This window comes from Triticum urartu, chromosome 1, assembly GCF_003073215.2.
Source record: "Triticum urartu cultivar G1812 chromosome 1, Tu2.1, whole genome shotgun sequence".
Classification (NCBI taxonomy): Eukaryota; Viridiplantae; Streptophyta; class Magnoliopsida; order Poales; family Poaceae; genus Triticum; species Triticum urartu.
This window is the reverse complement of record NC_053022.1, coordinates 494,411,335-494,483,423: the sequence shown is the minus strand read 5'-3', so window position 1 is coordinate 494,483,423 and position 72,089 is coordinate 494,411,335. Positions and strand designations below refer to the sequence as shown.

The 72,089-nt window shown below is 42.4% G+C and overlaps 1 long non-coding RNA gene across 11 annotated transcripts; it reads left to right on the top strand.

The window, feature by feature from the left end:
- The first annotated feature begins 17,043 nt into the window (after positions 1-17,043).
- On the top strand, positions 17,044-47,144 carry LOC125521942. Of its 11 annotated transcripts, none has more exons than XR_007289526.1 (9): positions 17,044-17,609; positions 19,624-19,724; positions 20,636-20,743; positions 43,378-43,433; positions 43,525-44,031; positions 44,123-44,193; positions 44,988-45,602; positions 45,696-45,923; positions 46,584-47,144. It is a non-coding gene; the product is annotated as an uncharacterized LOC125521942 (long non-coding RNA). The 11 variants fall into 11 exon arrangements; XR_007289533.1 differs by having other exon boundaries at positions 44,123-44,197; positions 45,150-45,602; XR_007289540.1 differs by having other exon boundaries at positions 44,123-44,197; positions 45,138-45,602.
- The last annotated feature ends 24,945 nt before the right edge of the window (positions 47,145-72,089 follow it).

Here is a 72,089-nt window from a genome sequence, read left to right as displayed (position 1 = left end):
GATATGGTGATATCTTCCATGCTACACACATTATAGGCGGTTCCCAAACAGAATGGTAAAGTTTATACTCCCCCTCCACCAACAAGCATCAATCCATGGCTTGCTCGAAACAACGAGTGCCTCCAACTAACAAGAGTCCCAGGGGGAGTTTTGTTTGCAATTATTTTGATTTAATTTGCATAAAGCATGGGACTGGGCATCCCGGTGACCAGCCACTTTCTCGTGAGTGAGGAGCGGAGTCCACTCCTCTTGAGAATAACCCGCCTAACATGGAAGATACAGACAGCCCTAGTTGATACATGAGCTATTCGAGCATACAAAACAGGATATTTATTTGAAGGTTTAGAGTTTGGCACATACAAATTTACTTGGAACGGCAGTAGATACCGTATATAGGTAGGTATGGTGGACTCATATGGAATAACTTTGGAGTTTATGGAGTTGGATGCACAAGCAGTATTCCTGCTTACTACAGGTGAAGGCTAGCAAAAGACTGGGAAGCGACCAGCTAGAGAGCGACAACAGTCATGAACATGCATTAAAATTAATCAACACCGAATGCAAGCATGAGTAGGATATAATCCACCATGAACATAAATATCGTGAAGGCTATGTTGATTTTGTTTCAACTACATGCATGAACATGCGCCAAGTCAAGTCACTTAAATCATTCAGAGGAGGATACCACCCTATCATACCACATCACGACCACAGAGAAATACTATTTTTATTTTATTCAATATAAATAACAGAAAGTAAAAGGAGGGTACAGAAGGTTGTGCCTTCTAGTTTCATCCATCTCATGCTTATCAAAAGGAATCCACTAACAAGGTTGATCAAGTCTTGTTAACGAACTCATTCCGAATAACATGGAACCGGAGAAATTTCGAATAACAGTATGTTACCTCAACGGGGATATGCACATCCCCAATAATAAGAATATCATATTTCTTCTTGACAGTAGGAAGAGGAAATTCAAAACCTCTAAATATAATCGATGGAATTTTTCCAATAGAGTTGATACTATGAACTTGAGGTTGTTTCCTGAGAAAGTGTACCGTATGCTCATTACCATTAACATGAAAAGTGACATTGCCTTTAGTGCAATCAATAACAGCCCCTACAGTATTCAAAAAAGGGTCTTCCAAGAATAATAGACATACTATCGTCCTCGGGAATATCAAGAATAATAAAGTCCGTTAAAATAGTAACGTTTGCAACTACAACAGGCACATCCTCACAAATATCGACAGGTATAGCAGTTGATTTATTAGCCATTTGCAAGGATATTTCAGTAGGTGCCAACTTGTTCAAATCAAGTCTACGATATAAAGAGAGAGGTATAACACTAACACCGGCTCCAAGATCACATAAAGCAGTTTTTACATAATTTCTTTTAATGGAGCATGGTATAGTGGGCACTCCTGGATCTCCAAGTTTCTTTGGTATTCCACCCTTAAAAGTATAATTAGCAAGCATGGTGGAAATTTCAGCTTCCGGTATCTTTCTCTTATTTGTAACAATTTCTTTCATATACTTAGCATAAGGATTCATTTTAAGCATATCAGTTAATCGCATACGCAAAAAGATAGGTCTAATCATTTCAGCAAAGCGCTCAAAATCCTCATCATCCTTTTTCTTGGATGGTTTGGGGGGAAAAGGCATGGGTTTCTGAACCATGGTTCTCTTTCTTTACCATGTTTCCTAGCAACAAAGTCTTTCTTATCATAACGTTGATTCTTTGATTGTGGGTTATGAAGATTAACAGCAGGTTCAATTTCTATATCATTATCATTGCTAGGTTGAGCATCATCATGAACCTTATCATTAACATTAGTTTCAGGTTCATTACCAGATTGTGTTTCAGCATCAGAAATAGAAATATCATTTGGATTCTCAGGTGTATCAATAACAGGTTCACTAGAAGCATGCAAAGTATATCATTTTTCTTTTTCTTCCTTTTAGAAGGACTAGGTGCATCTATATTATTCCTTTGAGAATCTTGCTCAATTCTCTTAGGGTGGCCTTTAGGATACATAGGTTCCTGAGTCATTTTACCACCTCTAGTCATAACTCTAACAACATTATCATTATTCTTACTATTCAATTCATTGAGCAACTCATTTTGAGCCTTAAGTACTTGTTCTACTTGAGTGGTAACCATAGAAGCATGTTTACTAATAAGTTTAAGTTCACCTTTGACATTAGCCATATAATCACCCAAGTGTTCAAGCATATTTGAATTGTATTTCAATTGTCTACCAAAATAAGCATTGAAGTCATCTTGCTTAACCATAAAGTTATCAAACTCATCTAAGCATGGGCTAGAAAACTTAGTAAATGGGATTTCAGCTTTATCATATCTATAGAGAGAATTTACCTTTACTACCTGTGTCGGGTTATCAAGACCATGAGTTTCTTCAATAGGTGAAGGATTAAGATCATATGTTTCTTCAACAGGCGGTAAATTAAGACCGTGTATTTCTTCAATAGGAGGTAAATTCTTAACATCTTCAGCTTTAATACCCTTTTCTTTCATAGATTTCTTTGCCTCTTGCATATCTTCAGGAGTGAGAAATAGAACACCTCTCTTCTTCGGAGTTGGTTTAGGAATAGGCTCAGGAAGTGCCTAATTATTTTCATTTGTCAACATATTATTCAATAGAATTTCAGCTTCATCCGGTGTTCTTTCCCTGAAAACAGAACCAGCACAACTATCCAGGTAATCTCTAGAAGCATCAGTTAGTCCATTATAAAAGATATCAAGTATTTCATTTTTCTTAAGAGGATGATCAGGCAAAGCATTAAGTAACTTGAGAAGCCTCCCCCAAGCTTGTGGGAGACTCTCTTCTTCAATTTGCACAAAATTATATATATCCCTTAAGGCAGCTTGTTTCTTATGAGCAGGGAAATATTTAGCGCAGAAGTAATAAATCATATCCTGGGGACTATGCACACAACCAGGATCGAGAGAATTAAACCATATCTTAGCATCACCCTTTAATGAGAACGGAAATATTTTAAGGATATAAAAGTAACGAGTTCTCTCATCATTAGTGAACATGGTGGCTATATCATTTAATTTAGTAAGATGTGCCACAACAGTTTCAGATTCATAGCCATGAAAAGGATCAGATTCAACCAAAGTAATTATATCAGGATCAACAGAGAATTCATAATCCTTATCAGTAACACAGATAGGTGAAGTAGCAAAAGCAGGGTCAGGTTTCATTCTAGCATTAAGAGATTGCTGCTTCCATTTAGCTAATAACCTTTTGAGTTCGTATCTATCTTTGCAATCTAAAATAGCTAAAGCAGCTTCTTTTTCAAAAAACATAACCCTCAGGAATAACAGGTGATTCATATTCATTAGAGGGAGAGTCTTCATCATCACTTTCATCAATATTATCAGATTCAATATTTTCATTCTCGCTAACCCTAGCAAGTTGCTCATCAAGAAATTCACCAAGTGGCACAGTAGTATCAAGCATAGAAGCAGTTTCATCATAAGTATCATGCATAGCAGAAGTGGCATCATCAATAACATGCGACATATCAGAACGAATAGCAGAAGCAGGTTTAGGTGTCGCAAGCTTACTCAAAACAGAAGGTGAATCAAGTGCAGACCTAGATGGCAGTTCCTTACCTCCCCTCGTAGTTGAGGGATAAATCTTGGTTTTTGGATCTCTCAAGTTCTTCATAATAGTAAGCAGATATAAATCCCAAGTGACTCAAAGAATAGAGCTATGCTCCCCGGCAACGGCGCTAGAAAATAGTCTTGATAACCCACAAGTATAGAGGATCGCAACCATTTTCGAGGGTAGAGTATTCAACCCAAATTTATTGATTCGACACAAGGGGAGCCAAAGAATATTCTCAAGTATCACTACTAAGAAAACGGTTTTTAACGACAACATATGTGGTCGTTAAACGTCGGATCGTGGTCGTTAAAGGTCATTAACGACCACAGTCTACTGGTCGTAGTAGGCTTCATCGTTAAAAGTATAACAACCACATACCTTTTGTGGTCGTTATTCTTGTAACGACGGGATGGTGTGTCATCGTCAATGTCGAGCCAATAACGACCACTTTTGTCATCGCTAATAATGTAAACATGGCGACGGAAGTGGCATTACAGGTCAGTCTCTTCACCACTTTGATATCCTTCAGAACCACTTACACTAATTCGTATAAGTTTCCGTTGAGCGACCACTTTATGAAAAATCCAAAATTTGAATATTAACATCCACATTAATATAGAAACAATGTAATATGAATTGAAAGGATCATAGCCTCTTTTATTAGTAAATTCCAAAATTTCGACATATAATTATTATATTAAAATATCATCTAAGAAATTTGAGTCAAAAGCACTCCTTATATGACGAATGTACTTGCTCATATCTATTTGGAAAATTACAAAACTAGAAAAAATAATATTTATTAATCTTCAAGCAAGGGACACCATCTTTCTTTGAATGGACATCATTCTTGGTCAGTGAATACAATGCCTCCTGATGCCTCTCGGTGGACCATCAACCCTACAAAATGTTAAGTAGTTTATGAAAATTAGCCCTTGTAAATAAATTGGCACAAAGTATAACAATATATAAAATCAGTGTATGAGGATAACTTACTTGATGATGCTGGCTTCCATGAGATCTATCACTCAGAGATGTACCAGACATAAGACGCTTAATTTATCATACTTCTTGTACCACAGAATTGAACTTTTTTCTTCCAGTACTTGTTTCACTTGCTTGGAAGCTTGGCGTTTATAAACCAATTCAGCCTTACTTAATGCCGGTCCTTGCAAATCTCTTGCTCTAATTCCATAACCAAAGCCTACACAATCACGCCACTTAGTTTAGTCAGATTTCTGCATGACTTCATCATTTGAAAGACCTGGATTCAACTAAACCATAGTCTAAATTTGTGCCTGAAGTGCCAACAGTAAGTTATTTGCATCAACTTATATCTGTAAGTAGGTATTATACACTTGAAATTCATCATAGAAGTTAATGCATTTAAATTAATTCTTACATATTTGGCGGAGGCTCTAGAATCAGCGAAGGTTGTACCCTTATTGTGAGTCTCAGAAAATTGTTTGTCTATTGATAGTGGCTTGTTTTCCTTTGCTCCCTGTTCCAACATAGGCAAGTAGCTATTATTAGTTGAGATAAAATGACAAGACAAGGCACAATGGGTTTATATTATTGGAAATGAAAAATAGCAAGTCTTAAATACATGTTCATAAAAACAGAATGTCATAAGTAAACAGTAAAAAAAATTCAGATTATAATGTTGGATCCTATAACCAAACTTACCTTAATTGAGTAAAAAAATATGTTTGAGAGATGCGCTAGTAATATTGGATTACAGAGGATTCTACCCAATTGACTTAGTAAACTTTTGGAAAGAACGTGGAGATTTAGTGCAAGCATGATGCCATTTCCCAGTGCTCCTCTCGACAAAGTTGGCATTTCAGTTACAGCTTATTCAGTTCAAGAAACAGGAAAAATGTTGCATGAACGATATAAAACATACACCTGACGCGTGTAATTCATGGGAAGTGCTTAACTATGTAATACAAAAAAATCTTATCAATTCTATTGAATAAAAACTGCACTTTATAGTGTTTTTGCATTGTTGATCCATCTGACTAAACTTAACTAGCTAGAATCCAGCACGTCAAGTTCTACTAGAATATATACGTAAAATACTCGTGAGATGGTTAGATATATTATGTAGTTAGCATCCTATTTTTTAGATGAACAAAACGTATTGCACAGAAATAAAACAAAAAGAAAAAAATGACGATCAAGCATATAGCCTTGTCAAATTTATTTGCATAATTCTGAACAATGGAAAAGTTGGAGCAGAACAAAGTAATCTACAAGAATATATTGACACGTGTAACGACCATACTCTGCATTTACTCTGGACTTCAAAATTTTCTCATAATGTGGGTGCCAGACTGCCAGTGTAGGAGACCAAGGCGAAGATGGTGGCTGCTCCCCAGGATGACTTCTTAGGTTCAATCCGTATTTGAGGACTCAAGCACCTGGCAGGCATGGCAAGGCCTGTGGTGTAGCAATGTTGGGGCGAGCGGCACCTAAAAATGGTCGGTGGCTGGAAGCGATGTATGATAAGGAGCCCCGTCGGAGTCGACTGCGTCAACGCCGCAATCCACTAGCGAGCTGCCGCGCCAAGCAGGGGAAGGCCGCCGCCATGACAGGGTATGGCCGCCGCCGCCAACACCAAGATGAGCAGCGCGCGGCCCACCCCACATGACCCGTCGCAGAGGATGCCACTGGGAACTGTAACCATGCCGAGCTCAGCCGGAATCCGCTGTTCCGCTCGACGTCGGGACGGAGATGGGAGATCAGAAGTGGGGGAGGCGGCGGCTGGAGGGCCGGGCGGCCGCTAAAGGGAGAGATGCGTTGGGGAGATATTTGTGGGCATACGTGGACTTTTCCCCTTTTCAATATGGAATACTTATCTTCCTTTTTATTCGTCGTTTAAGTAGATAAGGATGTGGAATTGCCCTCTAAACATAACAAAAAAACGACCACCATACCTAGCAAGGGTTCAAGGGGCTAATTTGGAGATGGGACTCAATCATTGTACCAATAACAACCAAGAGTTTTCAATAGTTGGTCGTTATTGACCTAATTTCTAGTAGTGTATTAGCAACTGAGTTGTCAATTCAACCACACCTGGAAACTTAATATCTGCAGCAAAGTATATAGTAGCAAAGTAATATGACAGTAGTGGTAACGGTAGCAAAAGGTAATGGTAGCAAAAGTAATGTTTTTGGTATTTTGTAGTGACCATAGCAATAGCAACGGAAAAGTAAATAAGCGAAGAACAATATATGGAAAGCTCGTAGGCTATGGATCGATGATGGAGAATTATGTCGGATGCGGTTCATCATGTAATAGTCATAACCTAGGGTGACACAGAACTAGCTTCAATTCATCAATGTAATGTAGGTATGTGTTCCGAATATAGTCATACGTACTTTATGGAAAAGAACTTGTATGACATCTTTTGTCCTACCCTCCCGTGGCAGCGGGGTCCTAATGGAAACTAAGGGATATTAAGGCCTCCTTTTAATAGGGTACCGGACCAAAGCATTAACACATAGTGAATACATGAACTCCTCAAACTACGGTCATCACCGGTACGTATCCCGATTATTGTCAATTCGGGGTTAACGAATCATAACACATAATAGGTGACTATAGACTTGCAAGATAGGATCAAGAACTCTCATATATTGATGAAAACATAATAGGTTCAGATCTGAAATCATGGCACTCGGGCCCTAGTGACAAGCATTAAGCATAGCAAAGTCATAGCAACATCAATCTCAGAACATAGTGGATACTAGGGATCAAACCCTAACAAAACTAACTCGATTACATGATAAATCTCATCCAACCCATCACCGTCCAGCAAGCCGACGATGGAATTACTCACACACGGCAGTGAGCATCATGAAATTGGTGATGGAGGATGGTTGATGATGATGATGGCGATGGATTCCCCTCTCCGGAGCGCCGAACGGACTCCAGATCAGTCCTCCCGAGAGGTTTTAGGGCTTGGCGGCGGCTCCGTATCGTAAAATGCGATGAATCCTTCTCTCTGATTTTTTTTTCTCCCCGAAAGCAAATATATAGAGTTGGAGTTGAGGTCGGAGGAGCTCCAGGGGCCCATGAGGTAGGGGCGCGCCCTAGGGGGGCAGGCGCGCCGCCCACCCTCGTGGCTAGGGTGTGGCGCCCCTGGTCTTCATCTTTTGCAAGGATTTTTTATTATTTCTGAAAAGATATTCTGTGAAGTTTCAGGTCATTCTGAGAACTTTTGTTTCTGCACATAAATAACACCATGGCAATTCTGCTGAAAACAGCGTCAGTCCGGTTAGTTCCATTCAAATCATGCAAGTTAGAGTCCAAAACAAGGGCAAAAGTGTTTGGAAAAGTAGATATGACGGAGACGTATCAAAAATCTACCGAGAGAAACACCCTAGAGCCAAAAATTAGATAGTAGTTTATCATCACTCGGATCTAAGTCCAGTATGCTTCACCTATTACTCTCGAGAGCTATGAACTGTCTAGATGGTTAGGTGTCAGTTTCTTCATAGATCAAGAGTGATTGTGGTTCTCGAAGAAGAAGTCTGTAAAGGTTCGGAGTCACCTCAAGTATCCACCACGAGTGATCAGCATTTATTGACGAATTAATTGCCGAGGAGAATAGGGCGAAGAAAGTTCATATTCTGAGTTAAATCACAACCCCTCCAACCAGACGTAGTTTGCAGAAGGGCAATCTGGTCTACCAAATACCTTGTCGCCATCGAGCATCACTGGTCAACTCTACCCCACTTATTTACATTCACTCAGTGATGTATGATATGTTTCAATCATGATTCTTTTCGATGAATGTTTTAGTTTTTGTTCGTTAGTTTGTATTCGTTTGTTGTACTCTAATTTCATTCGCTCCACTACTGGGTTCCAAGAGTTTTGAAGTTTCTGAAAGAAAATTTTAAAACTCCCATTCACCCCTCTGGTAGACATACTTCGTTCCTACAAGCTCCCCTACCCAGCTTATTCTAGAACCCGACCAATTTTATTTTAGAAGCCTACTAGTCAAGTCTTAATTAGTTGGATTTAAAATAAATAAATTTGGCTGTAAGCATAAGTCCTCATACCCATGTCCATACGTAATTTGCACAATCCCTCACATCCATATGTAGCAAGCACATCTTGATGGATGACTTCCAACAAATCAATATCCTAATGATCCTGGCACAAATATATGGTTGTAAGCATAAGTCCTCATACCCATGCCTATTTTTATTTTAAGTGTGTTCAGTGTCAACTTGATTTACGATCTGGTCAAAAGCTAGAATTTAATTCTCTTGCAAAAAGCTTGTTATAAACCCTTGCTTAAAGGGCACCGTCCTCTCCTGGGTTCGATAACTCGGGGTCACCTCTGGGAAAAAAGCGAGATCCTTTCTGCTCCGTTATCTGATCACAAAAGGGACCAATCAAATGGAAAGTCCTCTGCAAGCAATAAGAGCGCGACACCATCGACGACTTATTAGTTAGAGTCACTCTCTTGCTCAGCTCCTGATGACCCACAAGTATAGGGGATCAATCGTAGTCCTTTTGATAAGTAAGAGTGTCAAACCCAACGAGTAGCATAAGGAAATGACAAGCGATTTTCAACAAGGTATTCTCTGCAAGTACTGAAATTATCGGTAATACATAGTTTGATAGCAAGGTAATTCGTAACAAGTATCAAATAGCAATAGTAACAAGGGTGCAACAAGGTAGCCCAATCCTTTTTATAGCAAAGGACAAGCCAGAACGTTCTCTTATAGTAAGCAAAGCATTTTTTAGGTCACATGAAAATTCATCTAGTCACTTTCATCATGTTTATTCGATTCACGTTTATTACTTTGATAATTTGATATGTGGGTGGACCGGTGCTTGGGTGTTGTTCTTACTTGAACAAACCTCCCACATATGGTTATCCCCTCCCGCAAGCATCTGCAACTACGAAAGAAGAATTAAGATAAATCTAACCATAGCATGAAACATATGAATCCAAATCAGCCCCTTACGGAATAACGCATGAACTAGGGTTCAAGCTTCTGCCACTCTAGCAACCCATCATCTAATTATTACTCCACAATGCCTTCCCTTAGGCCCAAGTATGGTGAAGTGTCATGTAGTCGATGTTCACATGATACCACTAAAGGAAGCAACAACATACGTATCATCAAAATATCGAATGAATACCAAATCCACATGATTACTTACGACGAGACTTCTCCCATGTTCTCAAGAACAAAAATAACTACTCACAAATCATATTCGTGTTCAAGATCAGAGGGGTATTGAGTATTGCTACTTCTTGAGCTTGAGTTGGTTTTTCCCTTGAAGAGGAAAGGGTGATGCAACAACGTAGAGATAATTATTTACCCTCAATTAAGAACCAAGGTATCAATCCAGTAGGAGAAACACGCTAGTCCCCAATATATGCACCTACACAAATAATCAAACACTTGCACCCAACGCAAAAAGGGGTTGTCAATACCTTCACGGTCACTTGCAAAGGTGAGATCTGATAGACATAGATATAAAAGATTACTAAAATGTAAAAGTAAATAAATTGCAGCAAGGTATTTTTGGTATATAGATATGAAAATAGACCCGGGGGCCATAGGTTTCACTAGAGGCTTCTCTCTTGAAGGCAAATAATACAATGGGTGAACAAATTACTCTCGAGCAATTGATAGAAAAGCGCAAAGTTATGACGATACCCAAGGCAAGGATTATGCATATAGGCATCACGTCCGTGTCAAGTAGACCGACTCCTGCCCGGATCTACTACTATTACTCCACACATTGACCGCTATCCAACATGCATCTAGAGTATTAAGTTCATAAAGAACGGAGTAACACCCTAAGTAAGATGACGTGATGTAGAGGGATAAACTCAAGCAATATGATGAAAACCCCATCTTTTCACCCTTGATGGCAACAATACAATACGTGTCCCACTACCACTACTTTGTCACTGGGTGAAATCATGCAAGATTGAACCCACAACTAAGCACCTCTCCCATTGCGATAAAAAACAATCTAGTTGGCCAAACCAAACCGATAATTCGAAGAGAAATACAAAGATATCAAATGATGCATATAAGAATTCAGAGAAGATTCAAATAATATTCATAGATAAGCTGATCATAAATCCACAATTCATCGGATCTCGACAAACACACCGCAAAAGAAGATTACATCGGATAGATCTCCAAGAACATCGAGGAGAACATGGTATTGAGAATCAAAGAGAGAGAAGAAGCCATCTAGCTACTAGCTATGGACCCCTAGGTCTATGGTAAACTACTCACGCTTCATCGGAAGGGCAATAGGGTTGATGTAGATGCCCTCCGTGATCGAATCCCCTTCCGTCAGGGTGTCGGAAAGGGTCCCAAGATGGGATCTCATGGGTACACAAGGTTACGGTGGTGGAAAAGTATTTTGGTGGACACTTCTGTTGATAATGGAATATTTTAGGATTTATAGAACTCATAGGGAGGTCGGTGGACTCCCGAGGGGCCCACAAGCCAGGGGGTGCCCCCCTAAGGCGTGCCCTGGTGGCTTGTGGAGTCCTCGAGACTCTTCTGACTTGGCCTCCAAGCTCCGTGGATGTCTTCTGGTCCAAGAAAAATCATTGTAAAGTTTTATTCTGTTTGGACTCCGTTTGATATTTCTTTTCTGTAAAACTCAAAAACAAGGAAAAACATAAACTAGCACGAGACTGTAGGTTAATAAGTTAGTCCCAAAAATAATATAAAATAGCATATTAATGCATATAGAACATCCAAAACAGATAATATAATAGCATGGAAGAATAAAAAATTATAGATACGTTGGAGACGTATCAAATATCATTAAGGATCTGAACATATAATCTTCCACCAAATAAACCAACTAGCATCAACTAGAAGATGTAATCAACACTACTAACAACTCACAGGTACCAATCTAAGGTTTTGAGACAAAGATTGAATACAAGAGATGAACTAGGGTTTGAGATGTGATGTTGCTGGTGAATATGTTGATGAAGATTGATCCTCCCACAATGAGAGGATCGTTGGTGATGTCGATGGCTTCGATTTCCCCCTCCCGGAGGGAAGTTTCCCCGACGGAATCGCTCTGTTGGAGAGCAAAAGTGCTCCTGCCCAGGTTCTGCCTCGAGATGATGGCGCTTCATCCCGAAACCCTTCTTCTGATTTTTTCTAGGGCAAATGGCTTCATATAGCAGAAGATGGGCTTCAGAGACCCGCCAGGGGCCCCAAAAGCTCGGGGGCGCGTGCCTAGAGGGGTAGGGCGCGTCCCCAGGCTTGTGGCTGCCTAGTGGGCCTCCCTCTGGTGTTTCTTCCATCAATATTTTTTATATATTCCAAAATAATTCTCCGTAAATTGTCAGATCATTTGGAGTTGTGCAGAATAGCTATATCCGATGAAGCCCTTTCCCGTCCAGAATTCCAGCTACCGGCAATCTCCTTCTTCATGTGAAACGTGCAAAAAAGAGAGAAAAGGCATAAGAACTGTATCATACTAGATCAATGATGGCGTGCATTGCCGCGTCTGTCTGTTTTGACAATAAATTTATAGTAATTTATGTGCATATATGGCGATACAAAATACAAAAGTTAAATTTACATAAACCAACCAATACCATATTCTTCTATCTCGATGAGCTGGCCCAGAAAATATTCAAACCAATTTGTGCAAGAGCATCATACGTCCAGTGATAGTACATGAAGGTTTAATGTGGGAACGATATACCTCATGTAGGGCAGGTAGCACCTTGATATTTCTAATATGTGCATTTTTTTATTCCAGGTATAAACATTTGTTCGTGCCATGAAAGCTATCTCCAGCACAAATATGGAACCTTACAACATCCATTTAATATAATCTGAACAATTCAAATTACAGTGGAGATCCATTTCCGAACCAGAAACACACCAATTGTAGTTCGGAGTGGAGATCTGGTACATGTAGTGAACCTGAAGACGAGCTCTAAAATATCCAAAAAATGAGTATCATTAACCTACATATTCGGAAAAGGAAATGGGTTTCAAAAATTCATATTAGGTCCATTAATTGTAAGTTAGTTTGGCTAACTATATTTTTATCTGGCATTATAGAGATGCTATGTTTGGGATCAACTCATTGGTAACTGTGTACTACATGCACCATGGATGTCATCGGCATTATAGAGATGCTATGTTTGGGATCAACTCATTGGTAACTATGTACTACAGGCACCATGGATGTCATCAATTTAGAGATATTAACCAGTTGTACAAGTAATAATGTCTGTCTATTTGCTTTCATTAAAATACATACATGGCTAAGTAGTAGAGGAATGCCTATATGTGACCTATGACACATCAGATTGACACTCATCCCATAAAAAATAAATGGCCTGTAAAGTCACACTATGTAAGCACCTCCCATGGAGAACTTAAATTTATAGCATTGAAAATTAATAACCTCTTAATTTTCATGGCAACCAAAGTACCTTACTTTGAAACATGGCTTATATCTGATACATTGCAAGTATTCATGGAGATAATCAAATGGGAAAGGAACATGCTTAGCCAGCCCATGGTGGGTTCTCATTGAATTTTAAAGGAAAAACTGGCGTGTGTGTATTGATATATTAGTTTGAATATCCAATATATCTGATACGGTGATTCCTTTGCAATAATATGTACAACACAAAATCAGGAATAAATAAACACATGGTGCTTCCATGGAAATATGTACCAAGAGATGTGAAAACATGATTACGTATGAGCTATAAATCAATAAATATCGAGAGAGAAAATATATGTACATATTTTTCGTGACTCTGAACTTGTGTCTCACCAAGGACCAATTTCCCTTGCAAAACTCCTCTCTCCATTTGTTTTGCCCCCCTGAATCAAGATCAGTATGTTTGAACAAGATGACATGGTGGATGATCATACTAACTTCACCAATAAAAACTGCTGCGCAGGACACAAATGAATTTGAAGCATAAGACTTTGTGTCTGCAAGATAGCAAGTTGATTAATCATTATAATTTCAGTTACAAATGAGTACTGATTCAACAGCTTATTCCATGAAAGTAGTTACAGGGTCTTTGGCTTTGTTTCAATCAACTTAACTACATAATACAAGTATTTACATTCATTACTTCCACCAATATTGTAGCATCTAACCATTAAAAAACATTGCTGTTTTTCCTTTGCAGGGTCTACTAAAAATCAGGACAGCCACTCCATTAGAAAGCAATAGAAGCAATCTCCAGCAAGAAAAATATGTTATCATGCTAAAAAAATGATGACGCACTTTCCAAAACATATATACATGAAAAACACTTTTCTTTGACTTACGTCACATTATGGAGCAATGTTATTATAAAAAACACATAATCTCTGTACATTGTTGTTTTCCCAAGGGAGCCACATAGTGTTGAGAAATTATAAAAGACACATAATCTTCCAGCAGTTCTGTTCTTATAATCTCCAATTAAAATTCAGCATTACAAACTACATAAAATTAGTATTAGGTTGACTGGAACATGAAATAATAGGAGACTGTTTACTCAACTATAGTCCTATGCATGGTAGTCAAGTCAAATAAAAAAGTTCAACAAATTTCATATGTTAGATTCCAGAAACATTGCATGTTCTGCACCATGGCATGCGGGCGGAAAGGAGCCTGGGAACATCAATTATGAAGACCTCTATTGGCCGAAGCTGCACACATGGAACTTTAATTTGTGAGAGTGCTAAAAAATGTGTCCTGATGGAAAAGGTACTCTACATGGCAAAGTTTTCAGTAGCAATTGCTAGATATTAGTAAATGATAAGGTTAGAGATCATGTCCACATACTCCTCATCGTCAACGCCACAACCTCGAACTGAGATGAAATAATCAATCTAAGAAATTGGGGTGTACCGAGCGGTTGTGAGCGAGGTGTTGAGTAGCAGGAGTAGAGACGGCAATGAAGAGAAGGTAGCGGACACAACCGTGGCACCTTGTTGTTGCCTGACTGTGACTGATGGTTTCCGCGGTGCTTTGCTTCGGGCACAGGGCGAGGATGGTGATCCAGTTGTCACCCCTTGTACTCCCCTAATCATCGCCGCGGCGTAGATCCGGATGCACCGGATGCCAACCGGATCGAGCAGGCGGAGGAGAGAGATAGTCGGCAGGGTCAGGAGGAGGCAAGCAGGAGGGAGACGTCTGCATTAGCGTCTGCTGACGAAGGAAGATGGGTTCCGGGAGATCCGAGAGAGCCAGGTGACGAAGCGTATATACGGTCGGGCGCCTCTATGCAGATTGGAAAAACATAAACACGCACATTAATTGCCGCCGGCGAGTGGCGCACTTCAGCCGGGATGAATGCTTCCAGGAATGGATGATTGATTGCTTCCTTCAATCCCGCGACACAATTTCATCCCCATGTATGCTTCACCGAACAGTCGAATGGCCTCTTCGCCTTTTTTGGATCGGCGTGCGGTTCGGGAGGGGAGGCCTGACCCGCACGGTCTAGCTAAGGTTGTGTGACCACATCGCCCTCGTCGCCTCGCCATAATCTAGCGAAGGATCGATCGGCGACTCGCCCTAGTTCTTTTTTTAGCACAATAGACCCAGGAGCTATCGAGTCTTTTTTTAGACAAAGGAGCTATCGAGCTGCACAGAGAAAGGTGGCAGTTACAAGTGATTAGGCCCAATTTAATACCAAAGGGCTAAAAATGTCGCCGGAGCAGCGGCCCACCAAGGTGAGCGCTCATTGGTAGCGATTAAAGTGAGGGAACGTGTGATTTAGGGCCAATCGGACGGCCAGCAAACGCCCTGAGCATTGATCGGATGGCTACAAAGGCTAATGGCTTGGGAGGGCGGGAAAACTGCGCAGTTAAAATGTATTTAAAAAGTGAAATAATGACCCAAAACATAATAAATAATAGTACAAAACATGATGCAAAATTGACGTATCAGCGCCTGACGCCACAACCTTCGTCGAATCCGGGTTAGTGTACCTTCTATTTTAACTTGTGTGTGTGGGCTTATTATTGAGCTGGTGCCCCCATCAGGCTTGATGTTGGTGTATTTGTACCTGTATTTGTGTCTGAACTTGGTTGTTTGACATCGACTTTATCTATAAAGCAGGGTGAAAGCCTATTTCCAAAAAGATCTAGTTCCCGTGTCATGACTACATGTTTCTCCTTTTTCGACAATTCAAATGATAAAGCCTAATCACCCGACGCCATGAGAGTAGCTACCGCGATCCAATCTTACCCAAAATCGAATAAACCCACTGACTTCCCTCCTCATAATCGAAACCATAGCTCACAAAGGCGGGGAAGTTGTACGAGAGTACGAGACCACCCCTTGGTCAGCCCGAACAAGACCGCAAATGAGAGGAGAAGAGATAAAAAAAACATGGGCAGAGCGATGAGAGGAGAAGAGATAAACTTGGTTGTTTGACATTGACTTTATCTATAAAGCAGAGGGAAAAGGCGACACCAACTACTGCTAATTTCATCATCGTTCAGCTGAGCTTGCGTAACAATCGGGGAGCTCCTATTTGACGCCTCAACTGGTCCGACCCATTGGTGCACGCCCATTTGCCCTGATGGTACTGTAGCGCAACCCCTTGGTCAGCCCAAACAAGGCAGCATATGGGAGGAGAAAAGATAAACTAAAATGTCAGTGGAGCAACGAGCGAAGAGACAAACCCCGGATAGAGGGAAAAAGGCGACACCAAAGACTACTTTTTTCGTTGTTGTTTGACTGAGCTTGCATTACAACTGGGGAGCTCCTATTTGACGCCTTGACTAGGCCAACCATTGGCGTGCAAGCCCGTTCATCCCGCTGGTACTGTAGCGCAACGAAAATTCACAAAAAGCAGTGCACGCACAAGGAATCAAACTACAAACCTCTTACTGGTTAAGGACTGTCGCTAGCCAAAGTTTGAAATTTCAAAATTTGTTCTTGTTGTTCAAAAAATGTTCAATTTTCCAAACTTTATTTGTCTTTTGAAAATGTGTTCATGATTTCCAAGAAATGTTCGTACAAATTTTGAACCACTCGAATACATTTTAAAAATGCATGAACAATATTTTTAAAATGTGATCATTATTTTAGTTGTGATTCTTTTAAAAATCTGAATTTTTTGTAATTGTGAAAAATTTTACAATTCTAAACTAAATTCAAAAGTATTGATTTTTTTAAAAAGTGATTTTTTTTGAAATTACTCTTTTTGAAAAAGTGATCAAATTTTAAAAATACGAACGAGCGTCATATAGTAATCAAAAAATTTCGTCCGCTGCGGTTGTCGCTTGGTTGGGCCTGCGATCCACCTTTTTTTACAGATGGGCCTGCAATCCATTTGGGCCTTCTCCCGTGTTTATCTGCTGTACATCGGCCCAGGTTTCCGCTAGGTCGATTTTCTGGAATAGAAACCGTCGAAGGCCCCAACGCAGGCACGCAGCCTTGATCCCCTCCTTCCTCCCCGCCACCGCCACCGCCACCGCCACGAACTCCTACTCCGACACGAACTCTGCTCAAGCCCGCTCCCATGGTTCCCGACATCGACAGCGACTCTTTACCCGTCCCGCAAGCCGAAGGCACCACCTACAGAAAGGACTCGAGTCCCTCGATCGAAACCCTAGATCAGACCGGATCCCGGCGGCGCCACGACAGGTTGCCGGCCTGCAGTCCTCCTCACGGGACAAGCTGCGTTCGCGGTGCGCTCTCGCTGCCCGCCGGCTTCGACGATGTGGGCCGGGGCGCCGCCCTTCCGCAGATCCGCCGCCTCCCCTCGACGTCCACGGCTCTGCGCTCTTCCGTGTTCTCTCCTACCGCAAGTTGTGGGCCGCTACGCCGCTATCTGCCGGTTCCTCGTACAAGAGCGATGGACAAACTGAGCCCTGTGGGAAGCAATCGCATCAGCTCAACGACGTCCAGCGTTTCTCCTCTCTATGTTTCTTTGCACGCCTATCTCCAAGCACGAAGCCGCGACGAGATGTAAGTTTCAGCACCATTGATCTGTTTTCTTGGTCATGACTTGGTTCCTTCTTTTGATCAAAATATCCTGATTACTGCATGCCATTGCTCTAAATTTCTTGATTACTGCATGCCGCTGGAGTTGCTGTGTATAGGCGGGAACCATAATACATGTGTGTTATGCCTTACACATGTTTGACGTAATGCCCAACCGAATTGCTCACACAAAATTTGATGGGAACAGAAAGCAGCATGGCCTCCAGCTGTCAATTTTAGAGTTTCTATAAATTTTAAGCCCAATGTTCCTCTATGTCCCTGTTTCTTACCTGCTCACTCACCGAGCAGATCAAGAAGGAGCACCGAAGTCCCCTTGATGTTCCATCTTTTATATCGTACTCCCTCCATCCGAAAATACTTGTCATCAAAATGGACAAAAAGGATGTATCTATAACTAAAATACATCTAGATACATCCCCTTTTATTCATTTTGATGACAGGTATTTCTGGACGGAGGGAGTACTCCCTCCGTTCCTAAATATAAGTCTTTTTAGAGATTTCACTATGGACTACATACGGAGCAAAATGAGTAAATCTACACTCTAAAATATGTCTATATACATCCATATGTAATTTGTAGTGGAATCTTTAAAAAGACTTACATTTAGGAATGGAGGGAGTAATAGTCAAACTTAAATCTTTTTTACTGCATGTTTCGTAGTAGGACATCCATTTATGAAACGGAAGGTAGCATACTTGTGGCTGCACAAACAATTGTATTATTTACATTGAGCTAAAAGAATGACAGAAAAAAATATGTATTTGCTAGACTAAAAGATCGATGGAAAAAATATTTCTTGAATTTACTCTGATCAATTTTACCCCGACAAAGAGGCGGATGATTAATTGTGCAACCAACATTTCATTTGCATGGTACTCGGCAGTCTGCACCGATGTGAATCCTACATCCCATCAATTGAGTTATTCCACGTCAATCTATCTGTGACCTTAGAGTCCCTCGTTGCTATCTGAACTGTGTGCTTCTCTCTACCACAAGTGAAATCCACCTCGAATTGCCTATTTTTGGATCGCATTAATGCACAATGGTTGTAGACACAATCCAGTCTTCTACTAACGAAATATCAAAACAATATTAGTAACTCTGTTAATGCACGTAAATACAGACAAGCAAAATATCTATCAGGACTACAATGACGACATGCCTTCAAACTTAATTCTTGAATTTGCGTTACTAAGTATATATATAGAACTGAAGTTTAACCAAGAACATTACATCATTGCATTTCTTTACAGAATTAGCCCACTGCTGTGATACAATGCTAATTGTAGTAATTTTTACATTCAACTATGTTATAGAACTGAAGGTGCCTACACTAAATTTCTCCAGGATTTCTAAAGAAAGCAAAAATAAGAAAATATTTGCCCTAAGATTTCTCCAAGAGATGCATACCAGGACAAAAATTAATATATAGATGTATGTAAAATGGATCAACTGCCATATAGGAGGGTCCAGGTACATGCTCATGTAAGGCGACGGATGGACGCGATAGTAACCCTAGTTGTGGTCGCGCTCGCTCTTAATGAGAGGAAGAAGAAATCAGATCGGGGCTAGCGAGTCGATGAGGTAGGGAAGAGAGCTGGCGGGTCCACTCGTCGACAAGTATTTGTTTGAGAGAGGAGGCGAGGAAGCGACACACGAACATGCGAATTGACGTACCACGACCTACCATCACAACCGTACTCCCCTTTAATAGTAAAGATAGCAGGAATAATAATAGTTTCTTCCTTCAGAGGTTCATGAGGCTCATGAGCTTGAGCTCATCAACAAGCGAAGGATTTCTATTGCTGGTTCTTTAAAGACATTGGCTAATATCCTTTATTTTCATACCGTGGGATGCTACTTCCAATCGGTACAATGATTGTTGGATTTGATGGATCTGTGAGTGGCCCTTTGACATATTATAGTGTCATTATGCTGTACTTAGGTCTATGCTTAACAATTCCGCTCTTTTTCTAGGGTCCGGTCTTAGTACTATGTTGATAGCGAGGGTGCTTGGTTCAAGGGAAGCAGCCGGTTCTCTACTTCTTTGTATGCTTATATGGTATCTTGGATGAGGGGTATGTTTTTTTATACCTCTATATGTTGCACTGAAGGGGTATGCTTATATCTTGTTATAGAACTGAAGGTGCCTACACTAAATTTCTCCAGGATTTCTAAAGAACGCAAAAATAAGAAAATATTTGCCCTAAGATTTCTCCAAGAGATGCATACCAGGACAAAAATTAATATATAGATGTATGTAAAATGGATCAACTGCCATATAGGAGGGTCCAGGTACATGCTCATGTAAGGCGACGGATGGACGCGATAGTAACCCTAGTTGTGGTCGCGCTCGCTCTTAATGAGAGGAAGAAGAAATCAGATCGGGGCTAGCGAGTCGATGAGGTAGGGAAGAGAGCTGGCGGGTCCACTCGTCGACAAGTATTTGTTTGAGAGAGGAGGCGAGAAGCGACACACGAACATGCGAATTGACGTACCACGACCTACCATCACAACCGTACTCCCCTTTAATAGTAAAGATAGCAGGAATAACAATAGTTTCTTCCTTCAGAGGTTCATGAGGCTCATGAGCTTGAGCTCATCAACAAGCGAAGGATTTCTATTGCTGGTTCTTTAAAGACATTGGCTAATATCCTTTATTTTCATACCGTGGGATGCTACTTCCAATCGGTACAATGATTGTTGGATTTGATGGATCTGTGAGTGGCCCTTTGACATATTATAGTGTCATTATGCTGTACTTAGGTCTATGCTTAACAATTCCGCTCTTTTTCTAGGGTCCGGTCTTAGTACTATGTTGATAGCGAGGGTGCTTGGTTCAAGGGAAGCAGTCGGTTCTCTACTTCTTTGTATGCTTATATGGTATCTTGGATGAGGGGTATGTTTTTTTATACCTCTATATGTTGCTTTGCTCACAGTTCATATTATCTTGAAGTTGCATCCCTTATGTTTGTGCTTTTCATTTCAGTTACAAATTCAACATGTCAGTTGAGGAAGCTGCTGAGTTAGCACGGTGGGCTTTTATCACACAACATTATGTGACATGACAAAGCTAATGGTGGCTGTGTTCGTGGTGGTATGCATTCTGTTTCTTAGTATCTATCCTAATATTTGTTTTGTTCACTCGATAAGCACGATACAACATGCATGCAGATTTGTTAAACACCTTGCCGTTATTTCTTTCTTTTGAAATCGCATACATAATTGTTTATTTTAGTTGCATTTACTTAAGTTTTTGGCGAAGTTCAGAGATTTTCTCCCCATCATGTAATGCACACCTCCAGGTTGGGAATAGAGATTACCGAGACGATGGTGATAAATTAAGCCACACCCTCCTATTCACAAACATATGTAGAGTATAGAAGGTGTTGTAGAGTATAGACATGGCCACATGGGTCTAGACATCTAGACAAACCTACCTAGAATTTCTAAAATAATATAATTATAATGGTACATGTAAATTACATGTGTAGATTTCTTATTTTTTTATACGGCTTTCATGTTAGTAGATTCTAAAAAATATGGTGTGATGTATAAAGAATAATGGTCAACGTTATGTTTTTCTTCGTGTTTGCTTTTTCTTTTTGCTTTTTATTTTTTTGAACCTTTTTCAAATTTTTGAACAATTTCAATTCACATTTTTGAATTTGCTAAAAAATTGAATTACCGAATGTTTTCAAATTCGTGAATATTTTTTGAAAATGAACCTTTTCCAATTGTTGAATAGTTTTTGAATATGTGAGCATTTATCGAATACATGAGCATTTTTGAAATTTGTGAAGAGTTTTTAGAATGCGTGAACAATTTTTTGAATTTGCCCTGAATTTTTTTTGAATTCCTTAACATTTTTTGAATTCGTGAACATTTTTGGAACCACACTTGTCTTGAATATGAGAAATTTTTCGAATTCGTGAACATCTTTGGAATTTGTGAACATTGCTTTAGAATCCACGAACATTTTTGGAATTTGTGAACATTGCTTTAGAATCCACGAACAATTTTTGAATTCGTTGCTAACATTTAACAATTTTCCGTACTCATTTGAATTCATGAACTTGTTTTGAATACGTGAACATTTTTGAATATGTGATCATTTTTTGAATATGTGAACATTTTTGGAATTCACATTTTTTGAATCCGTGAACATTTCTGGAATTGACAAACATTTTTTGAATTTGCGAACATATTTTTTAAATTTGTGAACATTTATTTAATTCGCAACCTTTTTTTTTCAAATTTGCCTTAGATGTTAGTAGATTCTAAGTATATGGTGTGATGTATAAAGAATTATGGTCAATGCTACGTTTAGTGTTTGGGTTATTATTATTTGAAAAGTAGGGTCAAAAGAAGATTATTATTTGGGCTTGATATAGTATGATTATCTCACTAGGTTGTGTTTGCATCAAAGGCGTGTCCCACGATGGAGAAGAACACGCCAACCATTTTGGTAGTGGGCCTATAACTCATCTCAGCAATTCTGTTTAGGTCATCATCTCCTTTTCCATATTTCTCTTACAGCCTGTTTGGTAAACACTCGGGCAGGGGAATGGGAATTTGCACAAGGATGTTTATGGAGGGATTAGGCATGGGAAGTAGATTTTTACTTCCATTCCCTTGTTTGGCATATGATGGGAATTGACGTGGGATAAAACTCTGCTCACGAATTAACAGGGTACCCCCTGGATGAAATCGGTGGGAATTGGCTTCCTCAACTCCCCTTCCCCTTCCCACTTGAACTCCCATTCCCTCTAATCAAACAGAGGACTTTTAATCTCCTCACCCATCAACTCCCATTCCCCACCTCTAATTCCCCCGAACCAAACACGTTGTTAGTCTCACTCCCAAACACTTCATGACCCTAGAGGGAATGCCGACAACCATGGTGACATTGTTCCCTTTGGTCGTTCATGCCACTTGAGAGGATGAAGGCTCTAGCAACAACATCGTGCGAGAGCCATCGGCGGTAGCGAGTTTGCCACCATCCTGGCCACGACTACAATGCCACAGAGCATATAGTGGAGGGTAGAGTAGGGAAGTGGAGTGACGGCACCGCAGGAGGAGGTTCTCTCAAATGGGGGCACTGCAGTTTGTTTCTTCTTCCAGGCGAGTGCCAGTCAGATAGACAAGACTCCCAACAAAATATCGACAAAGCGTCAGATCAGACAATGGGTCAACATCACTAGCAGGGAGGTGAACATTGAGCTCCATGGGAGTCTCAACAGTGCGCTCATCAGTAAGAGCAGTGCGAGTAACAAGATCCTGGATTATTATAATTGAGCAAGAAGGGACCTCGATCCCAAGAAAAGTAGCAGAGAGGGGCCAAGATAAGACATAAGAAACTGCATACTAAGACATGCCCTCACAAAGACAATATACTCACAGTCTGTGTCGGTGATGATCATGTCATCAACATATAGAAGAAGAGTCCTACCAAGAGCAGAAAGGAGGACAAACAACGTCGAATCACGAGCTCTCGCTAAAAACCAGCAACAGTGACCATAGAGGAAAAATGCTCAAACCAGGTGCGAGGGGCTTGCTTAAAGTCATAGAGTGATGAAGATGACAAAGCATGTCGTAAGATGCAAAATACCCAGTGGTGGATGTATGTAAACCTCCTCATGCAACTCACCATTAAGAAAGACATTCTTAACATCAAGCATAGACACCAGTGGTGAACAAAGGCCACAATAAGAAGTGTCCGAACAGTGGTCATACGGTTTCAGGAGCAAAAGCCTCGTTGTAATCAGGACCATGCTCCTGCTGAAAGCCATGACCCACAAGACGAGCTTTGTAAAGCTCAAGAGAACCATCAGAGTAGTCCTAACCTTGTAGTCCTAACCTTGTAGACCCACCAAGTGATGGGACGAACACGAGGAGGAACATAAACAACATCTCACGTGTCGATGCGCTCAAGAGCAACAATCTCCTCTGCCATCACAAGTTGCCATTTGGTATGAACAATATCACAATAAGAAGTCGGCTCAAGAACAACAACCCCAACGCTTGGAAGACCAAGGCGGTCAACAAGCCGAAGCGGACGAGGACACAATCCATAACAGCCTGTTTGGTAAACACTTGGGCAAGGGTATGGGAGTTTGCACAAGGGTGTTTATGAAGGGATTAGGCATGGGAAGTAGATTTTTACTCCCATTCCCTTGTTTGGCATATGATGGGAATTGGCGTGGGATAAAACTCTCCTCACGAATTAACAGGGTACCCCCTGGGAAGAAATCGGTGGGAATTGGCTTCCCCAACTCCCAGTCCCCTTCCCACTTAAACTCCCATCCCCTCTAATCAAACAGTGGATTTTTAATCTCCTTACCCCTCAACTCCCATTCCCCATCTCTAATTCCCCTGAACCAAACATGCTGTAAGTAGGCTGAGATGTGGAAGATGGCACATCAGTATATGCATCCACAACATGCACACAAACTGTATAGAAGTTAGGAAAAATTGGAAGAATACAAGCTGGAATCATTGGGATAAACTCGAGTGATGGAGACAAGGAAGCCACTGTTGATGAATGTGTAGAATCATGTGATAACCGAGGTGAGGAAATCATAGGAGATGATGACATTGGTTCTACAATAACCAGAGAAGTAGGAGCAGTACGATGACTGGATAAGGGCTCAATAGGAGTGGTAGGAGTATCGGGAAAATTGTGGGAAGAGAGATACTCCACTTAAAAGGCCGAAGAAGATGGACATAGGTAGAAGGGACGAGACTCAACAAAAGTCATATCCCATGAAATAGGTATCCGACGACCAACATGATCCCAACAATGATATCCCTTATGCTCATCGTTGTATCCTAAGAAGACACTCAATAGACCAAGAAGTCAGTTTGGTGCATTCACGAGCGGCAAGGACATAGCAAACACAACCGAACAATTTAAGCGCCGAATAAACTATCAAATAGATGCTCGAAAGGAGCGTCACCCTATAGAGCAGTGGATTGGTGAAGGTTGATGAGATAGATGGAAGTGGAGACAAACTCGGCCCAAAAGTGCGGGGTAAGAGAGGCCGTGACCATGAACGAATGAGCTGTCTCAAGAAGGTGACGATGCTTGCACTCAGCCACGCTATTATGAGCATGAGCACCATGATAAGATAACCAAAGTCCGCTCAGCAAGGATTCCATGCAACAACTTGGAGATATACTCTCCACCGGAGTCATCACAGAACACACGAATAGGCGTAGAGAACCGAGTGTGAACCATGACAGCAAAAGGCTTATAGATGAGACCTCACTACGAGAAGAAATAAAGTATATCCGGGCGTATAGAGAGAAGTCACTAGCAGAGGCAAAGGGAGATGGACCCTCGAGATCAGAGTGAACAAGGTCAAAAGGACGTCGAGACACTGTCTCGCTATGAGTAGGTAATTGGACCACGGATTAAAGACATCATCGGAGACGGATCCAAGAAGACCACGTCGAACTAAGGATGAGAGATCACAAGTGACCCAAGGCGATGATGCCACTGTTGAAAATAGCTGGTTCACACTGGTGGCGGGGGAAGTAGAGGGACTTGATCCAGCATCCCACGTGCCTGTGCACTCTCTATACCCTGTCGATTTGGCTTGGTGTTCTTCTCCTGCTTGCGGGTTGTGTGCCACGCGCTTGATTAAGCACCCCAGGTTCTCCTACTGTGCGCCCTTGGCCTCGACTTTAGGTAGCGCCTGTCGTCGGCTCGCCTTGTTCATAATCCAGGTACGCGTCGACTGTCTGAGCTCCTGCTCACCATTGGTGGTGCTCGAGCGTGCGGTTATGGTGTCGCACAACAAGGGAACACAGGATGTGGGATTGAGACATTGCTCATAGCAACCCGCAACAAGGCAAAGGATTCCCATCCAGACTTGCAGGAAGCGGAGGTGGTCACAAATGTGGACGTTGGCTCCATAGGAGTCTCAACAATGCACTCATCAGTAGGACAGTGGTGCGATGACGCTGCAGGAGGTGCACTAGTACGGGGGCATTTTAATTTGTTTCTTCTTTTCGGCGAGTGTCAGCCAGATAGACAGTACTCCCAACAAGATGACGATAAAGTGTCAAGATCAAACAAAGGGTCACCATCAGTAGCACGGAGGTGAACATTGAGCTTCGTGGGAGTCTCAACAGTGTGCTCATGAGTAAGAGTGGCAAGAGCAAGATCCTGGATTATTATTTTTGAGCAAGAAGATACCTTGATCCCAAGAAAGTAGCGAAGAGGGCCAAGATCAAACATAAGAAACTCCTTACTCAGACATGCCTTCACGAAGGTATACTCAAGGTCTTTGCCGTTGATGATCATCAACATATAGAAGAAGAGTCCTACCAAGAGCAGAAAGGAGGACAAACAATGTCAGATCACGAGGACTCGTTGAAAACCAACAACAACCACCACAAAGGCAAAACACTCAAACCAGGCACGAGGGGCTTGCTTAAAGCCATAGAGAGAGCAATGAAGGCAACAAAGCATGTCATTAGGAGCAGAGTACCCGGGTGGTGGCTGCATTTAAGCCTCCTCATGCAGCTCGCCATTTAGAAAAAAACATTCTTAACATCCATCCGAGACAAACCTGTGGCAAACATAGTTAACAAAAGAAGTGCGAGAAGTGGTCATATGGTTTGCAGGAGCAAAAAGTCTCATTGTAATTAGGACTCTTAATCAGGACCATGCTCTTGCTAAAAGCCACGAGCCACAAGACGAGCTTTGTAATGCTTAAGAGAACCATCAGAGCGAGTCATAACATTGCGGACCCACCAAGTGATGGGATGAACACGAGGAGGAAGAGCAACAATATCCCATGTGCCGATTTGCTCAAGAGCAACAATATCCCCTGCCATCGCAAGGTGCCATTTGGTATGAACAACATCACGATAAGAAGTCGGCTCAAGAACATTAGCACCAACGCTTGGAAGACCAAGGTGGTCAACAGGCAGAAGTGGATGAGGAAGCAAGTCATAAGTAGGTGGAGAGGGGAAGTGGCACATCATTAGATGCATTCACAACACGCGGACGATGTATATAAAAGTGAGGAAAAGATGGAAGAATACGAGTAGGGGTCATCGGGATAAACTTAGGTGATGGAGACGAGGAATCCACAACTAATGAAGGTGTACAGTCCTGTGATAAGCGAGGTGAGGAAATCATAGGAGATGATGGCATTGGATCTGCAATAATTGGAGAAGCAGGAGCAGTACAACGAATGGATAAGGGATCAACTGGAGTGATAGGAGTGTCAGGATTTAAAAAAAGAAGATATCCTCCACTAAAAGGTCGAGAAAGATGGCCGCGAATAGAAGGGATGAGACTCATCAAAAGTCATATCTCAAGAAATAGGCATCCAACGACTAACATGATGCCAGCAATGATATCCCTTATGCTCATCGTTGTATCCTAATGAACTGAGTAGTCAGTTTGGTGCATTCACATGGGGCAAGGACATACCAAATACAACCAAACAATTGAAGCGCTGAATAATCAGGAAACGATCAAATAGACGCTCGAAAGGAGCGCCACCTTGCAGAGCAATGGATTGCTGAAGGGTGATGAGATAGATGGAAGTGGTGACAGACTCGACCCAAAAGTGCAGTGAAAGAGAGGCAGTAACCATCAATGGACAAGCTGTCTCAAGAAGGTGACGATGCTTGTGCTCAGCCACGCCATGCGGAACATGAGCACCAGGATAAGGGAACCGAAGTCTGCTCATGAAGGATTCCATGCAACAACTTGGAGATATAATTCTCCACCAGAGTCACAGAACACACGAATAGGCAGCAAAAGGCTTTACCCAACTACGAGAAGAAATAAAGTATATCCAGGTGTGTCGAGAGAAGTCACTAGCGATGACCTCCTTTCGAGGCAAAGGAAGATGGACACTATCTCGCTATGAGTATAAGGTAACTGGACCTGTTTACTGTTTACGAAGCCGGCAACCTTGACACTTTAGAGGCATCGTCGGAGACGGATGCAAGAAGGCCACGTCGAACCGAGGATGAAAGATCACAAGGGACCCAAGGGGATGATGCCATTGCTGAAAATAGCTGGTAGACAAGGCAATAGATTGGTGGCGATGTCGGCAGAGGGACTTGATTCAGCATTCGTGCCTGTGCACTCTCTGTACCCTGCCGATTTGGCTTGGTGTTCTTCTCCTGCTTGCGGGTTGTGTGCCACGTGCTTGATTAAGCACCCTTGGTTCTCCTACTGTGCGCCCTTGGCCTCGACTTTAGGTAGCGCCTGTCCTCGACTCGTCTCGTGCATAATCCAGGTACGCGTCGACTGTCCGAGCTCCTGCTCACCATTGGTGGTGCTCGAGCGTGCGGTTATGGTGTCACACATAAAGGGAACACGGGATGTGGGATTGAGACAGTGCTTGTAGCAACCCGCAGCAAGGCAAAGGATGCCCATCCAGACTAGTAGGGAGCGGAGGTGGTCACAAAGGTGGACGTTGACTCCATAGGAGTCTCAACAGTGCACTCATCAGTAAGAGTAGCACGAGTAAGAAGATCCTGGACATACTTCTCTTCGAAAATAAAGAAGTCATTAGAGGTAGAAGAAACCTCAATCTCAAGGAAGTACCAAAGAGGACTAAGATTGGACATAAGAAATTCATTATGACGAGCCTTCACCATAGGAGTCTCAACAGTGCACTCATCAGTAAGAGTAGCACGAGTAAGAAGATCCTGGACATACTTCTCTTCGAAAATAAAGAAGTCATTAGAGGTAGAAGAAACCTCAATCTCAAGGAAGTACCAAAGAGGACTAAGATTGGACATAAGAAATTCATTATGACGAGCCTTCACCATAGGAGTCTCAACAGTGCACTCATCAGTAAGAGTAGCACGAGTAAGAAGATCCTGGACATACTTCTCTTCGAAAATAAAGAAGTCATTAGAGGTAGAAGAAACCTCAATCTCAAGGAAGTACCAAAGAGGACTAAGATTGGACATAAGAAATTCATTATGACGAGCCTTCACCAAGGCAATGTACTTAAGAGTCGTTGCCGGTGATGATCGACATGTAGAAGTGTTCCACCACGAGTTGAATGGTGGACTGAAAGTGTAGGATAATGAGCACTCGTCAAAAATAAGCCGCAATCACCATCGAGACGAAGCGCTCAAACCAAGCACGAGGGGTTTGCTTAGGGCCATATAGACATCGACGAAGACGACAAACCATGCCATTAGGAAGAGAACCTAGGTGGTGGCTACTTGTAGGCATTCTTGACATCAAGCTGAGAGACAGACTAGCGGCGAGTAGAAGCCACATTGAGGAAGTGTGCAAAGAGTGGTCACATGGGCCATATATATAGGAGTAAATGTCTCTTCGTAGTCATGACCAAGTTCTCACCACTAAACGAGCTTTGTAACGCTCAAGAGTATCATCAGTCTTAACCTTGTAGACCCACTTACAAGTGATGAGACGAGCATGGGAAGGAAGGGAAATGAGATTTCATGTGTCGATGTGGGCAAGAGCATCAATCTTCGATGCCATCACATCCAGCCATTTGGGATGAACAACCTCACGGCAAGAAGTCGTCTCGGGAAGAGCTGCGCAGTAACCATAGCGGTCAATAGGCAGAAGCGGGCGAGCTCGAAAGCCATAACTAGGCTAAGCTGGAGGCGGTGCGTTGGCAACAAAGTGAGTCATAACATTCCCACAAGTGATGGGACGAACACGAGGAGGAAGAGAAACAATATCCCACGTGCCGATGCGCTCAAGAGCAACAATCTCCTCTGCCATCATAGAAACTAGGAAGCCACAATGTGATAGAAGGTGTAGAATCATGTGATAAGCGAGGTGAGGAAATCATAGGAGATGATGGCCACTGGATCTACAATAATCAGAGAAGCATAAGCAGTACGACGACTGGATAAGGGAGTGATAGGAGTGTTGGATTTAAAAAAAAAAGAGATTTCCTCCGTTGAAAAGGTCAAGGAAGATGGATGCGGGTAGAAGGGAGGAGACTCTACAAAAGTCATATCCTAAGAAATAGGCATCCGACGACCAACATCATCCCAACAACGATATCCCTTATGCTCATCGTTGTATCCTAAGAAGACATTTCGAGCTCCTGCTCACCTTTAGTGGTGCTCGAGCGTGTGGTTATGGTGTCGCACAACAAGGGAACACGGGATGTGGGATTGAGACAGTGCTCATAGCAACCCACAACAAGGCAAAGGATTCCCATCCAGACTTGCAGGGAGCGGAGGTGGTCACAAATGTGGACGTTGGCTCCATAGGAGTCTCAACAATGCGCTCATCAGTAAGAGCAACATGAACAAGCAGATTTTGGATATACTTATCCAGGAAATACGGAACAATCTCAAGGAAGTAGTGAAGAGGACCAAGATCAGACATATGAATTCAATATGACGAGCCTTCACAAAGCTAATGTACTCAAGAGTCGTCGCCGGTGATGATTGACATGTAAAAGAAATGTTCGGCCACGAGTTGAATGGTGGACTGAAAGTGCAGTATCATGAGCACTCACCAAAAACCAACCGCAATCACCACTGAGACAAATCGCTCAAACCAGGCACCGAAGGTGGGGGGGGGGTGCTTAGGGCCATATAGACAACGATGAAGACGACAAACTATGCCATCAAGAAGAGAACCCAGGTGGTGGCTACATGTAGGCATTCTTGACATCAAGTTGAGAGACACACTAGCGGCGAATATAAGCCACATTGAGAAGTGTCCTAAGAGTGGTCGTGTGGGCCATATATATAGGAGCAAATGTCTCATCCTAGTCATGACCATGTTCTACCACTAAACGAACTTTGTAACGCTCATGAGTATCATCAGTCTTAACCTTGTAAACCCACTTACAAGTGTTGAGATGAGCACAAGGAGGAAGGGAAATGAGATTCAACGTGTTGATGCGGGCAAGAGCATGAATCTTCGATGCCATCACATTGAGCCATTTGGGATGAACAACCTCACGATAAGAAGTCATCTCAGGAAGAGCTGCACAGTAACCACAACGATCAATAGGCAGAAGCGGGTGAGCTCAAAAGCCATAAGTAGGCTGAGCTGGAGGCGATGCATGGACAACAAAAGAAGATATAATAGTCGAGGGATATGGCTCATCAAAAGAATCCACACCACGTGGACTACGAGCGCAGTAAAGTCGAGGAACATGAGCAAAAGAAGGAACTAAGAGTGCCATTACTATCTACTGGGAGGGAAGTACCATTGACAATAAGAAAATGAACATGAGAATATGGAGGTGGAATGGAGGACAAATTGGAAGAATCGTAAGTCGTATGACCAAGGATACATGGAGGTGTATCTGATATTGTAAAAAAAAATAGTCTCTTGGTACCATTAGAGTAAGTAGCAAAACCTTGAAAACTTGTCGATGGAGAACCAAAAGAAGCAGCTACCAGACACTAACGTCGTGTAATCTCTAGCATAGTCAGGGGCTCAATTGAAGAGGTCGACGAAGAAGTATCATGAGATGAAGAGCCTGACTCGGTTTTCCAGAAGCGTTGGGGATTGGGGATCGTTCCAACCGGTTTTTTTGTTTCATCTTTTATCTGTTTTTATCTATCTTTTGTTTTCTTCGTGTTCGTTTTTCCTTTTTAATTTTGTTGAACCTTTTTCAAATTTGTGAACAATTTTTTATTCATGAACTTATTTAAAATTCTAATTTTTGAATTGCTAAAAAATGATTTCCTGAATGTTGTTCAAATTCATTATTTTTGATTTTTTAAACTTCCTACGCATTTATGAAGATTTTTGAGCCTGTGAACATTTTTTGAATACGTGAATGTTTTTGGAATTTGGGAACAAATTTTGAATTCATTAACAATTTTGGAGTTCGTAGATGTCTTGAATTGGTAAACATTTTTTGAATACGTGAACTTTCTGGAATTTGTGAAATTGTTTTAGAATCCATTTACATTTTTTAATTTGACGTGAACATTTTATGAATTCACGATATTCTTCAACATGTGAACAATTTTTCGTATTCATGTACATATTTTTTGATTCACGAACCTGTTTTGAATACGTGGACATTTTCCAATATGTGATCAATTTTTGAATGCGTGAACATTTTTGGCATTGACAATTTTTTTTGGAGTTCGTGAACAATTTTTGAATTTGTGAACTATGTTTTGAACACCTAAACATTTTTGAGTTTATGAACTTTTTTAATTCACAAACATATATTTTAAATTTGTGAACATTTATTTAATTCGCAAACATATTTTTTGAATTTGTGAACATTCTCTAAAGAAATATAAAAGCGTTTAGATCACTGTGTGATGTATAAAGAATTATGGTCAATGTTATGTTAAGTGTTTGGGTCAAATTATTATTAGAAAGCAGGGCTTGAAGTTTGCCAAAAAAAAGAAGATATCATTTGGGCTTGATAGGGTATGGCTATGTCCCACTCGGTCCTGTTTGCGTGGCCCACTATGGAGAAGAATACACCAACCATTTTGGTAGCGGGCCTATAACTCATCTCAGCAATTCAGTTTAGGCCTAATTCTCCTAATACGCTAGTCATCATCTCATTTCCTGTATTTCTCTTAGTCTCACTCCCAACCACTTCATGATCCGAAAGAGGCAAAACGCTCAAACCAAGCGCGAGGGCCTTGCTTAAAGCCATAGAGAGCGATGAAGTCAACAAAGCATGTCGTCAGGAGCAGAATACCCAGGTGGTGGCTGCATGTGTAAACCTCCTCAAGCCGCTCACCATTAAGAAATACATTCTTAACATCAAGCCGAGACAGACCTATGGTGAAAAGAGGCCACAAAAGAAGTGTGCGAGAAGTGGTCATATGGTTTGTAGGAGGACATAGCAAACATAATCAGATAATTGAAATGCCGAATAATCAGGAAACAATCAAATAGACGCTTGAAAGGAGTGCCACCCTGCAGAGCAGTGGATTGCTGAAGGTTGATGAGATAGATGGAAGTGCCCAAAAGTGCGGCGGAAGAGAGGTAGTGACTATCAGCGGAAGAGTCGTCTCAAGAAGGTGATGATGCTTGCACTCAGCCACGCCATTCTGAGCATGAGCACCAGGACAAGAGAACCGAGGAAGATTACCCTGCTCAGCAAGGACTACACGTAACAAACTTGGAGATGTATTGTCCGGCAGTGTCAGCATAGAACACACGAATAGGGGTAAAGAACTGAGTGTGAACCATGGCACAAAATTCTTATATCTAGATAAAACCTCACTACGGGAAGAAATAAAGTATATCAATGTCCAAGAGAAATCATCTATATATATATTCTCCAACAGAGTCAGCATAGAACACATGAATAGGCGTAGAGAACTGAGTATGAACCATGGCAACAAAACACTTATATATAGATAAGACCACTGTGGGAAGAAATCAGGGCCGGGCCGGCGAAATCAGAGTCCCTATGCGAAACTCTAAAATAAGCCCTACCTCATCCTCACTATAGAAAATTAAAAGAGTCGTACTGTATATATCATCATGTCTTACATAGCAAGGAATACATTCAAGAATCATACCTATTTGAAGCTTGGTTGCATAGTCTTTACTTGAATAACATTATTCTTTTAGTGTTCTTTGAAATGAAATATTCAATTATATCCTCGTAATCAATGTTCTCCAACACTTCCCTCTCAAGTGCTATTGTTGCCAAATCAGTAAGCCTTTGTTATGTCATTGTAGTACGCATATAGGAATTCAATAGCTTCATTTTGAAAAGCTTCTTTCCGCTGATGCAACAGTCACAGGAATGGTCAATAGAACTTTGTATGCAATACTTGCATTGGGAAAACAATCATGTCACTTTTAAAACTTTAGATTTTCAACTAGCCCCATATCATCCTTTGTAACGAAATCTTTTAAGTAACCTCAACTCCACATACAGTCCATTGGCATCAATGTCAAATTTGCCATCTTTTTTAAGGGCATCCTCAAGATTATCGCAAGAAGATTTCAAACTCTCATTATCCAAGGATTGCAATGATTTGGAAGTAAATAAGAAACCAAAATATTTTTGGTAACCCTCATATTGTTCAAATCTGCTTGTAAGTGACATAATTGCTTGATCAACAATGGTTGTAAAATCATCGATTCTAAATTATTTCTCTGCAGATTGTCTTGCAACATTTGTGTCATCTGGGTTCTCATCAAAATATCTCTTTCTTTTCATTTCTCGTCTTTTACTAAATGTTGTACCAATATCCATATCAAGTGCATTTTTTCGGCTATCTCCAATGCTTCTAAAAAGCCACTTCCTCTATACCTCTCGAAAAAAGTAATCAACCCTTTCACCTTCTCAATAGTAACGTATAAGCATATCCTTTGCTTGCAAGTGTTTGCTTACTAAATTAACAACATATAATACCTCATACCAAATGACTATTGCCACTATAAATTCATACTCCCTAGGTTCATTTGCCAAACCTTTTGCCTCGCTTCTCGTTTCTATATCATTATCAGTTTCGGATACCTAAAATGAAAAGAAAGAAAATATATGTTATAGTTGGAGATAGCCAAAGTTATTAGATAATAATCAATAGAAAAATATTGGGTACCTGAAGTAGAGCCTCCCGAATGTCTACACATTGAAATCTGGTAGCTTTAACATTGTCTACACGACTCTCCCAACGTGTAGCTAATACTAACTTGAGCGTCACTCCTATCTGTGTTATCTTTTAGAATCTTCCGTTTCTTAGTAAAATTGTGAAAGTTATATAAATGTGTTGGATGATATCACAAAGTGTTAAATTAAGGCTATGGCAGCCACAGGTAGAATAGATAGCTCTAGGATTTACATTCAGAAGTCTTCTTTGGACACCATGATGTTTTCCTTCATATCTGACCCATTATCATAAGCTTGTCCTCTCACATTATCTATATCAAGATCAAGAAGCTTAAGTTCATTCTCTAGCACTTCGAAGTCCTTGCCCAGTTGTATCATTTACATCTAAAAATCCTAGAAAGGATACTTCTACACAAACATGACTTGAAGATGAATCCACATACCTAATAATTAAAGACATGTTCTTGGTGGCTTGCAGTAGGGTACAATCAAGAATGACCGAGAAATATTTTGCCTCTTTATTTTCTTAACAACCTCAAACTTAATAGCTGAAGCAAGCAAGTGTATCAACTCATTCTGAATCTTATGATCGAGATAATGAGCATGACTTTCTTCATTTGTAATACGGCGTACATGCTCTTGAATAACTGTGTTAAATTCAGCTGACATCTCTACCAGACCCAAGAAATTCCCATTGCTATCTTCATATAGTTTGTTGTTACTACCACGAAAGGCTAGATTATGCTTGGCAAGAAATTTAATAATCAAACAATTCTGAACAAAACTTTTCTCCGATGCTCCTTTTCATCCTCAAGTTGTCCTTGAGCATCTTTATCAATAGTTTGATGCTTCTGCAATCTACTACCTTACGGTTTATAAGGCTTGCGCGTATCCCTAGATCCATTATTTGGCCAACATAAGATGAATTGTATAGTCAAAAAATTATACCACTAGAAAGTATACGATTTGAAGTTTCTAATGATATATTTTTATGATATATGACTTGTAGTACATTGGTCCATTTGTCATAGAGATACGCGCAAGCCTTAAAAACCGGAAAGGAGGTAGTAGTACGCAGCTCATACCAAGTGGTCGTATTCAAAACATGATCTGCACTTGTCTCATGCTCTTTAAGTCTACTGCCAACATGTATCCAATCATCACACCCCTTGTTTGCCAACTGAGCTTGCCTATGCCCTTTTGTAAATAGTTTACAACCAAAGCAAAATACTCTATGAGGTCCTTAGAATAGACAAGCCAATCTCTATCGCAATGCTCCCCTTTTGACAGAATTCTAGTATAGAATAGTGCAAAAAACCTTCTAGAATATCTATCCTTAGGACCTTTTTGAAATTGTGAGTCTCTTTTAGGGCCCTTTCAATCTGCTTAGGATTAAGAGAACCCTAGTTTCTTGGATCAAATATATCAACATGAAATGAACAACCGACATCCGCAACAGGTGAAGTATTTGAGTTAACATCAATACTAGTTGTCCCGATGTCATCACCATTATTATCCATATCAGTGTTTGTGTTGCCAATAAGATCTTCATCAACCTCATCATTAGTTTCTTTCTCTGCTTGTTCATCTCTATCAGGGTCAACATTATTTTCAACTGTGAGGCCTTGATCCTGTGATTGATTATTAGAGGACACATGTGGTTCTTTTGCAACAAAGTTATCCATAGCTCCTTTCTGTAACTTCTCTGTTTTTTGTTTTCTCAAACGCTTTTGGTAACATGATTCATGTTTTCTATTTTGAGAAGACATGACTTGGACCTTGAGACATGTATAGAAAAGATGAAAATAACAAAATTAACAAGCTATTGGCATAAATTAAAATTGCTAGATGGAATGCGATCTGTAGAACTCACATATCGATGGCCGACAGCTGATAGAAGCGTCACGTGCTGAATTGGATGGGGATGGACCGATGGAGGATAGCTAAGCGACTAGCGTCATACTGGAAAAAGAGGAGAGACGAATAGACAAGAGATGAGGGCAGGAAGCGGCGCCAGGGAGGACTCGTCCACTCGACCTAGTTTCCTCGATGGCTCGATGCCTTGATCGCTCGACGCCTAGGTTCCATGCGAGACTCTGCGGCCTAGACGGCTGGACGTGCTAGCGCTAGTGGGCGGCTTACAGGCCCATGCTGGGTTCCGAGTAGCAGACTTGTTGGTTGCTGCTTGCTATGGGCTGCCTTGTGCTAGGAATTTCAGGGCCCCTGGAAATTGGGGGCCTGTTCCGTCGCACGGGCTGCACGCCCATGGGCCCAAGCCTGGAAGAAATAAAGTATATATCCATGTGTGTTAACAGAAATCATCTATAAAGATAATATAGCGATGACCTCCTTCCAAGCCAAAGGGAGATGGACCCCAGACATCAGACTGAACAAGGTTGACAGGACGATTGCTTGTGCTCCCGCTCGTCGATGGTGGCGCCCGAGTGTGCGGTGAGGGGGTTGCCCAACAGGGGAACACAAGATGTGGCATCGAGGCAGTGCACATAGCAACCCACAACCAGGCAACGGATGCTCAGCCGGACTGGTAGGGAGCGGAGGTGGATACAAAGGTGAACGTCGAGCTTCATAGGAGTCTTAATAGTGTGCTCATCAGTAAGAACAGCGCGAGCAAGAAGATGCCGGATATACTACTCTTGGGAAATAAAGAAGCCATTAAAGGTAGAAGAAACCTTAATCTCAAGAAAGTAGCGAAGAGGATCAAGATCAGACATAAGAAACTCACTATGCCCAATAGGGGAACAAAAGATGTGGCATCGAGGCAGTGCACATAGCAACCCACAACCTGGCAACTGATGCTCAGTCGGACTGGTAGGGAGCGGAGGTGAATACAAAGGTGAACGTCGAGCTTCATAGGAGTCTTAATAGTGTGCTCATCAGTAAGGGCAGCGCGAGCAAGAAGATGCTGATATACTTCTCTTGGGAAATAAAGAAGCCATTAAAGGTAGTAGAAACCTCAGTCTCAAGAAAGTAGCGAAGATGACCAAGATCAGACATAAGAAACTCACTATGACGAGCCTTCACAAAGGCAATGTACTTAGAATCATCGTCGGTGATGATCGGCATATAGTAGAAGAGTTTTCCCACGAGTTGAAAGGTAGACAAAAAGTGCACGATCATGAGCACTCGCTAAAAATCGGCCGCAATCATTATAGAGAGGAAACACTCAGACCAGACACGAGGGGTTTGCTTAAGGCCATAAGAGAGCGATGAAGACGACAAACCATGTCATCAGAAAGAGAATACCCAACATGTGGCCACATAGACCTCCTCATGCAACTCAACACTATTGACACCAACCTGAGAGACAGACCAACGGTGAACAGAAGCCACAACGAACAGTGTGCGAAGAGTGGTCATGTGGGCCATAGGAGCAAATTTCTCATCGTAGTGATGACCATGTTCCCATCACTAGACGAGCTTTGTAATGCTCAAGAGAATCATGAGTATTAACCTTGTAGACCCACTTACAAGTGATGAGACGAGCACGAGGAGCAAGAGCATCAATCTCCGATGCCATCACATGCTGCCATTCGGGATGAGCAACAACGCCACAATAAGTTGTCTCGAGAAGAGCGGTGCTAGAATAACCATAGCGGTCAATAGGCGGAAGCTGGCGAGCTCGGAAGCCATAAGTAGGCTAAGCTGGAGGCGGTGCGTTGCCAACATAAGAAGACAGTAGTCGAGGGAGATCGCTCATTAGAAGAATTCACAACACCCGGACGAACCAGTATAGTAAGAAGATGAGGGGAAATCAATGGGGAAGCCTCAGGTAATAAACAAGGTGGGGAAGCCGCAGGTGATGATGGCGTGGGGTCTACAATGGTAGTATGGGAAGACATGGTAGGATGGGCGGACGAGGGCAACTCTTGAGTGATAGGTGTATTGGAAAAAGTGAGGAAATAAATATCCTCAATGGGGAAGGTCAAAGGAGAGGATGGACGTGGACATAAAGGACGAGACTCATCAAAAGTTACGTCCCGAGAAATGTGCATCCGACGGTTGATAGGATCCCAACACTGATAGCCCTTGCTCATCAATGTAACCTAAGAAGACACGTTCAACGGACTGGGTAGTTAGTTTGGTGCATTCACGAGGGGGGGGGGGAGAATGTAGCAAATGCAACCAAACAAATGAAATGTTGAGTAGTCAGGAGAATGACCAAAAAGACACTCGAGAAGAATGTCTGCCTGTAGAGCAGAGGAAGGATTAATGTTGATGAGATAGATAGAAGTAGAAACTACCTCAACCCAAAAGTGAGGTGGAAGAGAGGCGACGATCATCAACGCAAGAACCGCCTGAAGAAGGTGACGCTGGTTGCGCTCAGCAACACCATTTGAGCATGAGCACCAGGACAAGAGAACTAAGGAAGTGTGCCTTGCTCAAAGGAATCCACCCAGCAAATGAGAGATATACCTAAGATCCCGAAGTCGCTGAGTTCCACATGGAGCACACCTTGCTCCAGGCCACCATGCATTGCCTGTCACTGATCATGTTGGTCCCACTCTAAAGGAAAATGCGAATGTAATTCTCGATCGCCGCAAGTAACCACGGAGGTAGTTGCATGGCAATGGCTTGATAAACTAGGATGGAGAGAAGCACTAATTTGACAAGCATGAGCCAACCTCCCATGTTTAGTAGATTCTCAATCCAAGTGGGGATGCAGTTGAGAACTTTGTCTAGAAGAGGCTACAGGTGGACCGTGTGAATCTTGCACGACAAGGGGAGGCTGAGGTAGATGCATGGGAGCGCTAGGAAAACACACTCTAAGCTTAGCATAATCACTTAAATCTCGACAATGCTTCAACAGATTGGTGCAAACACTTGTAAAAGTTGGTGCATAAGCTTCGTGCCACCAAGATAGGTTGCCGCATGTCGAAGATAGGACGATGACCATGCCGGCATTATACACTGCCATGAGGTGCTTGACGCCATGCCAGCATGATGGCTCTAACATGACAACGCTCTTCGCATGGACCAACAAGGCTTTAAGCACTTCCAGCACAAAGAAGAAACAACAAAGACAAGGGGGTCACCTTGCCACAGGCCATGACGGTGATGAATATGCCTTCCGGGCACCCTGTTGAGGGTGTCTATGGCAGAATCATTCTGACCAACTCGATGAATTTGCTGCCAGTGCCTGCGTGCTATGAGACCATAGGAGGAAGGGCCATGAGACTGAATTGAATGCCTTCGCAGTGTCAACCTTGAGCATGATGGTTGCGATGCGTCTAGCGTGCAAGCCCTTAGTGGTGAGCATGAAGGAGCTCTAGTTTTCCTTGATCATTTCCGGGAGCCGAGGCACGGCATGGAGAGCAAGCAGCTTGGAGAAAAGCCTGCCAAAGGTATTATGCGGCAAACGGATCAGGTGGAAGTGCGTGACATTGTTTGAGTTTTTCTTCCCTGGCAACAAGACGATGTGGGCATTGTTGGGCTCGACGAGGCAACCCGGTATAAGCAAATAGAGCTGTTGGACGACTATGACAAGCTCATCTTTAATGATCTGCAAAGGGAGTTGGTAAAACAACTCTACCAGGGATGGTGCAACCCATGATGGACAAGTAGTCTGCCAGCGTCTACTCCTTATCCTCATGGGTCAAGGCGACAATACTGTCACGGGTAATGGCAACCATGTGATTTGTGCAGTGGCAATGGCACACATGGATGTAGAAGTAGCACGTGTTTGCGTCTCCCTCGGCTAGCTAGTGGACGCGGAGGGCTGGCGGGCGATGATGCAATTGAGGGAGGCCAAACCAAACAACTCAAACTCTTTACGCACATTAAGCTCCTTTTGGGACAACTGTCAAGACTCCTGCACCGCGTTTAGCTGGAAAATGATTTTCTAGGCCATGAGTTGTTGTAGCTTGATGCTGCCAATATGCCGGTCGCTCCACGGCTGCAATGTGTTGTCCGTATGCTTCAGCAGGACACCCAAACGCTAGAGTGGGCGAAGGTGCGACGACACATGCTAGGCATCGGCAACCACCCGTCGGAAGCCATCAAAATTCGGCCAAAGATTCTTGAAGTGGGACTGGTGAGCCCTAGGCGTCAAAGCGTGGTGTACAGGCTGAATCTAATGCCATGGAGGATTCTGTGCAGAAAAAGAACTAGGACGTCATTATCCCCAATTTGTCAAACAAAACAAGTGGTCTGGATGCAACAACATTGGTGACTGTTGCTCGTTGCTTCAACTGTAGCGCCGCCCGATGAGGTTGATCTCACGAAGCCCAAGGTCATCAAGGAAACGGTAAAATCTGCCCATCTATCTTTTTTCTAGGTCAGCATTATTCTTACCCCCCTGGCCTGCTAGATCAAGTTGAAGTCACCAGTGACGACCCAAGGACCAGGTTGTGAGGAGCGGAACTCATAGCTCTTGGAGGAAAGCAAAGCGATCTGCATCAGGGAAAGGACCACATACGATCGACAATCACCAAGGGGGTGCATGAGACGAACACAGAGAGTAAAGGTTCAAGTCGGTGCATTAAGGCCTCACACGTTTCAAGAAGACCACGCCGAACTAAGGATGAGAGATGAGAGTAACACAAGTGACCCAGGAGATGATCCCACTGCTGAAAAGAGCTGGTAGACAAGGCAACCGAGGTGGGGAGACTGGCGGTGGAGGCAACGGAGGGAAAGTGAAACCAGTGAAGCTCCCAGAGGTCCTGGGAGTTACGACATCGGGGGTTAGCACCAAGGAGAGCGCCAGTGTGACGGTATGAAACATAGCATGAGTCAAAGTCGAGAATTACCTGACAACCAAAGTCAACAATTTAAGGGGTAGCCCGGTGCACGTAGCTCTCGCTTGCGCAGGGTCCAGGGAAGGGTCTGACCGCTTTGGGTCTATAGTACGCAGCCTTTCCCTACATTTCTGCAAGAGGCTGTTTTTGACCACCAGAAATGAGCTGCATGGTATGTCGAGGAACATGAAAAGACTAAGTGCTAAGAAGTCTTTGGCCATTAACCAGGAGGGAGATACCTGTTAGGAAATATGCAACTTGTATTTCTAGGTGGCCATATGCCATTATATGCAAAAAAACCTTTATAGAACGGGGAAAATACAAAAGGGTACACGGCTAAATATATAACTCTTAACTCCCCCTCCCTCAAACTCATGGTGGGTCAATAGCACTGAGCTTGGAGAGATAGAGATAGAAGTTGTGTTGTGCTCTAGTTTGGACCTTCCTAAAGAAATCCGCCAACTGTAACTCGGAAAGCACATATTGAGGAGCAATAACGCGAATCCTGCACACCAGCACGCACAAAAAAAGCATCACACCAATATGCTTGGTGAGGTCATTCTTCATAGGGTCACACGCAACGTTATGAGCACCTGTATTGTCAGACAAGAGCAGAGTAGGTGTAGTGACAGAAACACCAAACTTCTGAAGTAACCACCGTAACCAAGTCACCACTGTCGTCAAAAGAGGCAAAGCTCATGACTCAGCCTCTGCACTCAAACGTGGAACTGTAGTCTTCTTTGTCTTCGAGGCAGTGAGAACCACAAGAAAAACACAGTAAGCAAAAAGTGAACGACGATCCCAGGGATCACTAGCCCACGTAGCATTTTAATAGGCTTGAAGTTGTAATGAACTGGAGCAGGGAAAGAACATATGGTGAGAAATCGTGCCACGGAGATATCAGAGAACACGAAGGAGGTGACTATAGTGAATCAATGTGGGCGTAGAGACAAACTGACTCAAAATACGGACGGGATAGGAGATATCTGGACGAGTAACATCTAGATAAACAAGACGATGATAACGCGTTGGATTAGACAAGGGTCACCATTAGTAGCACAAAGGGGAACATTGAGCTCCATGGTAGTCTCAACAGTGCACTCATCAGTAAGAGCAGCACGAGCAAGAAGATTCTGGATATATTTTTCTTGGGAAATAAAAAAGCCATCGTAGGTAGAAGAGACCCTATCCCAAGAAAGTAGGGAAGAGATCCAAGATCAGACAAAAAAACTGCTCACTAAGACGTGCCTTCACAAAGGCAATATACTCAGGGTTGTCGCCATTGATGATCATGTCGTCAACGTATAGAAAAGAAGAAGAGTCGGACCACGATCAGAAAAATATATCCAGAAGAAGAGTCTGACCACAATCAGAAAAATATATCCATCAGAGGTAGAAGAGACCTCTATCCCAAGAAAGTAGCAAAGAGGGCCAAGATCAGACATAATAAACTGCTCACTAAGACGTGCCTTCACAAAGGCAATATACTCAGGGTCGTCGCCATTCATGATCATGTCATCAACATTCTAACCTATAATGAGGCTGGCCAACTTGGCCTCCCAGTGCTCCCCCAGATTGAAGCTTTGTTTGCCGTTCGATGGAGCTGCTTTTGGTCAACTGGTTTGTCTTGGCCGCCAGATTTGTTCTGCCAGTTTTCACCGCGCGGTTAATTTTCACTATCCATGACTGGTGGGCTCGTTCTTCCTCCCTATTGTCTGGGTGAGCCATTCGTGGGTGCGAGCGAACCTGTCCTCATACGCCGTGCGTCATGCGGCTCGTCGTGGTCATCTCCGCTGTTGCATGCAAACCCCATATGAACTCTAGCCTCCAATCATAGTCACCACATCCGTCCCTCCTCCCCCACCCCTCGTCCGCCGCCGTCCATCCCCACCTCCTATCCTGGCTCCTCTTGTACCTCGTTTTCCTCGCTTCCCCATTGCTCGCCCCCTTGCCCGGATCGGACACATGTCGTCTCCGTGGGAGACCAGGGCGACAGGGTCTTCATGGCGGGGGTGGAGGAGTACGGACGGTCATTAGGCTAGCGGCGGAGGGATGAAGCAGTGAAGCCCGAGTTCTAGGCGGTGCACGCATCGCGGGGTGGAGGAGAGGTCAGCGTGGGGCACAAGGAGCAGCAGGTGCGGAACAGTGGGGCTTTATCTCCTCTTGTCCAGCACAGGCTGATGAACAAGATGAAGGGAAGCCAGGGCGCCTCAAATGGCGGCTGCTCCTCTCCAGCTTGGACCAGAACCCCGGCAACCGCGTAAATGCCGAGAAACGAGCAGAGCAAATGGCGCAGCCGCCTCCTCCCCTCGCTTGCTTCCTTCTCTTGGAGCCCCTGTTCCAGTTCTCTCTCTCTCTCTCTCTCTCTCTCTCTCTCTCTCTGGATTTGCTTATGAATTAACTCTTGTGTTCTTGATTGGGTTTTGGTTCAGATAGAAGAGATCCATGCTTACAAACTTTTGGGATAACCGAGTTTGTCAATGCCAAGGTATATGCTTGGTTTCTCCACTTCCATCCCATGATTTGCAATTTCCCCATATGATGCATTGATACCATTCCATTGTGTGATTCTTCTGCAGAAAATAATCATCAGGTTTTCAAGTGTAGGCATCGTGTGAAAGCCCAATTAGTGTTCCTGGTTCATGAATTTAAGAACACATTCTCATCTCCCTGCTGTCTATGTTCCATTGTTTTAGATTTAAAAGTGCTTTAGATGATTCTTGATGCCCTGTCCAACCTTTCCATTTCAGGCATCACTTCTAAGTTGTATGGCATCCACGAATTTCCTGATAGTTTGTTCTGCACCAGGCTGCCTCATGTAGGATTTTGGCGCTCATGATCTACCTTGATTAGCTGACCTGCTCCCAGGCCTACTTCCCCTCCCCTCTGACCTCTCTCCCTCTATGTATGATGTTTGATATGTGTTTTGGTTCAAATTTGAGCTTAGCAAGAGAATAGCATCTCTGTATAAATTTTAGAGCTTAGTTTTTTGCATATGCATGTAACAGCAACTCTTTTGTGTTCTGGTCTTAAATATCTTATTCATGATACAGTAATCTGCACCAAGCTTACTATGTTGAATTTCGGTAAGGGCAATCCCTTTGTTTATGCATCTTCTTTAACAAAAGAACGATATTTGGGTTATCATCTGAGATGTGCTTGATTAATGTCTTCCAGGCAATGTATGATGCCATTTGCGACCTTCTTCTTGAGCAAGCTGAAACAGGAGTAACTCCATTAATCATTATGTAGGTATGTTAATAATCATTATGTCACATTGTAATTCCATCACAAGAATCATCTCTCCTATTTCATCCTCTGAATTTCTGTACTGCTGGTGCTTACATATATGTATATTTCACTTCTGCTTGAGTCTCTCTTGTCTGATCCGGTATTGATGATCTATGTGGCCGAAAAAAAATACATTGCCTGTGAATTTGTCTAGATGCATCATGATATCCAGCTGTGTTGTTATGGCTTCAAATTATGTCTACAGAGTGTTATTGATGGTTATTTTGCATGTTGGGTTATATTAGCAATGTGCCTTGAAATTATTTTCCCTCCTCGTCTTGGTGTCTTGTGTTGGTATGGCCTAAAAATATGTATTAAGAATTTATGATTGCCATTTGCATGTTGGGTCATATTAGTGATGTGGTTTATTTATTCATGGTTCAGATTGTTTGTTTGGTCTTTTAATTTACACATTTGTCCGTAATTTTTTTATATGTATATATACAGTCGTCTTGGAATGGGATATGATTCCTTTTGGTATTTCAGTTTACATGTTCATCCTAGGAATCTTGATATCTGGTTGTGCTGGTACAGTTTTGTAATTTTTCGCCTGGAATCCATCTATCGAGTCTGCCTTTTCTTTGTTCTGTTCATCAAGGTTTGCTCCCTTCTTTTAATGCATTAGCTTTGTTTTAATTGTACTCTTGTGATGCTTGTTGGTTAAGTGATGATTTTACATTTTGGATTAGGCCGACGTGTTGTGTTCTATTTTGCGTCGTGCTGCTTATATTTTGTGGTTGCCTGTGGACAGGATGTGTGCACTTGTTTCCATTGTACCTATTTTGGAAGCTGTGGTAGCGCAATAGGCTTTACCAGCGCTTGCATACTTGCGTGAGGTCGCAGAACATAATAGTCTGGCGCATCCTGCTATGTACATAACAGTGTGATACAACACCTATAGAAATTGCTGCAGACTATTGAAGAAGAGAGCCTGTGGAGATTGGACGCGGAGTATGTGAACTCGAGTGCACAGGAGTTCGTTATCTGTCCCGTTCGGTACTGCGCTGTGATTCGGTGCATTGAATGCTCGCAACAGGCCCGTGGTCGACCAGGAATTTGGAAATTGAGATATACGTAGAGGTGCAGACCTGACTGGTGGGCAATAGCTCTGACGGACGTTGGGCCGCCGTCGACTGATCGGAGGAGAGCCATGGCTCGGGACGTCGGTGCCGTCCCGATCCATGGTTCAGAATTGTTGCTTTTTCGGTAGTATCGACAGTGATCGAGTAAATGCAGGGATGGGTAGATGCAAGCAACTGTCTCCTACCTTACGAGACTAGATCTTTCTTCTCTTGAGGTCGGTGATCCGGAGGAGGCAAGTGCGGCTGCCGGAGAAGATGGACTTCTTGATGCAACCGATTAACAGGTGAGAAAATCTGTTATATGTTGCATGTTCGGTTATTCAGTATGAAGATCTAATCAATTCTACACTGGGGGCGTGGGGCGGGAGCGATTGCAGTAGTGTTTTGCTGTAGGAGGTGAACGACAGTGACAAACCCATGGAGCCCCTCTGGTACCCAGTGATGGCGCAGCTTCGCGGCCAGATCTGTGAGACGGAAGTGGCGGCGCAGCACCTGGTCGAGATCGACCCCAAGCCTCAGAGCAAATCCATAGAGCACATCGACCCCAAGCCTCAGAGCAAATCCATAGAGCAGATCGACCCCAAGAGTCCAGGATGGACGCGTAGGTAAAGATCTTTTTGCTGGTACTGATATTTTCTGCTGGTTAAAGTGCTGCAAAATTCAGTCTGAAAAGTGACTGCTGCTGGCATTCAGTGATTTTCCTGTAATAAACTGTTTCAGCACTATCGATGATTTCACGTACAGGCGACGTGTGTCCACATAGACTATGTTAATTGATTTTGCTGGGAACAGATCTGAAAAATTAAACATTGAATTTTCTTTTGTTCAAGTCAGTTTGCATTGTCTGATTCAGAAAGTAGATGATGACACACCATAGTGTGCATTGCCAGTTTGGTGCAAATGAAGAGTCAGGATTGGGGCTGCCGAACCAGGCTGAGCGCCATGCCCCGAATAGGATTTCAGCAATGGAGAAATCAATCCCGGGTTTGCCGAAAATCCTGTTGACAATGTCATTGTGCCAAAATTAGGAATGAGCTTTGACGCACTGGGGAAGCTTATGATTTTTACAATATGTATTCGTGGGAGAAAGGGTTTTGGCATCAGGTACAGAAAGAGCAGGCTTAACGTGAGAGGACAAGATGCATGCAATAGATATTCTGTGGGTGTGCGTTATGTTCAAATTCTAGAATAATTTCCAGCACGTACTACTAGCTAAGTGTGCTCATGGGTGGTGACTGAATTTTGGCCTGTTTGATTTTCGACAGGGGAAGCATATAGTGGAGAACACAAGATCCTGTCGTGGCGAATGCCCTGCTCTCATAAGACTTTTGTGTTCGAAAGACAACAGGTGGTACATAGCCGAGCATAGGGAGGAGCACAACCATTCACTGTCTCCCACTTTTGGGCAGACAATACACTGGCCTTCACACAAGCATATTGATGTATACGGCGGGTATTTGGTGAAATAGCTACGGTAGAACAACTGAACCTTGCCAAGGTGTACAACATTATTGGGAGTTTCTTCGGGAGGATGGAGAACGTGCCTCTCACAAAGAGCCTTGCGGAATATATGCGGTAAAATTAGCCGTGAACAAGCCGAATATGATGTTAGAAAAACAATGGAGGTGTTTCAGGAACTTGGTTCAAAAGATCAATCATTCACATATCAGGTTCAAGTTGACAAAGAGGGGAGGATCAACAATTTGATGTGGGCTAATGGGAACAGTAGACTCCAGTACACTTCTTTGTAGATGTTGTCACCTTTGATACAATGTACATACCAACCTGTATGACATGCTGTTTGGTCTATTTGTTGGAGTGAACAATCATTTTCAGAGCATAATACTTGCGTGCTAGTTTGGGATGAGAAAGTCTAGGCATTCGAGTGGGTTTTCTTAGAATTCATTAGGATGATGAGCTGGGGCGCACCCCAGACAATTCTTACAGGTTAGTTATTCTGAGAACATGCTAATCATTTAAAACACTGAGAGATAATTCCTTCTGATTGGGACAAAAATTAAATTCCATTCCTTCAAGTGCAGACCAAAACCGTGCAATGGAAGTAGCAATAAAAAATTGTCATGCTAGACACGACACATCGTTGGTGCAAAGTGGCACGTCCTAAAGAAGGCAAAGGAGTACCTAGGTTAGTTGTATAGTAAGAAGAGCGACTTCCAGGCAGAGCTCCACAAGGTTGTGAATCCCATGCTGACCATAGATGAGTTTGAAGAAGCGTGGAAGTTTCTCGTGGAGAAGTACAACCTCAAAAACCACCCATACATGATGCAATACACACTCACTCCAGAGAAAGCCGAATAATATCTGTTGTAGTATTGCCACTGCGAACGTTAACAAACTCATAGTCGAAATCCAAGCTAAAACTATGGTGGGTCGTTCATTGGCCAGCGGAGAGGTGACGGAGTCACATTACAAAGTATAAAGCAACGTATAGCAACAAGGCCATGTAACCAGCAAGAAGCTAAAGCGCTATGTGGCAACACATATATTGGCATAATCTTGAATACTATGAAATATCGATTCCATATAAACAACGCCCAAAGCAAGGACCACCGAGTCTATTGTATCAAACACCATGGGGTTGAGCTACTCCATAACTTTTTTTAGAACTGTTCTAAGAAGTGTCGAACTTTTTATTCAACCATCATCATCATTTCTTTTCTTCTGTAAAAGTAGAGATTGTGACAATGTCTTTCACAAGATCACAAGATTGTTTCCAAGCTAAGCAAAAAGTTTAACAAAGTGCAAAAAAAACATTAACTTGGGAATATGGGGCCTAACTTGAGCAAGTGATTCCCTTAAACAAATACAGAGCAATCATACTTAAGTAGGCATATCAAACAATGAGACACATGATTGCATAGTATTTATCAGATGAGGATCATTGCACAAGACTCTACACAAGCAAAAATAACTTCCCCAAGCTTAGAACTTTGCAAGAACTAGTCTCAAGAAAATTATGAAAAGAGAAAGTGCGTTTATTAAAGAAGAGTATGGAAAGTGGCTACCTCCCCAAGCTTACATGTAAGCAAGGTTAATAAAAATTTATTACCATTGAGGTGCAAATAACCTCTCCTTTAATGGGCATGAACCTACGCTTCATCAAACGTTTATGATGTTGTCCGGTGGAACTGGGCACTTGTAGTTGAACATTTTGTCGAATCGAAGCGACCGAATGGCTTGTGAGGTTTTTCACACGATTGGCAGCATACCCTACATGTCACCACACTAGGTCCAAACCTCTGCAAAAATAAACACACAAGATAAAAGGAATAGACGGATCGGTACACGAACGTAGTTCGTATACCCGACCGGGAAAAAGAAATAAAATAAAATATGAAGAACTACAAAGTTTATTGTTTGGGATGCTTCAAGGGTGAATAATATGCATTAAAGTGTAAACGGATGGTTAAAATATAAACCACCTCGGCTTGAAGAAATAAATAAATTGGATATTTTCTTGCCTTGGTACGAGGGAACGTACGACCACTCATGGCCGTACGATCCATCGTCTTTTACTTCATTTTGGCACACGGCGTTGACACTGCTACCTCTTGAGCATGCGTTGGTTTTTCATTAAAGAGGAAAGGGTGATGCAGCAAAGTAGTGTAAGTATTTCCCTCAGTTTTTGAGAAACAAGGTATCAATCCAGTAAGAGACAACGCACAAGTCAGCTAATACCTGCACAAACAATCAAGAACCTCACAACCAACGTGATAAAGGGGTTGTCAATTCCTTCACGGTCACTCGCAAAAGTGAGATCTGATAAAGATAGTAAAGTAAATATTTTTGGTATTTTTGTTGTATAGATTGGAAAGTAAAAATTGCAAAATAGTAAACGAGATGTGATGTAAATAAAAGAGATGCAATATAATAAGAGACCCGGGGGGCATAGGTTTCACTAGTGGCTTCTCTCAAGATAGCATGTATTATGGTGGGTGAACAAATTACTACCGAGCAATTGATAGAAAAACGCATAGTTATGAAGATATCTAAGGCAATGATCATGAATATAGGCATCACGTCTGTGTCAAGTAGATCGAAACGATTCTGCATCTACTACTACTACTCCACACATCGACCACTATCCAGCATGCATCTAGAGTATTAAGTTCATAAGAACAGAGTAACGCTTTAAGCAAGATGACATGATGTAGAGGGATAAACTCAAACAATATGATATAAGCCCCATCTTTTTATCCTCGAAGGCAACAATAAAATACGTGCCTTGCTTCCCCTACTGTCACTGGGAAAGGACACCGCAAGATTGAACCCAAAGCTAAGCACTTCTCCCATTGCAAGAAAGATCAATCTAGTAGGCCAAACTAAATCGATAATTTGAAGAGACTTGCAAAGATATCAAATCATGCATACAAGAATTCAGAGAAGAACCAAATAATATTCATAGATAATCAAGTTCATAAATCTACAATTCATCGGATCTCGGCAAACACACCACAAAAGAGTATTACATCGAATAGATCTCCAAGAACATCGAGGAGAACTCTGTATTGAAGATCAAAAAGAGAGAAGAAGCCATCTAGCTAATAACTATGGACCTGAAGGTCTGTGGTAAACTACTCACGCTTCATCGGAGAGGCTATGTTGTTGATGTAGAAGCCCTCCGCGATCGATTCCCCCTCCGGCAGTGTCGGATCACGGGTTCTGGCAAAACCCTCAAGGTTCGAACACTGGGGTGCACGCGAAGATCTCCCCTCTACCGATCCACGTCCTAACTCAGCTAAGATCTTACGAACCAACTCGATGAACTCGCAACACAAAGGACACAAGATTTATACTCGTTCGGGCCACCGTTGTGGTGTAATATCCTACTCCAATGTGGTGTGGTGGATTGCCTCTTGGGCCGAGGATGAATAGTACAAGGGAAAGAACAACCTTCTGAGGAGAGGTGTTCTTGTGCTTGGTGGATGTGGTTGTGAGGATGAACTAGTTCTAGTCTAAGATGAGGTCGCCCCTAGCTACGGTGGTGGCTAGTCTTATTTATAGTGGCCTTGGTCCTCTTCCCAAATATTGAGCGGGAAGGGATCCCACAACGACCAATTTAAAGGGGGACAGCTAGTACAAGCTATCCTGACAAAAGCAGTCTTCGCCTGCCAAAGGCTCTGGTGGTGACGCCATCTTGGGCTCCACGGTGACCTCCGTCTTGCCGTCCTTCTGGTCTTGGTCTTGTTGCACCGATATGGAAACCTTTGCTTGATGCCTCGGTACTCCGCGTTTGCGCCTGCTTCCTTAGCACCGAAGAGGAAACAAGGACACTGTGCGCGTCGGCGCCCACCTGGCGCCCACCTGTCTTTGGTCTTCATGGCTCACGTCACTAGAACATCGCGAGGTTTGCCTGGCCTTGAACTCTCCGCCCCTCGCGAGCCAGCCTGGTGAGGCCGCTCCTGAGGAGGTCTTGTGTCGTCCGCCTCGTGAGGCTTGGCCCCTCGCGAGGGTCTTGAGTGCTTGCTGGTTAAGATGGGATGTACGGGCCCGCTCGCAGAGCCACGCCGTGGGCCGCAGGCAGGAAAGTCTGGGGACCCCCGTTCCCAGAACGCCGACAGTAGCCCCCGGGCCCAAGGCGCGCTCGGGCTTGGCTTCGAGGCGAAGCCAAAGGCCAAGCGCAGAGCGCCGCGGGCCCCAATAGCCTGCGGCCTTGGTTGATGCGTGGCGGTTGATTGTATGTGGGCGTCTCCGCTTCCCCATGCTACCTTGATACCCGCCTGGCTAGATGGCCACCACGGTCTACACGGTTATTCTTCCATCGCCTGCGCCATTCTTCTCCAATTCCTCTGCTTCCCCCGGACTCTGCTCCCCTTTCCAATCTGACCTGAGCTCTGCCCACTCCATCGCCATGGCACCAAAGCAAGCAGATAAGGGGAAGAGACCTCTATCCTTCACCGCTCCGCCCCCGGCCGTTGAGCCCGCCGTTGGTAGGTCGCTGGTGCTCAACCGAGAGGCCATGGACAAGGTGCGCCCCATGCTTGCCTCCAGCTTCAACGAGTGGGGGGAGACGGCGGACTGGCCTGCGTCTCGAGCTCGCGTCGATGCTACATCTTGAGCACTGCATTGGATTTCCCCGAAGAGGAAAGGATGATGCAGCAAAGTAGCATAAGTATTTCCCTCAGTTTTTGAGAACCAAGGTATCAATCCAGTAGGAGGCTACACGTGAGTCCCTCATACCTGCACAAAGCAAATAACTCCTAGCAACCAACGCGATAAGGGGTTGTCAATCCCTTCACGGTCACTTACGAGAGTGAGATCTGATAGATATGATAAGATAATATTTTTGGTATTTTTATGATAAAGATGCAAAGTAAAATAAAAGCAAAGGAAATAACTAAGTATTGGAAGATTAATATGATGAAGATAGACCCGGGGGCCATAGGTTTCACTAGTGGCTTCTCTCAAGAGCATAAGTATTTTACGGTGGGTGAATGAATTACTGTTGAGCAATTGACAGAATTGAGCATAGTTATGAGAATATCTAGGTATGATCATGTATATAGGCATCACGTCCAAGACAAGTAGACCGACTCCTGCCTGCATCTACTACTATTACTCCACTCATCGACCGCTATCCAGCATGCATCTAGAGTATTAAGTTCATGAAAACAGAGTAACGCCTTAAGCAAGATGACATGATGTAGAGGGATAAACTCATGCAATATGATGAAAACCCCATCTTGTTATCCTCGATGGCAACAATACCAATACGTGCCTTGCTGCCCCTACTGTCACTGGGAAAGGACACCGCAAGATTGAAACCAAAGCTAAGCACTTCTCCCATTGCAAGAAAGATCAATCTAGTAGGCCAAACCAAACTGATAATTCGAAGAGACTTGCAAAGATAACCAATCATACATAAAAGAATTCGGAGAAGATTCAAATATTGTTCATAGATAGACTTGATCATAAACCCACAATTCATCGGTCTCAACAAACACACCGCAAAAAGAAGATTACATCAAATAGATCTCCACAAGAGAGGGGGAGAACATTGTATTGAGATCCAAAAAGAGAGAAGAAGCCATCTAGCTAATAACTATGGACCCGTAGGTTTGAGGTGAACTACTCACACTTCATCGGAGGGGCTATGGTGTTGATGTAGAAGCCCTCCGTGTTGGATACCCCCTCCGGCGGAGCTCCGGAACAGGCCCCAAGATGGGATCTCGTGGATACAGAAAGTTGCGGCGGTGGAATTAGGGTTTTGGCTCTGTATCTGATCATTTGGGGGTACGTAGGTATATATAGGAGGAAGGAGTACGTTGGTGGAGCAACAGGGGGCCCACGAGGATGGAGGGTGCGCCTGGGGGGGGGGGGGCTAGGCGCGCCCCCTACCTCGTGGCCTCCTCCTTTGTTTCTTAACGTAGGGTCCAAGTCTCCTGGATCATGTTCGGTGAGAAAATCACGTTCCCGAAGGTTTCATTCCGTTTGGACTCCTTTTGATATTCCTTTTTTTCGAAACCCTAAAATAGGCAAAACAACAACAATTCTGGGCTGGGCCTCCGGTTAATAGGTTAGTCCCAAAAATAATATAAAAGTGGATAATAAAGCCCAATAATGTCCAAAACAGTAGATAATATAGCATGGAGCAATCAAAAATTGTAGATACATTGGAGACGTATCAAGCATCCCCAAGCTTAATTCCTGCTCGTCCTCGAGTAGGTAAATGATAAAAATAGAATTTTTGATGCGGAGTGCTACTTGGCATAATTTTAATGTAATTCTTCTTAATTGTGGTATGCATATTCAGATCCGAAAGATTCAAGATAAAAGTTCATATTGACATAAAAATAATAATACTTCAAGCATACTGACTAAGCAATTATGTCTTCTCAAAATAACATGGCCAAAGAAAGTTCATCCCTACAAAATCATACATTTCAGTCATGATCCATTTTCGTCACACAAGAATGCTCTCATCATGCACAACCCCGATGACAAGCCAAGCAATTGTTTCATACTTTAGTAATCTCAAACCTATAAACTTTCACGCAATATATGAGCGCGAGCCATGGATATAGCACTATGGGTGGAATAGAATATAATGAGGGGGTTATGTGGAGAAGACAAAAAAGGAGAAAGTCTCACATCAATGAGGCTAATCAATGAGCTATGGAGATGCCCATCGATTGATGTTAATGCAAGGAGTAGGGATTGCCATGCAACAGATGCACTAGAGCTATAAAATGTATGAAAGCTCAACAAAAGAAACTAAGTGGGTGTGCATCCAACTTGCTTTCTCACGAAGACCTAGGGCACTTGAGGAGGCCCATTGTTGGAATATACAAGCCAAGTTCTATAATGAAAATTTCCCACTAGTATATGAAAGTGACAAAACAAAAGACTCTCTATCATGAAGATTATGGTGCTACTTTGAAGCACAAGTGTGGCAAAGGATAGTAACATTGTCCCTTCTCTCTTTTTCTCTCTTTTTTTCATTTGGGCCTTTCTCTTTTTATGGCCTTTCTCCCTTTTTTTTATTTCCTCACTTGGGACAATGCTCTAGAAAATGATGATCATCACACTTCTATTTATTTACAACTCAATGATTACAACTCGATGCTAGAACAAAGATGACTCTATATGAATGCCTCCGGCGGTGTACCGGGATATGCAATGAACCAAGAGTGACATGTATGAAAGAATTATGAATGGTGGCTTTGCCACAAATACTATGTCAACTACATGATCATGCTAAGCAATATGACAATGATGAATGTGTCATGATAAACGGAATGGTGGAAAGTTGCATGGCAATATATCTCGGAATGGCTATGGAAATGCCATAATAGGTAGGTATGGTGGCTGTTTTGAGGAAGATATAAGGAGGTTTATGTGTGAAAGAGTGTATCATATCACGGGGTTTGGATGCACCGGCGAAGTTTGCACCAACTCTCAATGTGAGAAAGGGCAATGCACGGTACCGAAGAGGCTAGCAATGATGGAAGGGTGAGAGTGCGTATAATCCATGGACTCAACATTAGTCATAAAGAACTCACACACTTGTTGCAAAAATCTACAAGTCATCAAAAACTAAGCACTAGGCGCATGCTCCTAGGGGGATAGATTGGTAGGAAAAGACCATCGCTCGTCCCCGACTGCCACTCATAAGGAGGACAATCAAATAACACCTCATGTTTCAAATTTGTTACATAATGTTTACCATACGTGCATGCTACGAGACTTGCAAACTTCAACACAAGCATTTCTCAAATTCACAACTACTCAACTAGCACGACTTTGATATTATTACCTCCATATCTCAAAACAATCTTCAAGCATCAAACTTCTCTTAGTATTCAAAACACTCATAAGAATTTTTTTACTAATCTTGAACACCTAGCATATTAGGATTATTTAAGAAAATTACCATGCTATTTAAGACTCTCAAAATAATCTAAGTGAAGCATGAGAGATCAATAGTTTCTATAAACAAATCCACCACCGTGCTCTAAAAGATATAAGTGAAGTACTAGAGCAAAACTATATTACTCAAAAGATATAAGTGAAGCACATAGAGTATTCTAACAAATTCTAAATCATGTATGGCTCTATAAAAAGGTGTGTACAGCAAGGATGATTGTGGTAAACTAAAAAGCAAAGACTCAAATCATACAAGACGCTCCAAGCAAAACACATATCATGTGGTGAATAAAAATATAAGTCCAAGTAAAGTTACCGATAGAAGTAGACGAAAAGAGGGGATACCTTCTGGGGCATCCCCAAGCTTTGGCTTTTAGGTGTCCTTATATTATCTTGGGGGTGCCATGGGCATCCCCAAGCTTAGTCTCTTGCCACTCCTTGTTCCATAATCCATCAAATCTTTACCCAAAACTTGAAAACTTCACAACACAAAACTTAAAGTAGAAAATCTCGTGAGCTCCGTTAGCGCAAGAAAACAAAAGACCACTTCAAGGTACTGTAATGAACTCATTATTTATTTATAGTGGTGTTAAACCTACTGTATTCCAACTTCTCTATGGTTTATAAACTATTTTACTAGCCATAGATTCATCAAAATAAGCAAACAACACACGAAAAACAGAATCTGTCAAAAACAGAACAGTCTGTAGTAATATGTAGCTAGCGCAAGATCTGGAACCTCAAAAATTCTATAATAAATTGATGGACGTGAGGAATTTATATATTAATCATCTGCAAAAATAATTAACTAAATATCACTTTCCAAATAAAAATGGCAGCAGTTCTCGTGAGCGCTAAAGTTTCTGTTTTTTACAGCAAGATATCAAGACTTTCCCCAAGTCTTCCCAACGGTTCTACTTGGCACAGACACTAATTAAACACAAAAAACACAACCAAAACAGAGGCTAGGTAAATTATTTATTACTAAACAGGATCAAAAAACAAGGAATAAAAATAAAATTGGGTTGCCTCCCAACAAGCGCTATCGTTTAACGCCCCCAGCTAGGCATAAAAAGCAAGGATAGATCTAGGTATTGCCATCTTTGGTAGGCAATCCATAAGTGGCTCTCATAATAGATTCATAAGGTAATTTAATTTTGTTTCTAGGAAAGTGTTCCATCCTTTCCTTAACGGAAATTGGAATCTAATATTTCCTTCCTTCATATCAATAATTGCACCAATCGTTCTAAGGAAAGGTCTACCAAGAATAATAGGACATGAAGGATTGCAATCTATGTCAAGAACAATAAAATCTACAGGTACATAATTCCTATTTGCAACAATAAGAACATCATTAATTCTTCCCATAGGTTTCTTAATAGTGGAATCCGCAAGGTGCAAGTTTAGAGAGCAATCATCAAAATCACGGAAACCTAACAAATCACACAAAGTCTTTGGAATCGTGGAAACACTAGCACCCAAATCACATAAAGCATAGAACTCATGATCTTTAATCTTAATTTTAATAGTTGGTTCCCACTCATCATAAAGTTTTCTAGGGATAGAAACTTCTAACTCAAGTTTTTCTTCATAAGATTGCATCAAGGCATCAACGATATGTTTAGTAAACGCTTAATTTTGACTATAAGCGTAATGAGAATTTAGCATGGATTGCAACAAGGAAATACAATCAATCAAAGAGCAATTTTCATAATTAAATTCCTTGAAATCCAAAATAGTGGGTTTATCAACATCTAGGGTTTTAATTTCTTCAATCCCACTTTTATCAAATTTAGCATCAAGATCTAAAAACTCTGAATTCTTGGAACACCTTCTAGGTAAAGGTGGATCATATTCAGTCCCATCATTATTAAGATTCATATTGCAAAACAAAGATTTAATAGGGGACACATCAATAACTTTTAGATCTTCATCTTTATTTTCATAGGAACTAGAAGAACACGCTCTTATAAAGGCATCTTTCTTAGCACGCATCCTAGCGGTTCTTTCTTTGCACTCATCAATGGAAATTCTCATGGCTTTGAGAGACTCATTGATATCATGCTTAGGTGGAATAGATCTAAATTTCAAAGAATCAACATCAAGAGAAATTCTATCAACGTTCCTAGCCAACTCATCAATCTTAAGCAATTTTTCTTCAATCAAAGCATTGTAATTCTTTTGCGAAGTAATAAATTCTTTAATATTAGATTCAAAATCAGATGGCATTTTATTATAATTTCCATAAGAATTGTTGTAGGAATTACCATAGTTATTAGAGAGATTACTAGGATAAGGCCTAGGATTGAAATTTCCTCTATACGCGTTGTTACCAAAATTGTTCCTACCAACAAAATTCACATCCATAGATTCATTATTATTCTCAATCAAAGTAGACAAGGGCATATCATTAGGATTAGAATAAACACTTTTACTAGCAAATAATTTCATAAGTTCATCCATCTTTCCACTCAAAACATTAATTTCTTCTATTGCATGCACCTTTTTATTAGTAGATCTTTCAGTATGCCATTGATAATAATTAACCATAATATTATCTAGGAGTTTAGTAGCTTCTCCTAAAGTGATTTCCATAAAAGTGCCTCCCGCGGCCAAATCTAAAAGATTTCTAGAAGCAAAATTCAATCCGGCATAAAATTTTTGTATAATCATCCACAAATTCAAACCATGAGTAGGGCAATTACGTATCATTAATTTCATCCTCTCCCAAGCTTGTGCAACATGTTCATGATCAAGTTGCTTAAAATTCATAATATCGTTTCTAAGGGAGATGATCTTAGCGGGAGGAAAATACTTAGAGATAAAAGCATCTTTGCACTTATTCCAAGAATCAATACTATTTTTAGGCAAAGACGAAAACCAAGCTTTAGCACGATCTCTAAGCGAAAAAGGAAATAGCTTCAATTTAACAATATTGTTATCCACATCTTTCTTCTTTTGCATATCACACAAATCAACGAAGCTATTTAGATGGGTAGCGGCATCTTCACTAGGAAGGCCGGAAAACGGATCTTTCATGACAAGATTCAGCAAAGCGGCATTAATTTCAATTCAGCATCGGTAAGAGGAGCAATCGGAGTGCTAATAAAATCATTGTTGTTGGTATTGGTAAAGTCACACAATTTAGTGTTATCTGAGCCATCGTGACAAGCAAGAAATCCAACACACAAGGAAACAAAAAGCAAGCGGACAAAAAGAGGCAAATAGAGAAAGAGAGGGAGGATAGAGAGAGAGGGCGAATAAAACGGTAAGGGTGAAGTGGGGGAGAGGAAAACGAGAGGCAAATGGCAAATAATGTAATGCGGGAGATAAGGATTGTGATGGGTACTTGGTATATTGACTTTTGCGTAGACTCCCCGGCAACGGCGCCAGAAATCCTTCTTGCTACCTCTTGAGCACTGCGTTGGATTTCCCCGAAGAGGAAAGGATGATGCAGCAAAGTAGTGTAAGTATTTCCCTCAGTTTTTGAGAACCAAGGTATCAATCCAGTAGGAGGCTACGCGCGAGTCCCTCGTACCTGCACAAAGCAAATAACTCCTAGCAACCAATGCGTGATAAGGGGTTGTCAATCCCTTCACGATCACTTACGAGAGTGAGATCTGATAGATATGATAAGATAATATTTTTGGTATTTTTATGATAAAGATGCAAAAGTAAAAATAAAAGCAAAGGAAATAACTAAGTATTGGAAGATTAATATGATGAATATAGACCCGGGGGCAATAGGTTTCACTAGTGGCTTCTCTCCTTCTCTCAAGAGCATAAGTATTTTACGGTGGGTGAACGAATTACTGTTGAGCAATTAACAGAATTGAGCATAGTTATGAGAATATCTAGGTATGATCACGTATATAGGCATCACGTCCAAGACAAGTAGACCGACTCCTGCCTGCATCTACTACTATTACTCCACTCATCGACCGCTATCCAGCATGCATCTAGAGTATTAAGTTCATGAAAACAGAGTAACACCTTAAGCAAGATGACATGATGTAGAGGGATAAACTCATGCAATATGATAAAAACCCCATCTTGTTATCCTCGATGGCAACAATACAATACATGCCTGGTTGCCCCTACTGTCACTGGGAAAGGACACCGCAAGATTGAACCCAAAGCTCAGGACTTCTCCCATTGCAAGGAAGATCAATCTAGTAGGCCAAGCCAAACTGATAATTCGAAGAGACTTGCAAAGATAACCAATCATACATAAAAGAATTCAGAGAAGATTCAAATATTGTTCATAGATAGACTTGATCATAAACCCACAATTCATCGGTCTCAACAAACACACCGCAAAAAGAAGATTACATCGAATAGATCTCCACAAGAGAGGGGGAGAACATTGTATTAAGATCCAAAAAGAGAGAAGAAGCCATCTAGCTAATAACTATGGACCCGTAGGTCTGAGGTGAACTACTCACACTTCATCGGAGGGGCTATGGTGTTGACGTAGAAGCCCTCCGTGTTGGATACCCCCTCCGGCGGAGCTTCGGAACAGGCCCCAAGATGGGATCTCGTGGATACATAAAGTTGCGGCGGTGGAATTAGGGTTTGGCTCCGTATCTGATCGTTTGGGGGTACGTAGGTATATATAGGAGGAAGGAGTACATCGGTGGAGCAACAGGGGGCCCACGAGGGGGGGGGGGGCGGTGGGGGGGGGGGGGTAGGCGCGCCCCCTACCTCGTGGCCTCCTCCTTTGTTTCTTGACGTAGGGTTCAAGTCTCCTGGATCATGTTCGGTGAGAAAATCATGTTCCCGAAGGTTTCATTCCGTTTGATATTCCTTTTCTTTGAAACCCTAAAATAGGCAAAAAAACAGCAATTCTGGGCTAGGCCTCTGGTTATAGGTTAGTCCCAAAAATAATATAAAAGTGGATAATAAAGCCCAATAATGTCCAAAATAGTAGATAATATAGCATGGAGCAATCAAAAATTATAGATACGTTGGAGACGTATCAGTCGACCGGGCGGTCACCGAGGTCCCGTTCCTCATTGATGCCCTCTGGGCTGGCTTGGTTCCTCCCTTCTCCACCTTCTTCAACGCAGTGCTTGCCCATTATCAGATCCACATGCTGCACCTTGATCCCCAATTCGTGACCCTTCTTGCCGTCTTCGCCTTTGTTTGCGAGGCCATGGTGGGCATTGCTCCTTCCATGGCTCTTCTCCGCCACTTCTTCTCGTTGCACCTGATTGATCCCCAGCAGAGCTCCGTATGCCCGAGCTTTCAAGGCGTGGCGGCGACGGTCAGCGACGAGATCGACTTCAAACTTCCACCATCCACGAGCGAGTTTCGGACACGGTGGGTGTTTGTTGATGTCGGAGTGCTCAGCCCCCTGCGCTCCTCTCCGCCAGGGCCCACCATTCCTAACTCCGGTTGGTGCCACCGGAGGCTCGCTGGTCCGTGCCTTGTCGCCGTCTGGCTCAGGTTTAGGTGGCTCAAAGACCTTGGCGTGACTGCACCTATGGTGGTGAAAGAGTTCGTCCGGCGCCGAATCGCTCCGCTTCAGCGCCACTCCCGGCCGATGTGGGCCTTGCTCAGCAGCCAGGGCCACATGAGACTTCAGGAGTCCGGGCTCCCCCTTGAGGCGCGGCGAACATTGCTTGAGGTCCTGACGGGCGTCCCGTTGCCAGACGACTTGCCGAGGAGTTGCCTTTTGGACCGCTGCTTGAACAAGATGACATTCGTGGAGCGGATGCCCTCCTTCGACGAGTGGGGGCTGCGCCTAGTTGGCCTCGTGGGGCCCCGTGAGAACCCCATCGTCGTGGTCCCTCTCCTTGACGCTGGCGTCGGGCTCGCCTCAAGCGTGGATGCAGGCGGGCGAGCACCGCTGGGGGCCGATAGTGAAGGTGCCAAGATGCTGATGCCGCCCAGGGCTCCCGAGGCGTCGACCTCAGGGACTCGCGGCTCTTGCCCTGGGGCGGCGGTTGAAGGGGCGACGCAGCCCGCGTCTCCTGAGGCCGGGGCTCATGAGGCCTTGGCAAGTCACCGCGAGGCAGAGCCGGATAGCTCCCCTCAGCTTGGCGCTTCTAAGGCGGCCCCTTCGAGCACTTCTCCAGCTGCGCCTCATGTCGGCCGCCATGTCCAGTGCTTCGGCCGGCTTTGCGTGGACTTTGAAGAACTCCGCAAGAGGAAGGGGTCCCCGAGCTGCGGCAGCGGCACCTTTGGGCCGTTAAAATGGAGGAATGATACGTCCATTTTGCATCATGCTTTTATATCGATATTTATTGCATTATGGGATGTTATTACACATTATGTCAAAATACTTATGCCTATTCTCTCTAATTTTACAAGGTTTACAAAAAGAGGGAGAATGCCGGCAACTGGGATTCTGGGCTGGAAAAGGAGCAAATATTAGAGACCTATTCTGCACAGCTCCAAAAGTCCTGTAACTCCACGGAAGACGTTTTCCAAGTATATAAAAAATACTGAGAGCAAGAACTTCACTAGGGGGGCACACCCTGCCCACGAGGGTGGGGGGCGCGCCCTACCCCCTAGGCACACCCCCTACCTCGTGGGCCCCCAGTTGGCCCTCCGGTGACCATCTTCTGCTATATGAAGTCTTTCGATGGGAAAAAAATAACAAGCCATCTTCTCGGACGAAACTCCGCCGCCACAAGGCGGAACCTTGGCGGAACCAATCTAGGGCTTTGGCGGAGCTGTTCTGCCGGGGAAACTTCCCTCCCGGAGGGGGAAATCATCGCCATCGTCATCACCAACACTCCTCTCATCGGGAGAGGGCAATCTCCATCAACATCTTCATCAGCATCATCTCCTCTCAAAACCCTAGTTCATGTCTTGTATCCAATTCTTTTCTCCAAGTCCGGGATTGGTGCTAGTAGGTTGCTAGTAGTGTTAATTACTCCTTGTAGTTGATGCTAGTTGGTTTAATTGGTGGAAGATCATATGTTCAGATCCTATATGCACATTAATACCCCTCTGATTATGAACATGTTTATGCTTTGTGAGTAGTTACTTTTGTTCCTGAGGACATGGGAGAAGTCTTGCTATTAGTAGTCATGTGAATTTGGTATTCGTTCGATATTTTGATGAGATGTATGTTGTCTCTCCTCTAGTGGTGTTATGTGAACGTCGACTACATGACACTTCACCATTATTTGGGCCTAGAGGAAGGCATTGGGAAGTAATAAGTAGATGATGGGTTGCTAGAGTGACAGAAGCTTAAACCCTAGTTTATGCGTTGCTTCATAAGGGGCTGATTTGGCTCCATATGTTTCATGCTATGGTTAGGTTTACCTTAATACTTTTGTTGTAGTTGCGGATGCTTGCAATAGAGGTTAATCATAAGTGGGATGCTTGTCCAAGTAAGGGCAGTACCCAAGCACCGGTCCACCCACATACCAAATTATCAAAGTACTGAACGCGAATCATATGAACATGATGAAAACTAGCTTGACGATATTCCCATGTGTCCTCGGGAGCGCTTTTCTCTATATAAGAGTTTGTCCAGGCTTGTCCTTTGCTACAAAAAGGATTGGACCACCTTGCTGCACTTTATTTACTTTTGTTACTTGTTGCTCGTTACAAATTATCCTATCACAAAACTATCTATTACCACTTGTTTTAGTACTTGCATAGAATACCTTGCTAGAAACCGCTTATCATTTCCTTCTGCTCCTCGTTGGGTTCGACACTCTTACTTATCGAAAGGACTGCGATAGATCCCCTATACTTGTGGGTCATCCAGACTCTTTTCTGGCGCTGTTGCCGGGGAGTGAAGCACCCTTGGTAGGTGGAAGTTGGTAAGGAAAAATTTATATAGTGTGCTGAAATTTACTGTCACTTGTTACTATGGAAAGTAATCCTCTGAGGGGCTTGTTCGGGGTATCTTCACCCCGACCAGTAGAGCAAAGAGTTGCTCCTCAACCTACTGAAAATGAAAATGAATATGAAAATGAAAATGTCTGCTTTGAAATTCCTTCGGGTATGATACAGAAACTGCTAGCTAATCCCTTTTTAGGAGATGGAACAAAACATCCCGATGAGCATCTAATATATGTGGATGAAGTTTGTGGATTATTTAAGCTTGCAGGTGTACCTGGAGATGTTGTTAAGAAGAAGGTCTTCCCTTTATCTTTGAAGGGAGACACATTGACATGATATAGGCTATGTGATGATATGGGGTCTTGGAATTACAAACGATTGAAATTGGAATATCATCAGAAGTTTTATCCTATGCATCTTGTTCATCATGATTGCAATTATATATATAATTTTTGGCCTCGCGAAGGAGAAAGCATCGCTCAAGCTTGGGGGAGGCTTAAATCAATGTTATATTCATGCCCCAATCATGAGCTCTCAATAGAAACGATTATTCAAAAAATTTATGCTCGGCTTTCTGATAACAATCGCACCATGCTTGATACTTCTTGTGCCGGCTCTTTGATGATGAAGACTATTGAATTTAAATGGGATTTATTGGAAAGAATTAAACGCAACTCTGAAGATTGGGACCTCGACAAAGGTAAGGAGTCAGGTATAACACCTAGTTTTGATTGTGTTAAATCTTTTATGGATACCGATATTTTTCGTAAATTTAGCACTAAATATGGACTTGACTCCGAGATAGTAGCTTCTTTCTGTGAATCTTTTGCTACTTATGTTGATCTCCCCAAGGAGAAATGGTTTAAATATCATCCTCCCATAGAAGTAAAAGTAGCTGCACCTATTAAAGTTGAAGAAAAGATTGTCACTTATAATGATCCAATTGTTCCCACTTCTTATGTTGAGAAACCACCTTTCCCTATTAGGATAAAGGATCATGCTAAAGCTTCAATTGTAGTTCGTAAAAGCAATATTAAAACATGTACACCTCCTGAGCAAGTTAAAGTTGAACCTAATATTGTTATTGTTAAAGATCTCTTGCCTGATAATATTGATGGGCATGTTATTTATTTCTGTGATGAAACTGCTAGAATTGCTAAACCCTGTGCTAAAGATAAACCTAGACCTGTGGTAGGCATGCCTGTTATTTCTGTTAAAATAGGAGATCATTGTTATCGTGGCTTATGTGATATGGGTGCTAGTGCTAGTGCAATACCTATTAGCCTATATAGAGAAATTATGCATGATATTGCACTTGTTGAGTTAGAAGATATTGATGTCACAATTAAACTTGCCAATAGAGATACTATTTCACCAATGGGATTTGTTAGAGATGTTGAAGTCTTGTGTGGGAAAACTAAATATCCTGCTGATTTTCTTGTTCTTGGTTCCCCACAAGATAGCTTTTGTCCCATTATATTTGGTAGACCCTTCCTGAACACTGTTAATGCTACCATAGATTGCAAAAGGGATGTTGTTACTATCGGTTTAGATGATATGGTTCATGAATTTAATTTCTCTAAATTTAGTAGACAACACCGTGAAGAAGAATTACCTAGTAAGGATGAAATTATTGGTCTTGCTTCTATTGCCGTACCTCCTAGTGATCCTTTAGAACAATATTTGCTAGACCATGAAAATGATATGTTTATGAATGAAAGAAGGGAATTAGATGAAGTATTCTTTAAACAGAAACCTATTCTGAAAAACAATTTACCTGTTGAAATCCTAGGGGATCCTCCTCCACCCAAGGGTGATCCCGTGTTTGAGCTTAAACCGTTACCTGATACTCTTAAATATGCTTATCTTGATTTGAAAAAGATATGTCCTGTTATTATTAGTGCTAACCTTTCAGAGCATGAGGAAGAGAGATTATTGAAAACTCTGAAGAAGCACCGTGCTGCTATTGGGTACACTCTTGATGATCTTAAGGGCATTAGTCCCACTCTGTGTCAACATAAAATTAATTTGGAAGAAGATGCTAAACCAGTTCGTGATCATCAACGCCGGCTGAATCCTAAAATGAAAGAAGCGGTAAGAAAGGAAATACTAAAGCTCCTTGAGGCAGGTATAATCTATGCCGTTGCTGATAGTCAGTGGGTAAGCCCTGTCCATTGTGTCCCTAAGAAGGGAGGTATTACTGTTGTTCCTAATGATAAAGATGAATTGATCCCTCAAAGAATTATTACAGGTTAAAGGATGGTAATTGATTTCCGCAAATTAAATAAGGCTACTAAAAAATATCATTACCCCTTACCTTTTATTGATCAAATGCTAGAAAGATTATCTAAACATACACATTTTTGCTTTCTAGATGGTTATTCTGGTTTCTCTCAAATACCCGTGTCAGCCAAAGATCAATCAAAGACTACTTTTACATGCCCTTTTGGTACTTTTGCTTATAGACGTATGCCTTTTGGTTTATGTAATGCACCTGCTACCTTTCAAAGATGCATGCTGGCTATATTCTCTGACTTTTGTGAAAAGATTTGTGAGGTTTTCATGGACGACTTTTCCGTCTATGGATCTTCTTTTGATGATTGCTTGAGCAACCTTGATCGAGTTTTGCAGAGATGTGAAGAAACTAATCTTGTCTTGAATTGGGAAAAGTGCCACTTCATGGTTAATGAAGGTATTGTCTTGGGGCATAAAGTTTCGAAAAGAGGTATTGAAGTTGATAAAGCCAAAGTTGACGCTATTGAGAAGATGTCATGTCCCAAGGACATCAAAGGTATAAGAAGTTTCCTTGGTCATGCCGGTTTTTATAGGAGGTTTATTAAGGACTTCTCGAAAATCTCTCGGCCTCTGACTAATTTATTACAAAAAGATATACCATTTGTCTTTGATGATGATTGTGTAGAAGCATTTGAAATACTTAAGAAAGCATTGATCTCTGCACCTATTGTTCAGCCACCTGATTGGAATTTACCCTTTGAAATTATGTGTGATGCTAGTGATTATGCTATAGGTGTTGTTCTAGGACAAAGAGTTGATAAGAAATTAAATGTTATTCAATATGCTAGTAAAACCCTAGACAATGCTCAAAGAAATTATGCTACTACTGAAAAGGAATTCTTAGCGGTTGTATTTGCTTGTGATAAATTCAGACCTTATATTGTTGATTCTAAAGTAACTATTCACACTGATCATGCTGCTATTAAATATCTTGTGGAAAAGAAAGATGCTAAACCTAGACTTATTAGATGGGTTCTCTTGCTACAAGAATTTGACTTACATATTGTTGATAGAAAGGGAGCTGAGAACCCTGTTGCAGACAACTTGTCTAGGTTAGAAAATGTGCTTGATGGCCCACTTCCTATTGATGATAGCTTTCCCGATGAGCAATTAAATGTCATAAATGCTTCTCATACTGCTCCATGGTATGCTGATTATGCTAATTACATTGTTGCTAAGTTTATACCACCTAGTTTCACATACCAGCAAAAGAAAAAGTTCTTCTATGATTTGAGGCATTACTTTTGGGATGACCCACATCTTTAAAAAGAAGGAGTAGATGGTGTTATTAGACGTTGTGTACCTGAGCATGAACAGGAACATATCCTACGCAAGTGTCACTCCGAAGCTTATGGAGGACACCATGCTGGAGATAGGACTGCACATAAGGTATTGCAATCTGGTTTTTATTGGCCTACTCTCTTCAAGGATGCCCGTAAGTTTGTCTTATCTTGTGATGAATGTCAAAGAATTGGTAATATTAGTAGACGTCAAGAAATGCCCATGAATTATTCACTTGTTATTGAACCATTTGATGTTTGGGGCTTTGACTATATGGGACCATTTCCTTCCTCTAATGGATATACACATATTTTAGTTGCTGTTGATTACGTTACTAAGTGGGTAGAAGCTATTCCAACTAGTAGTGCTGATCATAACACTTCTATTAAAATGCTTAAAGAAGTTATTTTTCCAAGATTTGGAGTCCCTAGATATTTAATGACTGATGGTGGATCACATTTCATTCATGGTGCTTTCCGTAAAATGCTTGCTAAATATGATGTTAATCATAGAATTGCATCTCCTTATCACCCTCAGTCTAGTGGTCAAGTAGAATTGAGTAATAGAGAACTCAAATTAATTTTGCAAAAGACTGTCAATAGGTCTAGAAAGAATTGGTCCAAGAAACTTGATGATGCATTATGGGCCTATAGAACTGCATATAAAAATCCTATGGGTATGTCTCCGTATAAAATGGTCTATGGAAAAGCATGTCACTTACCTCTCGAACTAGAACACAAGGCTTATTGGGCTATTAAAGAACTCAATTATGATTTTAAACTTGCCGGTGAGAAGAGGTTATTTGATATTAGCTCACTTGATGAATGGAGAACCCAAGCCTATGAAAATGCCAAGTTGTTTAAAGAAAAAGTTAAAAGATGGCATGACAAAAGGATACAAAAGCGTGAGTTTAATGTAGGTGATTATGTATTGCTATACAACTCTCGTTTAAGATTTTTTGCAGGAAAAATTCTCTTTAAATGGGAAGGTCCTTACGTTATCGAGGAGGTCTATCGTTCCGGTGCCATAAAATTCAACAACTTCGAAGGCACAAATCCGAAGGTGGTGAACGGTCAAAGAATCAAACACTATATCTCAGGTAATCCCATAAATGTTGAAACCAATGTTATTGAAACCGTAACCCCGGAGGAATACATAAGGGACACTTTCCGTAACGTTTCAGACTCCGAAAAGGAATAGGTATGTGGTACGGTAAGTAAACCGACTTCAAAACAGTTTTTAAGGCAATATTTCTCCGTTTTGGAATATTTAGAAAAATAGAAAAATAAGTAGCAGTCCGGGAAGGACACGAGGCCCCCACGAGGGTGGAGGGCGCGCCCTACCCTACTGGGCGCGCCCCCTACCTCGTGGGCACCTCGTGTGCTTTCCGGACTCCGTTTTCTTACACGATACGTATTTTTGTCGGTAAAAACTCATTATATAATCTCCCGGGGGTTTTGACTCCCATATCACGCAAATATCTCCTGTCTTTGTTTCGAGCTGTCCTGCTGCAGATTTGAACAACATGTCGTCCCAAGATTCGGAAGGAGAGAGCTATGTGGCTGATTACCTTGCAGATCCTAAAGTCTATGGGGATGTGGAGCATTGTGGTTGGACTACAGAAGAAGAAGAGGACTATGAACCCAAGGGAAAGTAGGAGACGAGCTCAGATGAAGTTGAAGTCCCACTACCTCAACCTGGGGACATGCATGTGGAGTTCAAAAAGTCAAGCCTCCCTGACAGAATAAACAAAACTAAGATCGAGTTTATCCCTTTTCGCCTCTTGCAGGAAAACAAACAGGAACTATGCAAAAGGATACTGAGCCTGGAGCAGGAGATCGAGGACCTAAGGGACCAAAATTCTGTTCTCAAGCGCGAATTAAGGAAGAAGCCTATGCCATCAACAAAATCACCACTATCTCCACCAACAAAGAAGAATTGAGTATCTGGTATGGGCACTCCACTTGGCAACTGCCAAGCTTGGGGGAGTGCCCCGGTATCGTATCACCATCACTTTTGTCTTTACCATTTTTCTTAGTTCGATCCTTTTGGTAATATTTTGATCCAGTAGAATAAAAGTTCTTAGTATGATCTAGTTGTGAGTTTTGCTTTATAAATCCTTCTATGTAATCAAGTCCATGAGCTATATAATAAAGATTAGTGTTGAGTCAAGGGCTTGATTATTTTGCCATGATCCTAAGTGAATAAAAGAAAAGAGAAAGAAATAAAAAGAAACAAAGAGATCATGTGAGCCTTATGGAGAGTAATGAGCTCACATAGAAAAAGTATGATGAATAAAAGTTGTCGAGGGTTGACAAACATAGTTTTGGTCATCGTTGCAATTAATAGGAAGTAATAAAGAAAGAGAGGTCTTCACATATAAATATACTATCTTGGACATCTTTTATGATTGTGAGCACTCATTAAAATATGACATGCTAAAGAGTTGACGTTGGACAAGGAAGACAACATAATGGGTTATGTTTTCTTACATCTGAGATAAATTATATTGTCTTGGATCCTCCAACATTTTGAGCTTGCCTTTCCCCCTCATGCTAGCCAAATTCATTGCACCAAGTAGAAATACTACTTGTGCTTCCAAATACCCTTAAACCAGTTTTGCCATCAGAGTCCACCATACCTACCTATGGATTGAGTAAGATCCTCCAAGTAAGTTGTCATCGGTGCAAGCAATAAAAATTGCTCTCTAAATATGTATGACTTATTAGTGTGGGAGAAATAAGCTTTATATGATCGTGTGATATGGAAGAAATAAAAGCGACAGACAACATAATAAAGGTCCATATCACAAGTGGCAATATAAAGTGACGTTCTCTGCTTCCGTCTGCGAAGGGCCTATCTTTTACTTTTATCTCCTACATTTCATAAGAGTCATGGTGATCTTCACCCTTCCTTTTTACCTTTTATCCTTTGGCAAGCATGGTATGTTGGAAAGATCCTGGTATATATGGCTAATTGGATGTGAGTTTTCATGAACTATTATTGTTGACATTACCCTTGAGGTAAAACATTGGGAGGCAAAATTATAAGCCCCTATCTTTCTCTGTGTCCGATTAAAACTCCATACCCATAAGCATTGCGTGAGTGTCAGCAATTGTGAAAGACTATATGATAGTTGAGTATGTGGACTTGCTGAAAAGCTCTTATACATTGACTCTTTCCTATGTTATGATAAATTGCAATTGCTCCAATGACTGAGATTATAGTTTGTTAGTTTTCAATGAAGTTTACTATTCATACTTGAGATTGTGATTGAATTATTACTCTAGCATAAGAAATCATATGGCAAGAATTATATAAGTTGCTGTTCTAAGAATGATCATGATGCCCTCATGTCCATATTTTATTTTTATCGACACCTATCTCTAAACATGTGGACATATTTTTCGATTTCGGCTTTTCACTTGAGGACAAGCAAGGTCTAAGCTTGGGGGAGTTGATACGTCCATTTTGCATCATGCTTTTATATTGATATTTATTGCATTATGGGCTGTTATTACACATTATGTCACAATACTTATGTCTATTCTCTCTTATTTTACAAGGTTTACATAAAGAGGGAGAATGCCGGCAGCTGGGATTCTGGGCTGGAAAAGGAGCAAATATTAGAGACCTATTCTACGCAGCTCCAAAAGTCCTAAAACTCCATGGAAGACGTTTTCCAAATATATAAAAAATACTGAGAGCAAGAACTTCACCAGGGGGGCCACACCCTGCCCACGAGGGTGGGGGGCACGCCCTACCCCCCTGGGCGCACCCCCTACCTCGTGGGCCCCCTGGTGGCCCTCCGGTGACCATCTTCTGCTATATGAAGTCTTTCGATGGGAAAAAAATAACAAGCCATCTTCTTGGATGAAACTCCGCCGCCACGAGGCGGAACCAATCTAGGGCTCTGGCGGAGCTGTTCTGCCGGGGAAACTTCCCTCCCGGAGGGGGAAATCATCGCCATCGTCATCACCAACTCTCCTCTCATCGGGAGAGGGCAATCTCCATCAACATCTTCATCAGCACCATCTCCTCTCAAAACCCTAGTTCATCTCTTGTATCCAATTCTTGTCTCCAAGTCCAGGATTGGTGCTAGTAGGTTGCTAGTAGTGTTAATTACTCCTTGTAGTTGATGCTAGTTGGTTTAATTGGTGGAAGATCATATGTTCAGATCCTATATGCACATTAATAGCCCTCTGATTATGAACATGTTTATGCTTTGTGAGTAGTTGCTTTTGTTCCTGAGGACATGGGAGAAGTCTTGCTATTAGTAGTCATGTGAATTTGGTATTCGTTTGATATTTTGATGAGATGTATGTTGTCTCTCCTCTATTGGTGTTATGTGAACGTCGACTACATGACACTTCACCATTATTTGGGCCTAGAGGAAGGCATTGGGAAGTAATAAGTAGATGATGGGTTGCTAGAGTGACAGAAGCTTAAACCCTAGTTTATGCGTTGCTTCGTAAGGGGTTGATTTGGATCCATATGTTTCATGCTATGGTTAGGTTTACCTTATTACTTTTGTTGTAGTTGCGGATGCTTGCAATAGAGGTTAATCATAAGTGGGATGCTTGTCCAAGTAAGGGCAGTACCCAAGCACCGGTCCACCCACATACCAAATTATCAAAGTACCGAATGCGAATCATATGAACGTGATGAAAACTAGCTTGACGATATTCCCATGTGTCCTCGGGAGCGCTTTTCTCTATATAAGAGTTTGTCCAGGCTTGTACTTTGCTAAAAAAAGGATTGGGCCACCTTGCTGCACTTTACTTACTTTTGTTACTTGTTGCTCGTTGCAAATTATCCTATCACAAAACTAGCTGTTACCACTTGTTTCAGTACTTGCAGAGAATACCTTGCTGGAAACCGCTTATCATTTCCTTCTGCTCCTCGTTGGGTTCGACACTCTTACTTATCGAAAGGACTATGATAGATCCCCTATACTTGTGGGTCATCAAGGAAGTACATCGCCGTTGACGAGTAAGTACCTCATCTTGGTGATCTTCTGCGTGTTGCTTTCCTTCCTGACGATTGTCTCCTCAGGACCCCTTCTGCCAAGGCCGTGAAATCTCCTGAGAAGCAGCTTCCTCTCGCCCCGTTTCCCCCGCCAAACTCGAGCGCCGCGGGCTCATGCACTGCCCACGGCGTGGGGTCAACCGTGGGAGTCGGCCCATCGTCAAGGTGTCTTGAGCTCGCGCCTTTGTCGTCCCTTCTTCGCGGCCTTGCTTGGAGCACAGCAAGCGTACCAAGGGATGGGGTCAATCGTGGGAGTCGGCCCGTCGTCAAGGTGTCTTGAGCTCGCGCCTTTGTCGTCCCTTCTTCGCGGCCTTGCTTGGAGCACAGCAAGCGTACCAAGGGCTCCTCCCCTGGTCGTGGACGGCGACTGGTTGGCCTTGATCCTGGGGTCTTCTTCAAGCGGCTGGCCTTCACTCGCTCGGGCCTCTTGCGAGGCCCGACCAGCAAATGGGCGGGCACCAGCCCCCAGCCCCCTGCTGGATGCGGGCGAGTCGCTTTGGGCACCATCTGCGGTCCCTGCGGCGGAGGATGAAGTCAGTAGCATGCTTGGGTCGATGCGAGAAAGGAGCGTTGTTCGCCACGAGCTCTTTCAGGAGGCGATGGGCGCAATGAACCAGCTTGGTGAAGAGCTCGTGGATGTGGACACGCGCCTTGTGGCCGAGGGTCTTCGGCTGGTGGAGGAGCGGCATAAGCTGAAGGTGGCCATCAACCTCGGGCGCCACCAGCGCGAGCTTGATAATGGGAAGGTCGAGGCTTCCCTCGCAGCCTCCCGTGAGGCCTGCTCCCGAGCTCTGGAAGAGGCTCGGGAAGCTGACCGCCATCGCGAGGCCATGGAGAAGCGCGCGTGGGAGCTCCAAGCCTGGAGCGCCGTCTTGAATCAGCAGGTGGAGGCACACAGGGCTGCCCTTGCGTCGTTGAGGGGGAGGCCTGCCGAGGAGGAAGAGATCCGGAAGCGTGAGGAGGCGCTGGCGCTG